At 45.2% G+C, this 55,072-nt stretch overlaps 5 protein-coding genes across 7 annotated transcripts; 4 read left to right on the forward strand and 1 right to left on the reverse strand.

Moving 5' to 3' along the window:
- Positions 1-603: 603 nt before the first annotated feature.
- Positions 604-8,131, forward strand: gclc (glutamate-cysteine ligase, catalytic subunit). Its single transcript, XM_084470086.1, has 16 exons — positions 604-1,207; positions 1,859-1,971; positions 2,748-2,930; positions 3,103-3,216; positions 3,356-3,414; positions 3,648-3,784; positions 4,017-4,091; positions 4,514-4,630; positions 5,006-5,144; positions 5,266-5,378; positions 5,501-5,593; positions 5,700-5,804; positions 5,931-6,012; positions 6,104-6,216; positions 6,459-6,579; positions 7,351-8,131. The coding sequence occupies exons 1-16, from the start codon at positions 1,058-1,060 to the stop codon at positions 7,530-7,532; spliced, it is 1,896 nt and encodes a 631-aa protein (XP_084326212.1). The 5' UTR covers positions 604-1,057; the 3' UTR covers positions 7,533-8,131.
- Positions 8,132-9,521: 1,390 nt separating this feature from the next.
- On the forward strand, positions 9,522-22,698 carry elovl5 (ELOVL fatty acid elongase 5). 3 transcript variants are annotated; one of them, XM_084470360.1, is made up of 8 exons: positions 9,522-9,607; positions 11,718-11,782; positions 13,101-13,288; positions 17,308-17,385; positions 19,182-19,353; positions 19,787-19,911; positions 20,036-20,170; positions 20,655-22,698. In XM_084470360.1, the coding sequence occupies exons 2-8, from the start codon at positions 11,725-11,727 to the stop codon at positions 20,769-20,771; spliced, it is 873 nt and encodes a 290-aa protein (XP_084326486.1). In that variant the 5' UTR covers positions 9,522-9,607; positions 11,718-11,724; the 3' UTR covers positions 20,772-22,698. The 3 variants fall into 3 exon arrangements, with proteins under 3 accessions (XP_084326486.1, XP_084326488.1, XP_084326487.1); XM_084470362.1 differs by having other exon boundaries at positions 9,584-9,611; XM_084470361.1 differs by lacking the exon at positions 9,522-9,607 and adding an exon at positions 9,854-9,982.
- Positions 22,699-24,692: 1,994 nt separating this feature from the next.
- Positions 24,693-32,444, reverse strand: fbxo9 (F-box protein 9). Its single transcript, XM_084470093.1, has 13 exons — positions 32,225-32,444; positions 30,669-30,740; positions 30,327-30,458; positions 30,162-30,219; positions 29,905-29,998; positions 29,376-29,497; positions 28,446-28,560; positions 27,781-27,893; positions 27,411-27,501; positions 26,928-27,023; positions 26,620-26,713; positions 25,276-25,424; positions 24,693-25,116 (listed from the first exon to the last, which is right to left on the reverse strand). Exons 1-13 carry the CDS (start codon positions 32,225-32,227, stop codon positions 25,008-25,010), a joined length of 1,248 nt encoding a protein of 415 aa, XP_084326219.1. The 5' UTR covers positions 32,228-32,444; the 3' UTR covers positions 24,693-25,007.
- A 1,111-nt stretch (positions 32,445-33,555) lies between these two features.
- LOC311350293 (serine/threonine-protein kinase ICK-like) lies at positions 33,556-41,743 on the forward strand. The gene is made up of 14 exons (XM_084470291.1): positions 33,556-33,684; positions 34,268-34,521; positions 34,843-34,897; positions 35,621-35,742; positions 35,842-35,921; positions 36,036-36,168; positions 36,494-36,665; positions 36,882-37,049; positions 37,233-37,613; positions 39,577-39,776; positions 40,109-40,254; positions 40,494-40,613; positions 40,713-40,826; positions 40,965-41,743. The coding sequence occupies exons 2-14, from the start codon at positions 34,421-34,423 to the stop codon at positions 41,114-41,116; spliced, it is 1,944 nt and encodes a 647-aa protein (XP_084326417.1). The 5' UTR covers positions 33,556-33,684; positions 34,268-34,420; the 3' UTR covers positions 41,117-41,743.
- An 801-nt stretch (positions 41,744-42,544) lies between these two features.
- Positions 42,545-44,778, forward strand: LOC311350829 (glutathione S-transferase 3-like). The gene is made up of 7 exons (XM_084470920.1): positions 42,545-42,649; positions 42,762-42,862; positions 42,981-43,032; positions 43,365-43,497; positions 43,676-43,817; positions 44,117-44,242; positions 44,420-44,778. The coding sequence occupies exons 2-7, from the start codon at positions 42,776-42,778 to the stop codon at positions 44,558-44,560; spliced, it is 681 nt and encodes a 226-aa protein (XP_084327046.1). The 5' UTR covers positions 42,545-42,649; positions 42,762-42,775; the 3' UTR covers positions 44,561-44,778.
- Positions 44,779-55,072: the final 10,294 nt, after the last annotated feature.

A 55,072-nucleotide genomic window follows, 5' to 3' on the forward strand; every position in this document is an offset into this window, starting at 1 on the left:
GAGCCTTAAGGAGGCAGAACTTCTTCAGAGGTCTATTGTGGTAAGAGCAGTATACTGGCGTGTTGTGGGTAATCTCTTAAACTCTGTTTTAGTGATGTTCCCCCGGGCCGTATGTCATATATAAGTCACACTGCATGAGTGCTTTTAAATATTTTTAAAATAGGCTACTGTTCGTTCATTCATAGGACTTTATGCCTCATTATAATTAGGGTAAACACCTTCAAAGGCTCGCTTTATATGAATTATTTATTAAACTGAAGTATCATATGGCTATTAATTAATTAGTATCAGCTACAAGGTGTGAGGCAGCCCGGCCCTATGTTTTGAAATGTTCCATTGAAGAGAAAAAAATGCACGTGTACAATTGTTTCGTGCAAAACTGCTCCGTCATTCTTACTACGACACATTTTGTTGATGTACCAACAATACCATAATTAAAAGCACGAAGAACCAGATCAGTGTGTTGTGGAGGGAGTTGCAAATGACCCGTTTTGCTGAGTCATAGGATGACGCGACTCCGCCTGACGCCGTGCGACTCCGCCTGACGCCGTGACGTGTCTCCTGTCCGCAGCGCGCTACCGCTTATAGGAGGAGCCGCAGCACAGCGCGCAGTAGCCAGCCGCTCACCAAAGCTCCTATAACACGCACATATCCGTGTACAACGAGCACCAGACTCACATCGCTTTATCATAACCATCACCTATTGTCTCGCTTTTGGGCAACAGAGAAGAAATTCAGACGCAAGTCTAAGCCTGGGGATATCAGCGGTCGGTGCAGCGTGTGTCTGTGTGTGTGTGTCTGTGTGTCTGTGTGTCTTTACCTTGCTAAATACAAATTAGCCAGTGATGCACACGGGCCATCTTGATGGTCAGTTCACAAACGAAACCAAGGGAATCTTGCATTGCTTTTGTCACATCTGCTTCTTTGTTTGGATCGGTGTCTAAAACCTCTGCTCCGCTTTGATTTCCGAAGAACCAGTCAGCCACTGTTGTGTTTTAGCAAACTGGTTTGCACCAGGCACCAGTAGACAGCATAGGTCAGCACTGGTCTCTCCGCTATGGGCTTGCTGTCACAAGGGTCACCGCTCAACTGGGAGGAAACCAAGAAGTACGCAGATCACATCCGTAAACATGGTATCATCCAGTTTCTCAACATCTACAATAAAGTGAAAGACCGCCAGAAAGACGTGTTGAAATGGGGAGACGAGGTAAGCACGAATCGCATGAATGAACGAATGAATGGAAAAGGTTCAAAAGTTGAACTCATCTGATTGACTGGGTGACTCCCTTTTACGTAGAAATTAACTAATCACTATGTTTTTGTTGTTGTGATACCTTGTTTCTCTTGTGTATATAGGCTACTACTGTATAATAATGGCTTACACCTCATACGTGCTTATCTATTACACGTTAACCTACACCTTGATCGTTGTACTTCTATCAATGTGTAGGCCTACACGTTGCTCCGATTTGTTATCACTGTGCATTTACATTTCTAGACTATTGACCGTATTCTACCTCTGCTCCTGACTGAATAGTCTCTAACATTTTTTTTCCCTCAAGTAATGCACATTTTCAATCGAACATTGGCTGTATTCGTTGCTGTGTGGAGCACATACGTTCAAGCGACGTGGAATGTTGTTGTCATAGATTAATCCACCTTGCAGAATGGAGATCACACAACGGGCCTGATGGAAAGTCCTGGGGAATGATTGATGCATTTGAAATGAATGTGAAATGAATGTTCCATAGCATAGCCTGTTGCTATGCTATGGAAACTTAAAAGAGACAACATGCATGTGATTAATGCAAAACGTTGTCAATGCTGACATGTTGGGTGTTTCGTGACCGTTTTTTAGGTGGAGTACATGTTGATTGAAATGGACGAGACAAACGAGAAGGTTCGAATTGTTCTGAGTGGCGGTGAAGTTTTAGAAACTCTTCAAGACCAAGGTGAAAAGATCAACCCTAAGTAAGCAAGCATTCAAATACACCTTTAGAAATGCACAGAATGAATACTATGAGTTTACAAGAGTACACAAGCAACTCCTGGCATTGTCTAGCATTATTTAGGACTCAAAAAAGCAACTAAAAATGTCATAAATATTGCATAACAATATTTATTGCACTGTATGCCGCTCCTCTGTATCAACACACTTTCAACGAAAAACAAAGTTCAAGTACTCAGGCGGTAAAGATGGGTTCTTTTGATAAACAATACATGTATAAATAAGTGACAAAAATAGTGCACAATGTGCATAATGTATGCTATTTCTTAGGGACCACTGAGAAATAGCATTCTGTGGGGATATAAAGTGTCTGGGAATATAAAGTGTCCAACGGATTGGTCAAAGCCAAAGCGGTATTAAACCAGATTACGAGTGAACAAATAGTCAAAGTCACACGCCCTGCAGCTGTTAATTCACCCTCAGTCTACGGGTCGCTTATTACTCATTTGTGCGGCTTGGCTGAAAACTTTTCCAATGGAAAAGCAGAAAAATAATTGAGGCTAGCCAGGGTAAAGGGGGGGGGGGGGGGGGCAAATTCTTGTTTGCGTGACTGAGCATGTCTGTGAAACTGTGAAAACACGCATGGCTTTGTGGACGCGCGCTCGGCGCATTGATGACGTCACCGCATACCCGCAGGCGATGGCGAAGTCCCCCGGGGGGCAACGGCCGGAAAACACGGAATACCTGGTTCCTTCCTCTCCGGGACTAAATCTCTCTTTTGTTACCGCCCCCCGCCCAGTCACCCCACCCTGTGGAGACCGGAGTACGGCAGCTACATGATCGAGGGCACCCCCGGCCAGCCCTACGGCGGCACCATGTCCGAGTTCAACACGGTGGAGGACAACATGGACAAGCGGCGACGGGAGGCCTCGGCCGCGCTCAAGGAGAACGAGACGCTCTGCACCATCACCGCTTTCCCAAGGTAGCCGGGCCGACGCGCAGCTCTCTGCACAGGACGTCCTGGGGCCACTCGGTGTCTAAAGAACGTTCAATATAATGCCAAAATATCCTCTCTCTCTCTCTCTCTATATATAGATATTTTTATAGATATATATTGTGATTTGAATTGAACAGTAAATGTCTGATGTTTCTAGGTTAGGGTGTCCGGGTTTCACCCAACCAGAGTATCGCCCGACACCTGTCGAAGCGGGAGTCTCCAGGTCTTTGTTCTTCCCAGACGAAGCAATCAATACACACCCAAGATTCAGGTACGCCCATGGGACAGCCCGGGACCTGACGCCATGGTTTGGTTGGATGAGTGAGTGAAGTCCTGCCTTCCTAAGCCTCCTGATCTGTGAGGCTTAATCGTGTGTAGTTCTATGTTGATGTTTTGTACCCTCTTTTCAGCACCTTGACCAGAAACATACGACACAGGAGAGGCGAGAAAGTGGTCATCAATGTACCAAGTAAGTGTTGCGTGTTAAAGGGAATGACGTCTTTCAAAGGCCTTAAAGTTTACATGCACATGCTGTATTTGCATTTATCCGTGTGTGTGTGTGTGTGTGTGTGTGTGTGTGTGTGTGTGTGTGTGTGTGTGTGTGTGTGTGTGTGTGTGTGTGTGTGTGTGTGTGTGTGTGTGTGTGTGTGTGTGTGTGTGTGTGTGTGTGTGTGTGTGTGTGTGTGTGTGTGTGTGTTCCAGTCTTCAGGGACCAAAAAACCCCAACTCCTTTTGTGGAGAACTTTCCGGAGGATGACGGGGAGGGTGCCAGAGCCGCGCTACCAGACCACATCTACATGGACGCCATGGGCTTCGGGATGGGCAACTGTTGCCTTCAGGTACACACAGAGACAAGGATACAGACTGACAGACAGACACACACACACATCCAGTCACAACTCGTCCCTTGATACTTAATATGTTCGAAGGCTATGGATGTAATCTACACGGGCAGCTTTTTGATTTGCATTGTTGGTCACAGGCCAACAGGAAGTGCAGAGTGCGTTTTGCACAGATCACATGGTGTTGACGGTGATGTACTTTGACCTGCCTTACCTCTCTTTACCGCAGGTGACATTCCAAGCTTGCAGCATTGCTGAGGCAAGATATCTGTACGACCAACTGGCAACATTCTGCCCTATTGTGGTAAGTCGAAGGTATTGGCGGTGGGGTAGTCAAACATTCAAGGCCCATTACTTGGCAGAGATTGGCCTCTTTCTACTCTTGAATCTACTTGCATTGGTCTTACCATCTGATTCCTTTTATATTACCAAGGGAATAGGACGTTGATTAATGAAGCAGCTTGCCAACAAAGGCAGGTTGCATGGCTCTACATACGCAGCAACATGGACAACATTGAAATGACACCCACTCAAAAGAGAAATGTAATTGTTATACAAAGAGGGTAACAGAGTAAATATTATGGTCCAGAAAAACATCCTCAAGTGGCAGACTCCAGCTCCTCGTGTTCTTGGAGTTTGGAAACCGTTGGGGTTTTTTTTGGCTGCAACAAAACAAAAGAAATGGACCGCAATAAAGTGGAACGCTCATTTGCCCGCTCCGTACAGATGGCCCTGAGTGCTGCCTCACCCTTCTACCGGGGCTACGTGTCTGACATCGATTGCCGCTGGGGGGTTATTTCTGCCTCGGTGGATGACCGCACACCGGAGGAAAGGGGCCTAAAGGTGAGCTGCTGGAATCGGAGGGTTATTTATCGGTTGAATGTAATTGTGGGGGTTGTCGCTAGAGGCACGTTTTGACTTCCACGACGCAGGTGTGGTGTTGGGGGAAGGTTTATGAGTAACCTGAGCCCGACGCTGTTTTATGTGTTTTGCGGTCTGGTTTAGGTAATAAAATGGTTCTGCTATAGTAAAGGGTGTTACGGCGGTGAAATAATCAGCTCAGCTTGAAAATAAAGTCAATAATGTTTTTTATGGGAAGTTGAGTATGGTTTGGACCCTGCACCACATGTGATTTGGCTGTATACCTCCTTGACAGATTTGTTCTACGTTTTAGTCTTCAAACATTGTTGACTCGCTTTCTTTCTGCCATTTTTGCAGCCTTTGAAAAATGACAAATACAGAATCTTCAAATCGAGGTACGACTCCATTGACAGCTACCTCTCCAGCTGTGGGGAGAAGTACAACGACATCGACCTGACCATCGACGAGGAGATCTACAAACAGCTTCTGGACGGAGGTACGTTCAGTTCAGTTCAACTCAAGTCACCCTTCGGATTTCCAAAGGAGTCGGGCCTTAATGCTGTATTTCGCCAACGTGGTGCGTGATGATGAAAACCACGGTCTGAACACTGTCTCAGGAATCGACAAGCTGCTGGCTCAACACATAGCCCACCTCTTCATCCGAGACCCCCTCTCAGTGTTTGAGGAGAAGCTGAACCTGGACGACGAGAACGAGTCTGATCACTTTGAGGCAAGTGTGTTTGCAAGTGGTACTAGTACTAGAACAAAGGCCTAGCATAGCCAGGGGTGTGAGGTCTGTTTGACTTCATGTTCACAGGCTGTTGATTATCATCATTATGTTTTGGTCCATAGAACCTCCAGTCCACCAACTGGCAGACCATGAGGTTCAAGCCTCCGCCCCCAAACTCGGACATCGGCTGGCGGGTTGAATTCCGCCCCATGGAGGTAACCAGTGAGGCGGGTTTTAGTGTATTTTTTTTTTTGTTGTGGTTTTCAAGGGAAGTGACATTTTTGATTAACAGGTTTGCCGTGTTTTGCCGCATGCCTCCAGGTGCAGCTGACTGACTTTGAGAACTCTGCGTACGTGGTGTTTGTCGTGCTCCTCACGAGGGTGATCCTGTCCTACAAACTGGACTTCCTCATCCCTTTGTCCAAGGTAAATATTTTCTTTAGCCACGGGGTTGTGGTGGAAGTTGAGCTTGCACGTGGTAGCATGTACTCCAGCGCTATTCTTTTGTTTTGTATTGTGAGTATCATGACTTCTCCTCATTCTTGCCGACAGGTGGATGAGAACATGAAGGTGGCGCAGAAAAGGAACGCCGTGCAGGAGGGCATGTTCTACTTCCGGAAGGACATCTTCAAAGGCAAGCGGGGGGTGTCCCGCGGTGGGTTTGCCGATGCGGCGGTCGCAGTGGGGTTCCTCCTAACCACCGGCTCTTTCTCTCCCACCTCTAGGCTGCAACCCCGGGCTGGACGGCGCCACAGCCTCCGCCCAGAACGGCGTGGAGACGGACGGCGACAACGAGGAGTACACGCTGATGAGCATCGACACCATCATCAACGGGAAGGTTGGTACGCCCATGCGTTCAAAATGGAGGGAGACGTCCGTCCTTTGAAAGGAATTAATTACCGAATGGAAACGGCACACACAAAAAATTGTTATTAATATAAATGTAAGGATTCAAAATGGACCAAAATCACATTAGAACAAAAACCTGAAGTAAGATAACCATTGCCGTGTTTGTATGAACCATATCGTGTGGTGATGTATGTGTACTAGTGAATTGTGTTCTTCTTTTTCAATCCCCAGGAGGGCGTGTTCCCCGGGCTGATCCCCATCCTCAACTGCTACCTGGAGAACATGGAGGTGGACGTGGACACACGCTGCACCATCCTCAACTACCTGAAGCTCATCAAGAAACGAGCCTCAGGTACACACACACACGCACACACGCACATACACTAAGGTGACCAGATTTCTGAGACAAAATCCGTAGTGTTTTTGTCATAGAAAACTAAAACGGGGACACTGCCCTTCCCCTGGGGGGACAGGATTGTTGAGGGGGGGGGGGTGGTTTGCGGTCAGACGGGATTGTTGACGGGGGGGGGGGGGATGCGGGTTTGCGGTCGGATGGGATTGTTGACCAGGGGGGTTTATGGCTTTGCGGTCGGACGGGATTGTTGGGGGGGGGATGCGGGTTTGCGGTCGGATGGGATTGTTGACCGGGGGGGGGGTTTACGGGTTTGCGGTCGGACGGGGTTGTTGGGAGACCGGGGACGTCTGGTTGATTCGGGGGGAAAAATGGACGTCATCACATCCTGATTTTTTTTTTATATATATATATATATATATACCTTTTTTTTTTTTTCCCCACACATATGAAGCAGTTTTTATTAGAAATAATCTGGGTGTGACAGTTGCCCTTCAGCCTCAGGCTGGCTTTACACGACAACGATCTGAACACAAACCGCAAAAGTGGTGTTACGTTCCCACTTTTCATTCCGCGTTTAGACGAGCGTCTTTGGGTGGAAATCTGTGTGCACACGGTGACGCAAAAGTGTGTGAAATCCGACATGTTTGTTGTGGTTTCCACTCTGGAAAAATATTTTGTCGGTTTCACCCCGGAGCGTTGTCGTGTAAAGCATGGAGCCGTGACGCGGAGGGCCTCCACCCACACGGCACGCTTTCTGTGTGTCCACAGGGGAACTCATGACCATGGCCAAGTGGATGAGGGAGTTCGTGGCCCAGCACCCCCAGTACCGGCAGGACAGCGTCATCACCGACAAGATCAACTACGACCTCCTGAGGAAGTGCGACCGCATCGCCAAGGGGCAGGACCGCTGCCCCGAGCTCTTCGGGGAACCCGTCAACCGGTTCAAATGAAACCACCGCGATGTGCTGCTGCTGCTGCTGCTGTGTACCGTCACCAGTCCCGTTGGCATGGAGAGACCAAATATGTGGCTTGACATGGGGGGTGCGTTTCAAGAGTGCCACACGTGCGCAACTTAAGAGACCCATTGGCACCAAGTGTGTACATAATTGATCAGATTTTTATGATTATCAACTTATTTTAATAGAACGGAGAGAAAAAAAAAGGTTAAAGCGCGAGGCGATGGCATGTGTATATATTTACTTTGTCACTGGTGAAGTACGCCAGCGTGGGTGAATGTACATTTTAGCAAAGCGGTGTACGATAGCGGGCATTTAATCGTTGTGTGTTGTTAACTTTTTGTATATACAGCACTTGGGGCTTTTAACATTAACGTGGGTTCTTTAAATTAGTCCTCTTGGCATGTAGTAGAAATCTTTCGCTTTTGAAGTGCTGAATCCTGCTTGCCTTGCTGTGCTGACAATGTAGAAATGAGAGCAAAATCCAAGTGGAGATTGAGACTTTTGCAATGTTTGCTGCTTCCAATAAATCTGCACAGCATTCAATCATGTCGCACGCTCCACTTTATGAAACAATAAATGTGTTTTCAATATTAGGTGCTTATATTTTTGTACTGTCGTTTCCGCTTGGGGTGTTGGAAGACAAAGCAGACCTAGTTTAAACCTGCTTCAAAGGAATGTTTAAAAGATTGAATACCTCAGTAAAAGGTTTAATTGCATACATTCAATAGGTCTTAGTACAAAGCAAAGGTTCGCTTTTATCTCTACCTAAACAATTATACTGCATGTTATTTCAGATGAGGTTTTAACTTTTCAACCCCCGACATTTGTCTGCAACAAAGGTGGTTTGATCTTCGCTCTCTAAACAACGTCGATTTCATTCCAACCATGTCCGCATCATTCTAGTTGACACCCCGCTAGGAATTCTACCAGTCAGCACATTTGCGTGATCGGAGGAGGACCGTGGGTCGTCCGACACTGCGTCCAGAAGTGTTTGGTATTCGTTCATCAAGAAGTTTAAAAGTATTAAAGGAGAACATGCATACTTAGACAAAACTCACGTTATGTGCTTTTTTACAAGATAACACTTGATTAAAATGTAAGACTATAAACACATTTCCTAAGCACTTCACAAATGGTGTCTTTATCAGTTTTTGCAGGACCGTCATTTGGACGAGACGCCGCCGCCCTAGTTATATTCCACCGCTAGATGGCGCCAATGCTCTGGCTCTTAAGGACAGCGCTCCCCTGAATTATGGCCAGTTCAGGGCTTTCTATCAAGATGTGCTTTGATGCAGATAATTATAAACCCAGTGAGTAAGCCTACAGAATACCTATGTGAAAATCCTAATCCTCATAGCGAGGTTAACACGATTCTGACCTTGCCCCCAAATAGACTATTCCCATAATGTTCTGACCAGTGTAAAGAAATGTTTTAATGTGTAGGCTATCACCGTAAAATCTATGAATAGGCCTTCTGTATTATTTCTCTAATGTATAATTACTTTAGATTTGCTATGTACTTACTTTGCTTATTTAGACAGGTATATGATAAATATATTCAGCTTTTGGTTTAGGCTTGTAGGTATCGTGACACTTAATTCAACTAAAAGGTCCACTGGATCTTTAGTATGGGTACACCACCCAAAATAGTGGGCATACTGAATGAATTGTATACCTTAATATAATCATACGTTTCGATATAGCCGCAAAGCACAGCCATTCATTCATTCATTCATTCATTCATATTCCATCCGTCAAGTTTCCAGGCGTTTAAGTGACTTCAAGATTCAAAAATAAAAGTCTTCTTTCATTTACAACCCGGTATCGTAGAGATGAAGGGTTTCACTGGTGTTTGTTAATCAAGTTGATGGAGGGGTACGGCTTTGTTTGGGATTATTTTGGCCTGTTGTGCGATCGCGAACACCGGCCCCCTGTTTTAATGCTCGCACAGGGCACCCGGCCAGCCAACGCGTTCCTCCCACTCGTTTCCCACTCCGCCACAAGGGTGCACGCTGTGCGGATAGGCTACCGAGAAGCCAAGGTTACACAGCTACTCCCCCCAAAAGGTAGGTAAGATTGCTTTTTTAATCCGCGTTATCCGCGCTTCGCTAATAATGTTCGAGTTTTTATGTGGCGAACGACCATAACTGCGCGACTTCCGAGGGTTTTGCCTTTTGCGGATTACTCGTAGGACTGGAATGGCGTCAGACTGGATGTTTGTCGGCTGATGATGAGGCGGTGACCTCTGTTGTGCCGTAGCCTAGATGCGCCCGAGAGGCGACACCACCCCCAGGGGTGGCGGAGCCCTGCCGCGTCCCCCCTCCCCTCTATGGGGTTAATCAGAGAACCACCGCGTCTGCGGGTAAAGAACAGAGCTCAGGACGCCACTCGCACTCTTTTAAAAGTTTGACGGACCCAAATTGTTGTTTTTGCACGCTATGGTATGTTGATTGTTTCCTGTTTGTTCGCGATGAAATGAAAACTGCAGACTGCAGACGTTAAGAATGTTATTTTCCATAGACCCCGGTCCTGTCAGTAATAAGGATAGGACCTACGTTGGCTGATTGTATCACATGTTGGTGCTGGTGGTGGGGGCTGGTGCTTACGTTTTGAAGTTGAATTCCATCATTATATATACATATATATGTGTATATATAATGTACGGAAGTGCATCGATATAAGTAAATCTGCTTATTTTGGAATATAGGATAAAGATAAAATGAAGGTAGACATCTAGGCCTCTCCATCTATATGAGAACGGTTTTGCCTCCTGAAACCTGATATGTTCCAATCCATCCTTTCATTTCAGTGATAGGATGTTGCCCAGATTAGGATATTCTTGTTTGATAACCAAACCCTTCTTTAAACTCATTTCGCTTTAGATATCGGTTGTGTTGACATAGGCCTAGTCCTAAAATGAACATGTAGGCCTACTAGGTACAAAGTTGAATGAGGAATGATACTGTTCTAAACAAACCTTTTATAATGCACATGTTATGACTTGATCTTTGTACTGATATATCGTTTGGTTGATTCAAATAGGCCTAACCGTAATGTGGCTAGATTATGATACACAATAGCCCATTGTTACTGTGTTATACATTATATTGGTATGTAAAACATTACAGCTAGAGAGATAGAGTGTAGCTTAGCTACCAGTATAATTGGATAGGTCCTCTCGTTAGCGGATCCGTTTCTCTGTCCCCAGAAACCCAGGGCAAAGAGATTAACCCCTGAGTGTATTTCACATACATTCATCACTTTTATCAAATAAATACATATCTTACCATAACGAACACAGTCGAATTAATCAGCAAAATGAATAAAGCTATATCAACGCTTTGTTTGAAATTGCTACTACTAATAACGGAGTGCACTGGCTTTTCGACTCGCAGAACCGTTTCACATTACACAGTGACACGCATGGCGCCAGGACAGCAGCATCTGACATGTCATCGCAACGCACGTCACAGACAGATCTCCTGCGCCTTATCTCCCAATATACATGCATTATATATGATGATTCTCTGTGACATGATTAAATTGAACCTTGAAGTAAGAAGTGGTATATACACAGATGTCCTTCTTGAGAGTGTGATGATGATGTGTGTGCCTTCTTTGCAGGGATCATTTTAAAAGTATAGTGCAATTCAGAGGAGTGCTCTACAGACAATTAGTGTGATATATTTATAGAAAGACCCTCCATAACATTCTTTGAATGTATGTTGTCTGTCAAACCATCCAAACCATGTCCCGTCCATGCTTATTGTTACAATATCCTTAAACACATTGTAGTACAACTTTTATTTAATGAACTAGACTATAGACTATGACTATAGACTATGAACGCAACAACATTTTCAAACATGTATCAATGCTTTGTATAGTTTAAAGTTAAAACAATACATGTTCAAACTGTAGAACGATGAAGTTGCTGATCAAATGTTGGACAGGATAATACAGGCTGTAGGGAGTTTGTTTCCCAGACGTAAGGCCCTGGGTTCGATTCCCGATGTCTATCTATAGCCTATCGCAGCCTATCTATAGGCATTTAGAACAAGACGCCATACCCTGAACTGCTGCTAACTGATCTGTATCGTAATTCCCTCGCGTTGTGTAAGGATATATTACACTGTTCTGTTTTTAACATAGTTCCTTTGTGTGCTGTCATTACAGGTGAGAAATGGAGTCATTCAATCACAGATTAAACACCTATATTGAATCATGGATGGGGCCGAGAGGTAAAGTTCCACCTCTGTGTACTTTCTGTTCATGAAACGCCTACATCACTTCCTCCATGGCTTCCTGTCATTGTCTGGTGCCTGCAGGACCTTTTATCATCCACCCCAAAGTTTGAGTTCAAAAACAGCTACACCGAGCATGGCGGCAGGCTAGCGTAGGGGCTAATGTGTTTGACTCCCAGCCAAAAGGTACCATGTTTGATCCCCAATGTCTTTTGCTGCTCAGTAATCACACTGAAGTCACTTTGCTTTGGACCTGAGCGTCTACTAAAAAGCAAAAACAGTGTATATTATTAATGTGGTTAACATATCTCATTGAATCGAGCCAAACGTTTCTTTTTCTACAGCATACTTATGTTCTTGGCAATCTTATGGCACCTGTGTTATACATCACACTTTCAGATGTCACTTAAGATGTTAGGAAAATGGACTTCTGGGTTTACTGCTATGCTAACCGTTGTAAAAGCTTTATTGCGAGCTCTTGGAAGATACATTTGTTTCATATCGTTTTTGTTGTCAAATGTGACTCCCCCTTAGGAGCCATTCAGTTTTTGACTTTGTGCGTTATCAGCCGACCAGGCCTTAAGCATCAGTCAAGAACACATGTACCAGAGACACTGACCTTGAACAAGCAGTTTTTACACATTCAACACACACTCTGCCTTCAGTGTTTTTGGAGAGCTTAGGATTGACCTTCATCCAATAGGGCCTATATTTAGCTAGAGTATGTCTACTCTTTCTGTCCATACATGTACTGTATCCATTATCCCTTATATGGCAATACTCTTCACCCTCACTTCCCTTCCCTCAGTCCCTCTATTAACAACGCCTCAACCACTTCCTCAAACCCAAACAAAGCAGAACTACGTGTCCACCGATGGCCCACTTTATTTCTAACCCCCCCCCTCCATCTCTCTATCTCCCATACTTACGCTGCAAGGACACAACATAAAAGTGCATTAGGCAGCAAAAAACATGTAGTGCAGCGTCCAAAGTAAGACATGTCCGCCCCCTGTTCACACTCCTAAAGGCTCAGTTATGGTTCCACGTCGGCTCAACGCAATGACCACCCAGACGCTTCGACGCAGTCGTGAACCTGTTTTGGTTCTGCGTCGGGTTTTAGTGAGCGGACCAATCACATCCCTTGCTGCTGCCTGTCGCCTCGACGCAAGGTTACAGTTTTCGGGAGGCGCACGTCAGGCCCTTGCGGTGGACGCAAGGAGGGTCCGCAAGGACGTAAGGGGTCCGTTAACCCCCTTGCGTTGCGTCCACGTGGAACCATAATCAGCCCTTGACACACGCACGCTTTTGGTTGCAGACCAGCGGGTGAAGGGATGGCTCCTGCTGGACAATTACCCCCCGACCTTGGCGCTGTCACTGGCCTACCTGCTCATCTTGTGGCTGGGACCCAAGTTCATGAGGGACCGCAAGCCGCTGTCCTGCAGGCCCCTGCTGGTGGTCTACAACCTGGTCCTCACCCTGCTCTCCTTCTACATGTTCTATGAGGTAAGGCATGGGACAGGGTTGACCAAAGTGTTAGGTTCATTTTTGACTCTTGGTTTCTGTTAAGATGTCACTAAAGTGGGGCTCTGGGGTAGGGTAGTCCCCAGTGGATGTAGTAGGGTGTTCGACTCCCAGCCAATGCTTACTAGGTTTGATCCCTGATGTCCGCAGTGTAGGCGTCCTTGAGCGAGATGCCCTTCTAATCCCTGAAGGCTTGTTAACCACATGTATCGGTCACATATAGTCATCCGTCAGTCGCTAGTAAATGACTGAATGGGCTTAAAGGTCAAACATTAGCCAGCTATGGTCTCGTTCAAGATGAATCCTGGATCGGTAGATACTGGTCACATGCCACCCAGCGACGTGTGCCATGGTTTGAATTAAAAGGACTGGTTTGTCACTTGACTTTGACTTTGGTGTGGTTCACAGAAACCCAACCACCAGAGACAGTGTGGTGGTGGCTGTGGGGTGGGGGGGGTGGTGGAGGGGAGGGCACAGCTGGACTGTGACAGGGGTCATTGTTAGAACAATCAAATCCTCACAGACATCCCTACAGCCTCCTTTTGTCTTCTGACGACAGCCTTGGTATACACTTGCTTAATATCTAATTTACAAGGTTTACGTTGGATATTTTAAAGATTTAGAGGACCTTATTATTAACGGGGTTTAAACAAATGTGCCTTTCAGGCTGCCGTGCTGAGCGGGGCTATTTTACAGACTGGTACACAACAGCCATTTTCAAACTGGCAGAGACAGAAACCAGGGTGAATCCACCCAACGGATCGCATATGAAGTCGCCGGACCCAGCAGTTAATTTGACCAAACTGTAACAGTCACACCCTCACACAGTGGTTCCCAACCTTTGTCTTTAGGTGTACCCCTAATTGTCATCATGACCTTTTGCGGACTACCTCATATGCACATGTTACAAAATGGATAAACACACATGTAGGGGCTGAGTTACGACTGCCAGCCCCCCCTTTATACACAGCACTTTATTACAGCAAAAAGGCCATGGCCAGGGGGAACCCGTGGAAAGAGAAAATCATCAATGCTGCTTATGCTCAAAGTCTGCATACCACAGTTTAAAAAAACACTGTCCGGAACACATTGTAAAGAGAAGACTTCCTGAAGAAATACCTCCGCTGTATAAGAGTTCAGAGGGCAGTCTGAACCCAGCCAAGCGCACATGCCTTCGCCAGCAGCTGCGGCCTCCTGGGAATCAAAGTGCACAGTGCAGTGCTCTTTTTTGTATTATCACAGCATGGAGAGGGGAGGAGCCATCCGTAAACCATAAACCCTCATTGCTGCTTTGTTTTAGCTTGTGTAGTGTCTATAATCCATCCTGGATGAGATGCTTGTCCACGCTCACATCCGGTCATCTTTAAATACTCGGGACAGCGTCTAGGCTCTTGAATGAATTAGGAAAGCTGTGTTGATGAAACAGGCAGAGACGTGAATCTATGCTAATTTGGTCAATCAGCATCGAGATAGGACGTTCTCTGTGTTCTCAGAGTGGATTCTTCTGAACTGATGCAGTAGTTAACTAACGACGTGGGGCACTTGGATCAATACAGACATCAAACTACTGGGGTTGTGTTGCATTGTGTTGAGACCCATGCATGAGACGACGTGCTCTGGCTCCAATCCCCTCCCTGATGCTCCAAACCAGCAGCAGACAGCAGGGTTATTAGAGGATAATGTTGCAGCTGTATCCGTCCCCATCATTAGAGCAATTAGCTTTCAACATGATGACCTGTTGGAGTAAATCCCTGGAATGGCCCAATGGCTGGCTGTAGTTTGGTTCACTACGCCCAGCCCGGTGAACCAGGAGGATCAGCAGGATTCCTCCTGCCTCTGGTCTGCATTTTAAAGTCCACATTTAAGAAATGTATGTATATTGCTGAACAGTTCTTTTGGTTTCACCTCATTCCATTTATTAGCCCCCTCCCTGCCAGAGTTCTGTCTCAAACCCCCCTGCTGTTAGTTGATCAGAGGGTAAATGTTTTGTCCTTATCCTGTTTTTATCCCCCTGCCTGCCCAACTGTCTGTCTGTACACCACATTACACTGGAGGACTTGGTCAAACAGTTGATGTGGATTCACCTTCATCCTCCTCCCTGCCAGACCTGTGTCTAAGCCCCTATTGTTCTTAAAGGAACTGATCAATGGAGCTACTGAGGGCTTGGTATCAGCATGGAATGGTCATCCTACAGTCCAACAACAGATCCCCCACAGACAAACAGGACTGGGCAGCCTACCCAGGCATCACACCCCACCAACGGTTCAACCTAGAGAGCGTGTAGGCGGGTTGTGATATGCCTTCTCTGTTTAACGGTAACCCAATAGGAAACAGGGTTGCACATTTTTGTATGTTTAAAGGACAATTCCGGTATTTTGAACATTGAGCCTCCTTTCTGGTTTGTCTAGGATGAAATAGAGTGGTTGACACCGAAATTTTGACTATTGGTCCTGTCTCGGGTATTAGGCTTGTTGGGAAAAAACAGTCTGCCTAGTTACTTGACCAGATAAAATGAGACGGAGAGGTGATAAAGTCTGTCAGCACGAGGGCCTCGGATTTATTGAGTAAAGTGGCAAAGGTAATACTGATTCATAAAGCGTGAGAGATCGAATATTCTACGTCCCCTAACAGCGCTGAGGTCGTCCGGAGCTTCGCCTCCGTGGAGGTTCTGCTTCAGAAGAGCCCCCGTGATCCGGTGCATGTGAAACTTATAGTATCTTTCCTAGCCAGGTGTGTGTGTTAGACTTTGTGTGGGTTATCGAGGGTTCTCTTGTCCTTGAGCCTCCGGGTTGTGTTGTCTTTCTGTGTGATATGTGTGTCCTCGCCATCTAGCTGTGGCAGAGTGTTCTCAGCAGACTGATAGGGGGCTCGAGGGTCATCTTGACCCTCTTGAATGTGTGGTGTGTTGTGTTTGTTAAGTTTGGACCCAGAGTTGACTATATTCGTAATGTAATGTGTCTGTTAGGTTATTTTTGCCCATCAGGCTCATTTAGAATCACCCCTGCCTGCTTCAGAATGGCTGGCTACGGGCATTCACAAACCTGTCCTTAAAACAACCCTAAAAGTTTGTTTTCAGAAATGTGCAACTCATCGAGTGGTTAGTGGTCTTCGTTGATGATCCAAATCAAGTATCTTAGCGGAATACACTTTCTGTCGTGTTTTATTTGGCATTTTGTAAATCCCATTGATTCATTCTGTTGGAAGACTCATTGCTTGTTGGCCGGAAACAGAAATGGGGGCTGTTTACGTTTGGTTGTAGTCTCTTTGCTCGGTTCTCTGTCTCAACAGTAAGGCTAGAACCGAGTGAAAAGACTACAACCAAACGTAAACAGCCCCCCCTTTCCACCAATAGTGAAAATTTTGGTGTCAACCACTATTTCAACCTAGACAACCCAGAAACAGGGCTCAATGTTCAAAATACCGGAATTGTTCTTTAACATAGAAAACCGGTAATGATAGGAAGGTATCCGATAGCCCCACCCTCATGTGTTGATATTGTTGGTTAGTGTTGAATTAAAGTTGTTGGTTGAGTTGAATTAAAGACATAATAATGGGACAGTGACACATAATGGGAAATGAAACATAATGGGAGATATTGAAACATAATGGGAGACAGAGTAACACTGGGTATGAGGGTGACGAGTGAAAGGTCAGCCATGGGGCAGGATCCCTTTGGTTGGGGTATCCTGCAGGAGCCTGTGAATAAAGGATTAGTTTATTAATATTGCGTCTTGGCTCTCTGCTGTATTTGGGACAAAGGTCATGGAAACTACACCCTGATCTGAATACTCTAAATTCTTCATAACCCGGAAGACTTATCAATCACTTTCACGCACAGTGTATGACATGTCAACAGAAAAATGCAGTGATGTGTGTGTGTGTGTGTGTGTGCTGTACGATGTTACAGATATAGTTTCACATAGCCCTGACGTAATGCAGTGAATTCCTCCGCTACGGTCCACCCTCTCTCTCACACTTTGTTTGAATAACTTTGTCCACAGCTGGTTGCAGCGGTGAGGAGTGGCAGTTACAACTTCTACTGCCAAGACACACACAGTGATGAAGAGACAGATAATAAGGTGATTGGTCGACTGACAAACTGTTTTTTAATAGGCCTAAATATTTTTATTTTCTGTAATAAAAAAAATTAAATATCGATTTTTGGATATATATATATACGTGGTTTTTAAAGTGAGGGAGGAAGGACTGCGCGCTTGGTTGCCATTGGCCTGCTTGCACTGTTAGTGGCGTATGGTGGCATAAGTATGTGAGAATCAATAGAATCAATCAGTTGTTTCAGGGTGTTTTGGTGAACTACAAAATAGAAGGGTGGGATAATTATGTGAATAAAATTGATACAAATCCACCAGTGGCAGCATTGTACTTTAAAAGCTGGTGGGCAGCATGTCTTGGACTACAAGGGCAGAAGGAAAGGATGCAAAGCCAATTAGTTAAATCAGGCCTACTCTTGATTTGTTAAACTAAATTAATTTTGCCCTCAATGACTGAAGCTATTGGTTGTAATTTGGCTATGTTAATTTTCAGCTACAATTGTTTTAAGAAAAATTAAGACACAAGACCAAAAGTGATTCCATTTAAAATGCATCATGCTCTGAATCATTCACTAACATCCTTTCCACAATATTAAACAGAACGGTCAGAGTAACAAACAATAAAAAGAACAACTATTGACATGGGCTGATATTGTTTGAGGCAAATGTGGATGTTAATGGATGTTTCAGAATGTTGGTCATGGTGTTAAGCCAAATAAGATTGAGGGACTTCATTTATAGATCAAGTCAATCCTCCTCGCTGTTTGTGTTGCAAAGATATCAGTGACCTGGTCATACCAAACGGGATATTTTTTAAGTGATTTCAGAATAACGGCGAGTGTAACTCCACGTTTTCGCCACCCTTTCAGACGGCTTGGTAACCCAATGGTGGAGTACCAAAAAATAAGGTCTCAGCGCGTTTATTTTGGCGGACTTTTGGCGGTGGAAACGCCAATATAAGCGAACAGAGCCGCACTGTACCGCAACGCACAGTAGCGCACCACTCGGTGGAAAGGTGGAGAGGCATACGAGCGGGTTCGTTGGTTCTCGTAGCCTAGAGGCTTGAGGGGATAAACCCTCCCTCCGGGCTGCTCCACAGCCAGGGCTCCTGCTTATTGGTTCATAGCGCAGCCAGGGCTCCAGCCTATTCGTGAATAGATGTTGACGCGATTCAGATCCCTTAGCTAGTCCGACTCACTCAGAGGAGGACTTTCCTCCTCTTCCTCCATGTTATCCACCAGCCACCAGTAGTTCCCGAGAAATGAATAGGATGTGTGTATTGAATGGAATGTGAATGTATTAATTCATAAATATATGTTTGTGTGCAAGTGCTTGGAGAACAAATTAAAGAAATATATATACATATAAATATTCATATATCAATATATACTGTATATGTATATAGGTGGAAGTTATAGGCCTATAACCTGAAGTTATAGGCCAGTAACCCTTCCGATAAGCCCCAGAGAGACAGGAGTTAATTTAATGTTTTATGATAGCACAATACTCACTGGGCCGACACTACAAGAAACCAGTCATAACCGCAGATTGTAAAATTGCATTTTATGGTCCATGCTTCACCTTGAAGGCCTTTTGGAAATGTGGCCATGGCCTTGATCACATGAGGAGCACTTCGATAAAACAGTCACTACAAGCTACTATTGAGTCTTCCTCTGCTCTTGATCTCTAAACACGCAGAGTGAGTGAATAACACGACACCTTATGTTATTATGGGTTTTCGTAAAGCATTGCTTTGGTTTTTATTCGCTGTGTCTGTGACTCTGACCCTCCTGAGTGGCGGTGTGTGTCTGGTCTCTCCCCAGATCATCCATGTCCTCTGGTGGTACTACTTCTCCAAGCTCATCGAGTTCATGGACACCTTTTTCTTCGTCCTACGGAAGAACAACCATCAGATCACGTTCCTCCACATCTACCATCACGCCAGCATGCCCAACATCTGGTGGTTCGTCATGAACTGGGTGCCCTGTGGCCATTGTGAGTGTCCCAGCTCACCTGCACCCTCCAGTGACGCACATCACTCTGGTCGCCGGCGTTTTGTCCCAAGGCCATGCCGAGCCGGGTTCAATAATTCATGTCCTGCTGCGAGCGATACACCCACTAACCGTCGGAAAGCCTTCTGCGGTTCTTTTCACTCTTCTCTTCTTCAAATCTCTTCCTGTCTCAACCACACACTTTTTTTTTTTGTCTTTCTCTTTTTTATTTTATTTCTATCTAATGTATCTGAAATGCCTATTCAACTGGTGTTTGACTCACCGTTTCATTAGCCCAGTGTCCAGTGTCCCTCCTCGCCACCTAGCCGATCCAGGGGTGTTAAATAACTGAGTGTTTGCTTGTAACAGCTACTCACTCACCAGCCTCCTCCCAAGTAATAATTCATGGGCTGTCTGTCTCGTGTGTTTGTTGCCAGCGTACTTCGGGGCCGCCCTGAACAGCCTGATCCACGTGTTGATGTACTCCTACTACGGCCTGTCTGCGGTCCCGGCCCTGCGGCCCTACCTCTGGTGGAAGAAATACATCACACAGGGACAACTGGTACGCCGCTGGTTCAATGGGTTGTGTGTTAAGATGAAAGGTTCAGGGTACTCCCAGAGCCTTTCATCTTAAGCCCACTTGTGTGTACTGTTATTGTGATGCCGTTGTCCTGAACTCTCTCCAGGTTCAGTTCTTCCTGACGATGACCCAGACGCTGTGTGCCCTGGCGTGGCCCTGTAGCTTCCCACGGGGCTGGGTGTGGTTTCAGATAGGCTACCTGGTCACCCTCATCATACTCTTCACCAACTTCTACATTCAGGTAAGCCGAGACGATGGACGCTTTTTATTTTGGTTTTCTTTTTAATCAGTTTTTATATGTTTTAGATTACATTTTTAAAGAACAATCTTGGGTTTCTATTCTCTCAAGGTCCTTTTTTTAGTGGAATTATTTCTAATACCCTTCTGGCTTGCCTTACTTTGTTTGTTATACCTTTATTCCATAATTTAAAAAGAGTACATTCCGGTCAGTATCTGATCGGAATGGTAACAGATCAGACCGATGTGAGGAACACAGAGCCATTAACATTCCGATCAGTATCTGATCGGAATGGTAACAGATCAGACCGATGTGAGGAACACAGAGCCGTTACGATCTCCCGTCAGACAGTAGACACACGTGGCCTTTCAGGTTTGGCAGGCAGGGCCTGAAGGATGCACTGCCTCCACTTAGAATACCAGTTCATTAACATTCTTTCACACATTCTGTCTCTTTTGTCTTGTCTACCTCGTTTCAACCCCACCAGACCTACAAGAAGCAAAAGGTGTCTCTTAAGAACGGCTCTCTCTCCTCAACCAACGGACACGCCAACGGCTCGTCTCACGCGGAAAACTCTCTCCATAAAAAGCTGAGGGTGGATTAATGTACAGTATGATGACCGCACCAAACACTTTGTTGTAGAGCAGCAGCCAAAGCTGTTTGGGGGACATGTGTATATATTCCAGTTCATACGATGAACTTCAAATAGTTTGGTATCCACTTGGGACAGTAAAAATAGCCATAGCCACATTTACCCAGAGACTTTTACATATTTTTGCACATATTACCACTAATGGTATTACATAATGCTATCATAGCTGTACTTCCAGGCATGGTTTTATCTGTGGGACAATAGATTCTCCTCCATATAGTTAACCCACCACTGTAGCCCAATAGCTTGCAGCTGGTTGAAAAAGGGCCACTTCTACCCCTACCCCCTTCCTTGGTCACCAAGCCACACATTTGTCATTCCTGTACCTACGATCTACAATGGTTCTGTAGATCAAAGCACTAGAGTCCTCTGAGGCAGCCCTGAAAGAGCTCAACGCTAAGTTGATTTGTTGAGTAATATTCAGTAATAAAATCAAGAATTATCTTCCTAATGATAGACCATTCTTTCCCCTGTACTGGTTGTAGTAGTTCTACGTGTTCCCTATAAAGTTGTTGACTTGATGTATTTATTATGTACAACAGCCACATGGTTGGCCAGCGGTTTAGCCCTGAGCGGATGGGATGTTAATGTACAGTATAGTTTAGGAATGCTTTAGATTTTGTTTTTTAACTATGTCTTACATTTTTGTTAACCTGGCTTGTGCAGCGCTGACTTCCTGGCAGTTGCTGGTCGGTCTGATCGCCAGGCCCAAAGCGATGGCATGAATCTCATACACACGGTGGAAATGTCTGCCAGAGTTATAAATCCATGCCAAGCGTAGAAAAACGACACTCCTCCTGATTGGCATGTCTTGTACCCCAAATCCAGCAATACTCCTCCAAACCATTAAACACAACTTGAACACAACAAGGGCAGATTGGGGCTTTCCTCAAAATTTGGTAGCTATATTTAGTATGTGTGGCGTCTATGTTTGTCCTTTTAAAACCGTTACGTCTGAAGAACACTGAACGATGAAAAGGCAAGGGCTTTGATGTGGAGACGGCCTTTCCTCTGTAAAGAACTGCACAGTACACCCGGACCTCTACCCCTCAGCTGATTCTACTGATAGTTTACAAGATGATGGCGGGTTCTCAGGGTCTAAATGTCTGTCATGAGTCCCCGGTCTCTTCCACATAACGGTACGGCTCGTGCTGTGTCTCCTGTCGTCTGAAGAGACCGAAGCGGCCGGGGATCTAAAGCCAAAGTCCGGCGCAGAAAACACATGTATGTTCATGTGGAGCAGTGGCATCTTTTTTTTGTTTTTCTGCGCGTTCTCGAAACACTTGCACATTTATAAACGATTGTAGTGTACTCGTACAGACCGGCACAAACTAGGGGCCCCTGCACATTGCTGTGTATTTTCGATCATTCATAATTACCTTTAACACAGGACGCAGCGAGCCCGTTATCTATAAATGTTTGATTATGAAACTGCTCCTTCCCTTTTTCTGGGTGTAGGTGCAATGCATTGAACTTGTCGCAGAGTATTCCATGACATGTCCTAGTTGCAAATGCCTTATGAATATTGCTACTTGAGTGTGTGTATGTATGTTCATATATATATATATATATATATACACACATACATATACACGCACATATATACTTACTATTGTAAACACCCATCTAAAGCTATACTGTTGTATTGCCTATATGCCTTATCAATGAAATGCAGGTAGGCCTATGTGTGGCTCCTTGTCAAATCCGTTTTTTCAACCACTGACAGCTGAAATGCATTTTAAAGACAAATGCTATACAAAGATTCACAGGTAAAATCGTGTGTTATAAACACACGATTAGACACACACACACACACACACACACACACAATGTTTATACAATTTTGAACAGAAATGAAGCCTCATAGTAGGCCAATGTCCATTTTAAACTGTCACTAAATGCTATGAATAAAAATCACTAATGTTTCCTCTGTGTGCTGTACTTGTTTTTGTCTGTTTGCCTGCTTTGGTTTTGAGTTCCTGACAAACTAAACTCTCAGGTGTGTGAGATAACTGCCTACACCTGTTGAATGATAGAGGGATGGGCAAAAGGAGCCCCATTGTTTCTACCACAATCATTCAGCGAATAAATAATATTAGTGGTAGTCCATTTTGGGTTGTTTTTTTTACTATTTAGTCGTTGGTCCTTTGACACTTTAATCCAAAGTGATTTACAGTAAATTCAGATTGACTTCAGGAGTGAAGGTTCTAAGGCAGAACCTTTTCGCCAATGAGTTCAACCCCCAGTGCACTGCTATCTTGCCCTTGACTGGTCCTCAATGACAATGGTCATTGTTATTTACAGCCGTAAAAAGAAAAAGACTGATTTGTCAATACATTATTTTTAGTCCCCAAGTACCGTAAACATGCAGTTAGGACGGCTGTGTTTGAGGAGTGTAGCTCCCGGGTAGATCCGGGGCATCGCTGTAAGGACTGCTCTATAAAGAGAGCGTCTTCTTTTCTCCCTTGGAAGAAAAGCTGTGATGGGCGTTTCCAGTGTGAGCTGGAATGCCGTGGCGCGACACAGGCCACACCCACTAGGAAAACAGAACCACTTCTTTGTGTGAAGTTTGTCTGCTGACTGGAGCGCTATCCAAACAGTGCCCCTGCTTACTTCCAGAAGAAAGAAAGAAAGAAAGAAAGAAAGAGAGAGAGAGTTGACTTCAGTAACGTGAAAGTTATAAACATGTCTATTTAGCCAAACCTTTCCAGGGTCTTTTAATTGTATGTTGAACGGGGTAGAACTCTGGGGGGGGGGGTAATGCAGTTATCACATTTTTTGTTACTGTAAGCGGATCCTTTAAGCCAATCCAAAAAGTGTGGGCGTGTGGAAAGTGTGACACTTCCTCTTCTACTATGAAACCTGAGAGGCTGGTGTTGCACAACTGCCATGAGGTTGTAGACGCAACGTGGACCGCTGCGATTTGTTCCTCCAACGTTATCACATTGTCTAGTCTGTGTCTCATCCCTGCTGGTTACTCTACATGTTTTATTAAATGCTAAAACCCTGCTGGACCAAGTGCTCTGTAAGACATCAGTTTATTGATTAGGGACCACAGGCTGTGGAGAAAACACACCAAACATATCCAATCAAACCCTGTGAAGAGTAAGACTGCTGGTTCACTCAGGAGCACTCTGGGCTTAAGGAGAATGACGTTTGTCATTCTCTACTTCCAGTTTCACCAGGGCCCATCAATGATTAACTTCCTGCCCATAGTGAGACTCCATTATAGCCCTGTAGCATTTATGCCTGCTACTACTGAGGTAACTTATCTTATCACATGGGGCTTGTGAGATAAGCATATTGTCTTTGTAATATTTCTGTTAGCTATCCAGTAGACCCATTTTAAACAACCGTCTCTGCTGTGGCCAGCCCCGTACAATTCTCACATCTATATTAAAAATCTATTCAGTCATTTGTTAAATGCCTTGATAGGTTTTGCTTGACTTAGAAGATGAGACACGGTATATAAAAAATGTGCACCGACAAGTTACACTACAAATCCCTCCGACAACATTGTTAAAGTGACCTTGCTCTACAGTATTTCATTTTTTGTTTTGTCTGTATCTGTATCTTCTGATATGTCCTCCCTAACACAATGTGTAACCGTAATGGTTTTAACTGGAAGTTGCCTAATAGCCGGTTTGTGGATAGTTAACTTAAGAGGTGTCATGTAGTGAAAGTACACCTGGATTAGAACTCATTTTGACTTCTGCCCGAGCTTCATGTATTGTTGTATTTTTGCTTTACTTAATAAAGGCTGAAACATTGGAAGGAAATCTGTGTTGTAACTTCAAAAAAGGAATCTGTAAAATGAACCAATCAAGACCCCAAAGCCACAAAAGATGTTCCACAAATCAAAATTGTCACAGAACGTGTCCCACACCATTTATTTGACCAGGAAAAACAGAAAAAGACATGTGATCCAAGATTAGGTAAACACCCGATAACTATCACGTCTACATCGACTGTATACATTCCATATCCTCAGTAAAAGTAGGGCATTATGTTTCCAACCTAAACATGCCGACGGGACAAACGAACGTGGAGCACACGCTAACATTCTGTCAATAAAAATAAAGACTCCGCTGTACAGAAAAAAGCAACTTTTTTGTAGCATTGCATTCTTTATACTGCTGTGAAAAGTAGAAAGATCTTCAGATCCTCACATGCACACCTCCACGTCCCCTACAGGGGGCACTCGGAGAAAGCTGTGTAACTCTTCACACGTGCAAATAAAAAAGGTGCATACATGTTGTCCAAGTTGAACACAGTGACCACCGTTTCTCCAGTCGGCCTAAAGACAAAATTATAGATGTTCAGAGTCGACGGGTATTTGAATGAAACCGCAAAGCTTAATCCCGTGCAACAACAACAGTGTTATGTAATCATCTCTTATCGTTTATTTTAATTACATATACAGGAGAGTGAATGTCATCCACCCAGAGGGGGTTACCTGTAGGTGATGTGGCAGGAGTGGTGGATCCAGCTCAGCTTGTTGTGGCGCCCCCCGGAGGAAATCCGGAGACCCACATGGAAGCTGTGCTCAGCTTCAGGCGCAGGGTTCCGCCTGCAGAACCGATTCCTTTGGACTTCTGCCACCCTCTGTTCACAAACGGAACAACATGTGAAACACATATGAAACACCATGTAGTACATCTTAAACATAACTTTATTCATACAGTGTGAATTGAAACCACATTATTTTTTAACCAACTCTTAATAACTCATTTTAAATGTACATTTTATGTACAAAAATTATTTTACATTCTGACAATGGTGTGGGTAGCATATCATTTTTCTTTCAAATAAAATCCAAAGAAACTGACATTCAGGCCCCGTCCACACGGAGTCAATTTTTTTGGTGAAACCGCATAAGTTTTGTGCATTGGTGCCGACCGTCCAGATGGACCCGGCGCCCGAAAACACACTTTTCTGAAACCAGGTCCCAGGGTGGATTCTGATAAAAACGGACCTACGCGGTTTCGTGTTCGGATTCGTGTGGACGCCTGAAACGCAAGCGATGACGTCATCGCCCCCCCACCAGCTGGGGACGTTAGAGTTGCGTTGACTTTTATTCATTTTTATTTTTGTAGCTTTAAATACAGCCCCTTGGTAAATTGAATTACTAATTGTACATTAAAAAGTATTTCTGCTCAATCTAAAAGTTTGAACTGCTTTCTCCTCCTCGACTGTATGTTTATATACAGCGCGCATGGGCTTGATGCGCGCCACTTTTTTTTTGTGGAGAACCAGCGCCACACAGTGGCCTTGAATATGTACTAGAGCGTTTCTACAGCTCGATGCGTTTTCGCAACGAGTCCATCTTTACGGAGATATTCCTGAAACACATCAAAGGAAAACAGATCGTTTTCTCTCGTGTGGACGCGGCCTCAGAGCGTTACTTTGAAGTGAACTGCATTAACAAGGACAAAAATAAAACCCTTTTTGAATAAGTACATAAAATAAGTTTTGGGCAATTCAATTTGAGACAGTTCTCCTCAACTAACTGCTTCCTCGTCAATAAAATGATTAAGACCACTAGCGACAGAACTTTCAGCGGCACGATCAGGCAATTCTAAAACATCGGGGACATGGCAGAAACATAAGCAGAAACAAGGCCATCAAGAAGCAAAAATCGCTGTACAATTTCCCAAAAGACCAAGAGATCAACAAGGGTGGTATGATTGGAAAGGAGGTCCGTTTTCAGGAGAGGATGGGTTGTTTCAATGATAACAAAAAAGGTCTACAATAGCTTCCTTCGTCACACACACACCTTGAAACATGTCAACACACTCACCTCTTCCTTCTTCTTGGACACAACAACAAATACTTTGGTTTCATTGTCAGTTTCCTGTGAGAGACGGTAAAAACCGAACATAACCGATTCCACCCTAGGAAAATAAGACAAGAAGAGATGAAGAGACAATTGACTGCGGTTCCTACTTAAATGCATCCTCAAAGTCCCAGTAATGAAAAATGATGATACATCATCACATTGTGAACTAGATGAATAGATCCCAATACTGCAATATCAACATTATTCTTGCGCCATATGAAAGCCACTGAAAAGCCATTTAGGAGAGTCCATTGTGAGGAAGAAATCACCTTGTGTTTTTACTGCGCAGGCGAGGAATCACAGTCAAAGGGTCTTCAGGTGTGGTCAACATTCCCACCTTCCCATCTGGGAAGAACCGGAGGTACCTGGCGGAAAATAAACCAAAACTAAGCCGCCACGAGCTTCCATCCAGTTGACTGTTTCCTTTAGGGGCTGGTGGTCCGACTGCCAGCCTGAAGTACCTGGGTCGGACAGCCAACAATGTCCCCAGCCTCCCTGTAGGCATCCCTGAACAAGAGGCACAACCTCTACCCGCTGAACGGGGATAGAATACTTTGTTTTCTGACTCCTACTACGCTACTTTTTCAACTTTCTCATTTTGGACACGGCCACTGTATGCTTGTATGCTTTGGTTATTCCCAGCATGGCTCGGATAAAACGGTCTGCATCAAGACTAGGTGTAAAGGACCAGCCCTGAAAGGCACGTAGTAAACCGTCTGGTGACGTCACACACAAGGCCCTGGACTCCCCACCTGTAGTACGCTACATGGTGCCAGGCCCGGTAGAAGCCGTCCAGGGACTCTTCACCTTGACGGACATATGTCACCTTGCTGATGTAGACTCCTGAAGGCAGAAGACACGTTCAGCTGTTTCTCTCGTCAAAAGGAAATCAACTACGCATCTCAGATGTAAAGCGGTTGTTGTTGCAGGTGGGTTACAGAGTAGCACTATGGATATCACACATTCTAACCCCCCCCCCAAAAAAATCTGATTTGAGCCAATGAAAGCTTTTTTATTTACACTTGATAATGGGCGGGGCCAAACTCAACATTATGGGGGGGGTTTGGTTTCCAGATAAGTGTGGCCAAGCCTTGTGACCATGGAAACACTGAGTGGGGTTACCGTCAAAGCGAACACGGGGCCTCTCCAGGAACATCTCCCTCCAGGACTGGAAGGGCGTGAGCGCAGTGCGACCCCACACCCTCAGGCAGGCGCAGCGCCACAGGTCAGTGTCCCTGGGAGGAGGGGAACAGGAGGGCCGTCGTTCACACGGGAATGCCGGGATTAAGGACAGCTCAAAACACCAATTTAATTTATTAACGTATGGTTGTTAAAGGCAATACATATGAGGTGACTGGTTGTTAAAGGCAATAAATGTGTGCGTGGGTCTGTGAATGATGGCTGTTTCAAGCAGCCTCACCTGGCCGAGTCTGATAGGACTCTGGGGCTGGGTGAGGCTGCACACCTGTGGCACATTGTGTAATCAGTGTGCAACAGGTAAAACCAGCCATCACCACACACACACTCAAGGGATCTCCTGCACGGCGACATGGAGCGCCAAGCTGTCATCCGCTGCAAAACTTTACAATGCACCGGAATTTCTAAAATCACCACCCTGCGTCCTTTGACTGGAGGAGCCCACTGAAAGTCCCCCAGCTCGAGTGTGGCAGGGACCTTGCTACAGAATGCAATGTATGAAATGTTTTGCACACACGATGAAGCAAAAACACTCAAACAAAGGGATGAATGCAGGAGTGAGACTGCACACGTCTTGGCTTCAGGCTGACCTGGCACAGATGTAAAAGCCCCGGCAGACCAGGGACAGCTGCTCCAGGGTGCGCATGTCCAGGTCACTGGACACCACCCAGCGGAAGATGTACATCAGGACTTCCGGTGGTAAGGCTGTGGGTGCACAGACAGAGCATCAAGAGGTGACCTTCAGTCACTGTGAAGGCCTCTTTGCGGTGCAGAGAGAGTGAGAGAAGGAGACGATTGAAGTATATGGAACAGAACTGTCGATCTTTGATATCTGCAATAATTATTTTAAGGTCTTTTTTTCTTTCTTTGAATTCTCATGTCTGGTTAAACTAATTTATTCCCTATCACATTAGGGCATCTTTGTCATAGTCACCATGGGGACCACAAGTTGTACAACATGGCGGAGGGAACAGCCTATATCCGTTTCTCAACACAGTGTTCTTACGGCATCCATAGTCGTAAACTACAATCATAGACCTATAATTATCGCCATTTGTTATACTGTATGTATTGATCATTCATCCCGAAAGCAGTTGGCACTAAAAGCAAATGTTTTTTAATTGCACATCGGTAGGTGATTATAGGTTGCTTTTGATAACATGAAGGTGTGCAGTTTCATCGCAACGGTTCTGTTTTGGATATCAACTTTCTACGAAAGTTACCTATTTTGGTTATTGAACAGGTAAACTAATGTTTCCAAAGCACACCACTTATCATTAACCCCCCCCCCCCTCATCCTCTAACGACCCGTTCTGCTTGTCCCAAAGCCCTAATATGAGACGGCAAACGGACCAGGTTCTGCCTTGAGTTTCTGACAGCTGCATCAGTCGTAATAAAGGGTTAGGGTTAAATCAAAGTCATTTCCGTGTCAGTGGCCATGTTGGCAGAGACTACCCTGACCCACTGTATCTGAACAAAGCCAACACCTGCCTCTTTACAGTGTGAAGAACCCAACTTACCAGAAATGTGCATCTCAGACATTGCCGTCTCAGGCTGACATATCTTTGGCCAGGCATCTTCCAGAGTCAGCTGCTGCTGGAAGTAGGCAATAAGATCTTCTATGTCGGCCATTCCTGTCGAACTAGAAATGATTGCCATTTTTCAGTTTCAATAAATGTCTACAGTTTCTCATACACAAGTGGAGAAGTACCAATGAAAGCATTTTGTGTATTTGGTTTTAACCATTGTGTTAACCCACGGTCATGCTTTTATTTCTCTCCATAAAAACTGTTAATATAATAGATATGATAACCGTGTTGAGCTAATAGGAAGGTGTAGAAACCAGAAATGTCTGGAATGCTAAAACCTCAAGGAAAGCCAGCCTCTGGCTTACACTTTTCCACAATATTATTTGTTTATGTCATGCTAAACAGCCTTAACAGCTTCCATTGAACTATAAAGGAGACACTGAAAATGGTTAGGTGTTGAGTGTTTTGTCCATTTCATTCAGGTGAAGTGTTTGAATGAATCAGAGGTCAAAGAGCCTACCTGTTCTCCCCCTTCTCCTTCTCGGTGCGGTTGTAGTTGATTTTAAACTCAATGTCTGGCACCAGCTTTATGGCCCGGCGGTAGAACTTGATGGCTGAAAATACGGTATAAAGGGTGATGAAAGCATGCAGGTGGCTAATCGAGTGGAGCTCGTGCAAACTGTATCCTAATGACAAGATATTTTGCTAATATTCATCCCCGACATCCCAACAAATATTTGTTTAGTATTTAGGATTTTCTTCCTGCTCGTGTGATACCTTCATAAACCGCTCCACTCTGCTCTTCTTCTACGGCTTTCAGGAACAGCTCTCTAGCCTGAGATTAAACATCCATATAAGCACGTACAGCTTGTGTCTCGTAAACCAAAGGTTTAACAAATTAATGCAACAGCCTTCCCGGTTATACACAACAATTGGGCATACCTTTCGCTCGCGTGCAGCTTCTTGGGCCAGTCTGAGATCGGACGCCCTGGACGAGCCTTTGACCGAGCCCATCTCTCCCGTATTGGGATTAAGCTCAGACATCCATTGAGCTCTGAAGGCATGGAGCTCCAGCTGCAAAGGAGATATATGAGAAGTTAAGCTTAACGTATGGTTGCCAGTTTACAGACATGCCCAAGGCAATTTACACAGCCCCAACCACTTTTTTAAAAAATGCAGTGAAACTCGTCATTGTACTGGACTGTTGAAATACAATGGATTGGAGGAGGTAAATAAAACTAAAAATGCTTAAACTTCAATGTAAGGAATTGCAAACAATCTCACTTTGAGATCAGGGCCATCTGGACCTGGATCTTCGTCTTCATTTGCACCATCCACATTCGCATTTTCTTCTGCCTGCAAGCAGGAAACATGGATGACTTGCAAATATTAAATTAGATATAGGCAGGAGGTCAGTGCAGTGGTTAGCATGTTTGACTCCTGAACAGAAGGTTCTGGATTCACTCCAATGTCCACAACCTGCCTAGTAGGAATCCTTGAGCAACATGCCTAACCTGCTGCTACATAACACTTATCATTTGAAACGTGACTACCAAATAATCACTGGAAGTCGTACATCAGAATGCATCATGGGATATTTTTCTGGCGATACGGAGAAGACTCGAGGTTGAAGACTCGAGGTTGAAGACTCGAGGTTGAAGACTCGAGGTTGTCTGTAAAATCCTAATCCCATTCTCGGGAAACCAACGGCGTCCCTTATTTCTGGTTGTAGCCTTAATGGATAAAGGCTATTCAAAATGTCCTCTTCTGTGTGCAAATCAATGTTTACAGTGCAATTGAGAAGGGTCTCAACACCCCTGATTGTTGTGTTGATTTGTGTTTGCTAAATAATCACATTTCTTTCCACTGTCTCCCACTGGCCATGGCTTTCTAGCAGTAATAGTTGTGTACAAAAGGGGCGATGGCTCTCTTTGCTCAGTCATCTGCATGTGTGTTTATCTATTTTGCATGAGTTGGTCCGCAAAAGGTCTTGGTGACAACTTTGTGGTACACGTTAAAGTCAAAGGTTGGGAATGATACAGTATGTATATATATATACACACCATAACAACTGCCACGCCCAGTCCCAAGGAGCATTATGGTGTCCTTAAGTAGAATTGGATGAGCTTTGGGTTGTGATGGTATAGACATTATTTGTAAACTGACTCCTAGAAATTATTATTATTTCTGCCATTCATGTGTCAAATTACATTTAGATCAAAAGTGTTGCAGGCCATTGAGGCCAACTATTGGCCGTTTACTAACCAACACATGTGTATGCAATTGTTCTCTAAATGAGACATTACAAAAGGATTATAATGAGCCTGCATCATGACAACATGGAGTGTGAGGATGGCCATGAAGATCCTACCATGTTTATAATTAAAATATATATATACAGTAAGTCCATGTTAAACAGTGCGACCAGATGTGTCCAACCTATTCCAGTTCTGTAACATCAATGTAATGCACATTTTCTATACTGAATATAAATTGTTCTAGGTAAATAGACCTATATATTTATATACTGTATGTGTCTGTAAGGTCAGCTAAAGGCTGGTATTTAACAACAGACAGCTGCTTCCCACAGCCTAGTGGGAAGGCTTTAGCTTGATGGGTTTTTAAAATAACTGCTCTGGGGTTGCCTTGCATGTAGGCCTGGCATAAGCTGCACGCAAACCTGAAAATAAGAAGACATGCCAAATACAACAACAGACTCAGGTTAATAAATAGCTTGAAGGTACAGCAGGCACGCAGGTGAGGCTAGCAACGTAGCATGCTAACCACCAAGTTTCTCTGCACACGTTTCTAGATTGTTGTTTACAAGTAGAGTGACTGACCATGGTGGCTTGCTTGAGGTTTCTTCGTGCGTGCTTTGTTAGTTTGTTTGTCTTCTCTCCGAATAATCGATGGTATATTTTACAGGTCACGGTCGGAGAAACGGACAACACTCCTAATAAATTTGCGAGCTCGAGTAAACGCTGCCATGTCTAGACTCGCTTCCAACCCAGTCCTCGTTGTGGTGGTGGAGAAGGCGACGCTGTCAGTGTTTATCTTCCCGTATACCTCTTTAGGCGTTACTCCCGTTTACTGCAATGCAACATCCGGTCTCTTACTTCCTATCAGCTGTGTACGTCAGGCGTACTAACAGTCCCCGGAGATAGAATAATTATAACATGACAAGAATAACAACAACTACAAGGAAACTAAATAGAAAGTATTCAAAAGAAGATTTAGAAAAACGAAATCTAACGAGAAAAAACGGATATTCCCCTGTAGAAAATCCATCGCCCTCTTTCACCGCTAAGCCCCTGTAACTGAAAGTCCCGCCCTCTCTCTCGCCAATAACGCTCATTTGGGGGACCCTGGGAACGAGGTTATCTACGGCCAGGGCGTGGACGTAGAAGATGTTCAGCCAAGGCTAGAAACGTTATGAACGTTCAATTTGTGTATGAAAATGTTTCACTCAGCTAGGACCCAGAAGTAATGCATTGTTATTGTAAAACTTCTCGGGGGGAAGACACAGAGCCCGGGCCGGAAATCAGACAGCTTTTTTCCTATTTTTTACTCTTTTTTTCCTCGTTTCCTCTTTTGTTACAGCGCTATTTTACTGAAGAAAACTTCACGCGAGTGGATGAGGATGAATAAGTGTATTACTACAGATGCTTGTGAATTACTTTCCAACATATAATTTATTAAAACGAATTATATTCCATTTTGATATTATCTTCAGCAACAGAAACAATGCCGCCTGTGATCTGTAAAGTAATTTGAATCTGAATACATTTTGTACCGACTGTGTTCTATATAACCTATCGTACCGAGGATTATTCATCCAAGGGATTAGTCACACACACACACACACACACACACACACACACACACACACACACACACACACACACACACACACACACACACACACACACACACACACACACACACACACACACACACACACACACACACACACACACACACACACACACACACACACACACACACACTTTATCGTTTCCAATTAAGAGTTTTACCTAGCAATAATCCGCGTCTGAACACTTGTGTATGCGTGTTGGTCACCCGCCACTAGGCGGCACCATCTCTTTATAGCACTCGGTTTACAGTCTCGCGAGACAACGCCGCGAGATTTCTATGATCCCGCCTGAGAATACGGCACCCAATGTTCGTTAAATCACTGTTGTGTTGTGAGGAGAGACTGGATATGGATACACAACTTTAATTAATCCCTCCGGTTTACGGATACTACGATATGGGTGCATATAGCATTTACAGAAGAAGGGTGAGGATTGAATTTGTGTTTGTGTGCATTTAATTTAGCGTGTATCCTAGTTAGTCGGCCCCCACCAGACAGACGTGTAGCCTGATGTAAACACTTGTGTTTACATTCTAATGTAAACCAATGTAAATACTAATGTAAACACATTACATTACATTAGGTTGGAAAATAGTGCATTTATAGAACATTCGGATCATTACTGTTCCTTACATCTAAAGATCAACAAACGTATCCACCTTACAACGAGTCTGGTTAAGTTTGGCCCATTTGATCAGGGTTTTTACATGAATATAATAATACATAGCAATTATTAATATCAAACACACTGTTTAAAATGAAAGGTAAGAATGTCAAACGTGTCAAGTATGTAATAATGATATTACATTGTGATGTAAAGATGCCCACATGACAGCGCTCATGTTATCTGATGTAACTGTGTCATCATGATAAATGTAATTTAACCCCTTCCTGTTAGGTTGATGTATTGTATTCATATCATTTAAATAGTGTCTGTTTATAACTTTTAAAAGACAAATGTTCATCATAAACATTCTTATGGTGTTCATAATCTTCCCCCTACCTTTAGGTGTAAGCGTGGCACACATGGCAGCATGTGTTCTCCAGCTTTGGACAGTTTCTACTGCTGTTGTCCCAGGAACATTGGGTTACACTCAGCAGTAGAATATAATACACATCACCATAGTCTACTCATAGACCATGTTGTGGTAGGGGATTCACAATGAATAGATACACGACTATCAGACAGCTGGGGGACGGCACCTACGGCTCAGTCGTCCTTGGCCGCAGTCTGGAATCAGGAGAGCTAGTGGCCATAAAGAAGTGAGTATTATTGAGACTCATTCAATTTGTGACGACCACCATTTATGCACTGCCCCCCTTTACATGTCAAGGCACTGGCCAGTAGGAAAATTGGAAAGAAAAAGTCAGCAATGCACAAAATGACACAGATTTTTAAATAATAACAAGCCATAATAATATATTTTCTGACTTACTATGATTTATTTACAACTATCTATCATTTTCGTAGAAAAAAGTGTATTGAATGCATTTCTTTTTTTCCAAGGACAAGGGAGGCCTGCACAAGTCTCACATGGTGTGTTGACATCTTGTTTCTCATCCCCTGCTCGTGTGTTTTTACAGAATGAAGAGGAAGTTTTACTCCTGGGAGGAGTGCATGAATCTTCGTGAGGTCAAAGTAAGTTAACTTAACTTTTTATCAAGAGAAACGTCATTAACAGAAACATTGTGTATAATGTAAATGTAGGCTGAATCTATTGAACACTTTCTTCAGGAATAATGATTTTACTAATATGTACATGTCAGTTGACCTTAATTCATTTTTTTGCCCACCCCTGTCCTTCCACAACAATGATTTACATTTTCCTACAGCTCAAAATTACAAAACAGAGAATATAGAAGGTGATTCTTGTGTGTGTTTGGCTCTGACCTCTGGATTCTGTCCCTTGCCTTCCTCTTTAGAAGTTAAAGATCCAGAACCATACCCTTTAGAACGTTGTAGCCTAGCCCTTAGCATCTCTGTTGGGTTACTGAATACAGCCTGTTAAACCGCAAGAACAGAAATCCTATTGTGGCTTCTCCCTTAGCAAGTGTAGCATGGTTAAACCTATATCACTCCAGTGCATGAGTAAAGAACATCTCCATTCCGCTTTCTCTGATATGAATGAAAGTCATGCTGCTGCGGAAAGTATTACTCTACTATTAGAGTGTTTAACTCCAAGATAGTTTGTTTTAATAAATGCCCTCCATTGTATATTTCTCTTAACAAAAAGAAAAAAAAGACAAGCTTTCAAAATGTGCTGCAGTGTTTTAGTGTTGGGTCTGGCATGTTTACACATATTTGAATATGGTCAACATCTGGTGAATGTTTGTAATCTCATCTTTTTCTCTTCACTTTCAGTCTTTAAAGAAGCTCAACCATGCTAATGTGGTTAAACTCAAGGAGGTTATTCGAGAGAATGACCACTTATACTTTGTATTTGAGTACATGAAGGAGAACTTGTATCAGCTAATGAAAGACAGGTATGTTATATGACATGATGTTATATATATACGATACATTTTTAAATTATATTTCAAATCTATCAATTCAGTTTTTGATCGGATTTCCTCTTTTGCCAGGGCTCGTTTGTTTCCTGAATCTGCTGTACGAAACATCATGTTTCAGATTCTTCAAGGGCTAACATTCATTCATAAACATGGTGCGTTTAATGTTGGGGTCTTGAGCAACAATTTATTTTTGTGTGTATTCTTCACTCTAATGCTACTATGTCTACTTTACACGCCCAGTAAACCGTACAATGTGGCCTGTGTAGGATTCTTCCACAGAGACATGAAGCCTGAAAACCTCCTGTGCATTGGACCAGAGCTGGTGAAAATAGCAGACTTTGGGCTGGCTAGAGAGATCAGATCCCGCCCTCCATACACAGACTATGTCTCTACCAGATGGTAAGACTTATCTTCCCTGTTTTTCAAAAACAATCTTATCGTGCTCGCGTAGGCGCCGCCCTATCCCAGTGTGCAACAGTGGGAAACACTTTTGTGCAATTATATTTTAAAGTTATAAACAAAGTGAGGAACATGCATTCCTCACTTTGAAGATGCATCTTGCATCTTTGCTAGTTTGATCCATTACTACTGCTGCATCATACATGGAACTCACCCATAATTAATGTCATATGCTCTATACTGGTGTTTCTCCTAATGAGAAACCTGTGAAAAGAGACCTTTGAGCTAGCAAGTAAGGAGCCAAGTGTCCCTCCTCCTCCCCCAGGTACCGAGCTCCAGAAGTGCTGCTCAGATCCGTGTCCTACAGCTCCCCCATAGACCAGTGGGCCGTGGGCTGCATCATGGCCGAACTGTACACACTCAGACCCCTGTTCCCAGGATCCAGTGAAATAGACACCATCTTCAAAATCTGCCAAGTCCTGGGAACACCCAAGAAGGTACACAGTTATACTGTTTACAAAAATGAGCTGTTAAAGTTATACTTCATCTCAATCTAGGCCATCATGGCCACTTGGTTTTTAACTTATTTTGCCTTAGGTTTACACATTATGCATCAATATATGGTGTACGCTCGGTTATCTTTGAGGATCTGCCCATCCACAGTCCAGTAAGTGTGGATAGTTTTTTCTATTTCTCCATCCTTTACCCTCCAGAATGACTGGCCAGAGGGCTTCCAGTTGGCAAGCTCCATGAATTTCCGCTGGCCCCAATGTGTACCCAGCCTCCTGAGGACACTTATCCCGAATGCCAGCACTGAAGCCATCCACCTGATGAGAGATCTACTGCAGTGGGATCCCAAGAAGAGACCAGCCTCTAGTCAGGTAATGTCAAGTTGTATTTCTGCCAGCTCGAGTCTTTAAAAACACACATGATCACACATGAGCCATATTAGGGAAGGTGGGTCTTGAATAACCAGGGCTAAATAAAACAGTAACACACCACCCGAAGCAAGAAGGGTGGGGTCATCACAAACATACCTCACCTCTCTACGTCTCCACCCCCAGGCTCTTCGCTATTCCTACTTCTATGTGGGCCAGGCCCTGGGCACGCCCCAGCAGATCCTAGACCAGGGCAGGCCTCAGCCTGCTCTGGTAGCGCCCCAGTCCCAGCCCACGCCCCACCAGCAACCCCTCCTGCTCCAGCCGGTTCCACCTAACCTGCCGCCGCCGGCCAACCAGCACTCCCCCCACCCTCCCAGGCCGCTCCAGCAGCCGCCGCCGCCGCCGTCGATGTCTGCCGGCCTCCAGGCCGCGGCGTACCAGCGGCACGGCGCGGACCTGGCGCGGGAGCAGCTGCCCAGCAACGCCCCGAAGCAGCAGCAGGAGGTGGAGCGAGCTCTGCAGGGCCACCTCCCTTACATCGGGGACAAAGGCCTCCAGAGCAAAGTGAGCTTCGGCCCAGCATTAGCCGTTGTTTAAAAGAAAGCCATAATAATAATAATAATTAAAGCTGCAAGCAGCATTCTACAGGTGCCAAGCCTAAAGCTGACCAATAAGACCCTGTCAGACCATTAAGACCCCGACAGACCATTAAGACCCTGGCGCAGACCATAATGACCCTGACGAAGACTATTAAGACATTTTTCGTTTGCATGCGGTTGACAACGCAGGAATAGCCTCAGCTTGGATCTGTTGATGAGCGAACAAACTTTCATGACTGTACGTCAAAAGGCTAAGGAGTTATGAGTCTTTAAAGTTTTCAATTGATCACTTTAGCGCCCCCTATAGTCCTATTTTGATTAACCTATCGCCTGATCTGGGTACAATAATTTGGTCCCGCTCAAATCAAACATTCCGTCTTTGAACTGTGATGATTTCAGTCACAGGCCACGCCCATATCAATGCCACACCCTAATTTAAAATACTTTGACTTTATCTTGTTTAGAATTTGATTCACAACTTTTGCATTGGACTCAAGGACATAGGTGTCCATTTTGATGTTGATATAAGCATTCAAGTCCTTACGCGTTTTAAACAACACCCTTTTTAGAAGTCAATGGCTCCTGGGTGCTTCAATCTTTATTGTACAGACTTCGCTTTATGTCAGATTGAAGACATTGGTCCATAGATGATATGTGGTAAAGGATTTTTGACTAAGTGAAAAAACCTAGGATCCTTAGGGAATTTAGTGTTTTTAACAAAGTTCAAGATAGTCGTAAATCTATCCAAAAAAGTAGGTTCTTGAGGCATATTTGTTCAGCATGAGGATAAAAACGCGTAAAGACTTGCTTATATCAACATCAAAATTGACTCCTATGATCTTGAGTTCAATACAAAAGTTGTTCAGAATGAAATTCCAATAAAGATAAAGTCAATTAGGGCGTGGCATCGAGATGGGCGTGGCCACTGACTAAAATGACCACAGTTCACAGACGGAATGTTTGATTTGAGTGGGACCGACTTAGTGGCTTTTGGGGACCAAAGTTCCAACTGCTGAAGTAAAATGAAGTTGATTGACAAAACAACATGGCAGCCAGAGGCTCAAAATCATCCAAAATTAACTTAATGCCAAAAAGCAAGGTTAACTTAAAGCAATCATCATCATTGTATCTATATTGGGCTATAGGGAGCGCTATAACAATTAACTGAAAATCCTACGCTCAATGTTAGGTGACTAAAGGCGATGTTAACTTGAGTCAATCATCACACAAACTTGGTGTACTTAAAGAAGCATAGATCAAGGTTAACCTGGCTAAATCCATATGGTTCATCCATATAGGACCATGGGGGGTGCTACAGCAATTAATTGAAAACTTAAAAGACTCATAACTCCTCAGCCATTTGACTTACAGTCATGAAAGCTTATCACCAGATCTAAGCTGAGGCTATTCCATAACTGTCAGTTATGTTATTTTTAAGGTGTGGCAAGGAAATGGTTCCAAGGGTCTGTTGATAGTAGCTTCCAAAGAAGTACCTTTACATTCCACCTATGATTTAATTAGCCAAAGGTATTACTTCAGGATTCCTGATGGACAGGTTGGGTGCTCTTAGTAAGCGAGAACCATTCATTCACCCCAGCCATTGCCAATTTAGCCCACAATTATATGTTTTCGCTTGTTCTCTACCTGGTAGGATATTTTAAACTTCGAACTCTCCAACCCAATGTGTTACAACTATCGCTAATCAAAACAGCTATGCAAATCTATACGGTTAGAAACTCCAGAATATGCTGATCATCCTGATCAAATTTTGGATCAGTTTTCCCCAAAAACACTAACCAGTGTTGCAAGATTGGGCTGTTCCCCTCCCAATTGGGCTACTTTTCATCACTTTAGGCTGGAACAGTTAGCCTTGGGCGGGTACAGTTTGGGCTGGTTTTGAGCATTTTATTTTATTTTTTCTATTGAAGCTGAGACAGGATCCTGAGAATGGAAGCGCCCTGAGCTTGCAGACCAAGCCCAAGGCGGGCCGGCGACGCTGGGGCCACAGCACAGGGCTCCTGAAGGGGGACGACTGGGACGAGTACGAAGACACAGAGCTGATGCCACTGGGGGGAAAAGCTCACTTCTCCATGGAGAAGTCCAAGCAGGGAGCAGAGGCGTCGAGCAGGTTCCTTCCTTTTGTTATGTGCATGTCAAGAGATTGCTCAATTGTTTTTTTTTGCTGCACAACTGTGTGCCACTGATGGGTGGATTAACATGTCGAGAACTCTGAAGCTGAAGAGTGAATGTGACCAAGAAAAAAACAGTCTCAGGTCTTTGAGCTGCTTCACTAAATATCTAATAAGTAACATATCCAAAATGTCATAAACATATGTTTTAACATGTTTGATCTTTAAACTGGCTTCTGTGGGGTACTTTTTGAGACATATATTTTAAACCCTCCTCTCCACAACACATAAACCTCTGTCTCACTGTCTTGTAATTACCGTCCTTTCTTAGATATGGAAATGCTCTGGATTTCAGCCGGCCTAATGGCAAGGAAGAAACTCCATTGAATCTGAATAAGGCTTCATCCACATACCAGGAGCCTTCAAGAACAGCCTCCGCAAAACAGCATTACCTAAAGCAGTCCAGATATTTACCTGGTAACAGCACATTTTGTTATAGTTAAATAGTTCAAACATGTGGAATAAGTCTTAATAGAATCTGATTTGCCATAGTTTTGTTTTTGTAAATATTATTGTCTTGTATTGAAACGACTGGCAACTTGTTTTTGAACAAGCCAGTGCATTATATAATTGAAATGTCAGATTAAATGTCAGACTATTCTGGCAATAACATATTATCATATTGTATTACATTGCCTTTTATTGGTTTCTTTAAGGAATCAGTACCAAAAAGAACCAGACGGTGAATTCAAACAAAGACATGAGCAGCAGCAGCCACCTGTGGGGCAACAACAGCATTCCCTTTGGAGGAACGCTACCAAACAGAGGCATTCATGGTAATGCATCAGTATATTTGCCAAAGCTTTTACAGACCCCAATTTAATTCACATGGGGTATGTATTAATCATTTTTGTTATTTTTCAAATTCTCTGCAGGCACCAATACAATCCCAAGTGGATACGTCCCCTCCTATCTGAAAAAGGAGCTTGGTTCTGCTGGACACAGAGGACAATTGGGATCCACCATGGATCCAAGTTACACAGCATCGAGTAAGTGATTAATTTAATAGTTGTGTGTTTTCTTTGCGTTTTTTTATGTATCTTTGTGGCTCTTTGTTATCATTGTCGAATCGTTGATGTGATTTAGTGTTGTTTGAACAATCCTTTCCCTTGTTTTCCTTATGTTAGATTATGCAACGTGGAGGTCCAACCGCAGTCACGTGGGCACCTCCTCTTATGCTCCCTCTGCCAGTAAAAACACCCCAGGTCTGGTGCCTCACCCCCCCGTACAGAGCCTCCATGGGAGGAGAGACTGGTCCGCCAAATATGGACACCGCTAACTTGCTTCGTTACCCTGCGTTGTTCAAGTGGTTTCTGTGTGCCTCAAAAAAAACTCCTTCCCTCCAAAGTGTAGGCATAGGTGTTTTTGTAATGTTACTATAACGGCATTTGTACATATCTTCTGTATAGCAATAACTTGGGTTTAACTCATATGTAATATGTACAGTATGTTGTGCGATGTGTTCTTTTTAAGTGTATCAGTTTGCCTAGAGAATTTTACCCGTTGAAAAATGTTTTGGATTCGTATTTCTGTATTAATATTAACTGTGCTGAATAAGTTGTACCGAAGCCATACTATTTTTATGGCGTGAACATATTATTTTATTTTGTCCAGTTTACACGGGCCATAAAGTATTACCAGACCTTCTCTTGTTCTTATGGTCTTCAATCATTTGTTTAGTTTCACAGAAAAGTTGCCGATCTGCTTGAAAAGATTATTGATAATATAAATATGTATTCACTTTGTGTCTTACAAAATAAATAAAAACTGAATCACCTTTTAAATTATTTATAGATGTTACTGTTTTGTTGCATTTTGTGTGTGTGCACCTGTATGTTACTTTTATGAAATTTTCTTTTTTTATTAATTACTTTTATACTTCAAATGTATGCTTAAAATGTATTTTATACTTGTTTTGATGCATTATAACATTATTAATGCAACTTTGGACACCAATTTCGAGTTATGCTGGTGCTTTATTTCAGTGACAAATCAATTAAAGCAAATGATGCTGATATCTGTACGTTTGGTTTACTGGGCATTATTTGGAGGGTGTTTGTTTTCTTTTCAATGTTTTTATAATGTTAAAAAATTACGGCAGACTGCCACGTGCAGCGCCTCATTTGGATGTGTCTGAAGTCTTGGAGCTTGACTTCCCTACGTTTCTCCTACAAATGGGCCTTGAGCTTGTTTGGAGGTTCTAGCAGGGGAGCAGCTACTGGTATACCAACGATGCTCGTCCGCCGGGATACGTCCACTAACACCGAGCGCGGGGCTTCGGGAGGGACACACATGGAACGGAGGGAGGAAGGGGACACCCGCCTAGCCAGCCAGATCAGCCGAATCAACCCTAGCGATCAATGGGGTGACAGATGTCGCAGCCAGATCGCCCTCACATCCAATAGCAGCAAGCGGGACGTGTGTTTATATACCTCTCTGTGTGCATACTCGTTTCAGTCAAGGTTTTGCATCATTCTAATTACTTTTTTTTGCATGTACTGTTAAGACATATTTGGGATGATTAAATAAACATGGACGCCTATCGTCGTGGTGTTCAAGTCGGTGTATTTATTAAAACAAATACCAGTTCGTTCTATTTCCCACAATGCATCACAATGGAATGCAAATTGGCCTATTTGTCATTGGCCAGGAGAGGTGACGTTTCCTAGTTCACTGGTCCACCGCAAGAGTACTTATTGCCCCCTCTTGGAAACGGAGCGTCTTGTCAGTCGACAGCCAGATCAACAGTTACATAACAAGAGTAGCATTCTCACGCTTCAGCGTTAACTAATTTTTTGCGAATTTGGTCAAGGTTTGTAGAACTAACCTTTTTGTATTTCATAATGTATATATATATATATATATAGGCCTAGATATAGATAGGCCTATTATTAATGTCAATAATGTTACATATTTGTGTTAAGGTCCTGTAATAGCGATGTCTGGAAAAGTTGTGTTGTACTACTTCGATGGGAGAGGAAGAATGGAATCAATTCGTTGGCTTCTAACCGCTGCCGAAGTTGAGGTGAGTAAATCTTTGACATGCGATGGGGACGCAGGAAGGTTCGGGGATTTTAAGGCATGTTAAATAATGCATACTGCGTGATTGGTAAATAACATTTATATTCATTCTATATTCACAGTTTGACGAAGTGCATTTAACAACCCGCGACCAGTATGAAAAACTTCTGGCTGGTAATTTGGATGCAGAAATAACCTCATCTAGTGCAAATGTCTGTTGTGGTTCACAATGTTAACCTTTGCACATTAGGCCTATATACATTTGGCAACCGCCTCTCATTTTCGCCCAATGGTTTGTTGACTTAGGTCCTACCTACTTGTTAACAATGAATTTTCCTCTGACCTATATAATATAATAATATCATGTTTCTTTCCCATTGTGCTGCCAATAGGACACCTATGATGACAATGCTATTTCTGATGTGTTAGATATTTGTATTTGTAATTTGTTAAAAGGATTTTGGAAAATAGTAAATTCTAAATAGTTTCATGTTGTTTCTTGGTAGATGGGGTGCTCATGTTTGAACAGGTCCCAATGGTGGAAATTGATGGCCTGCATCTTGTTCAGACAAAGGCAATCTTGAAGTACATTGCAGAGAAATACGATCTAAATGGAAAAGACATTAAAGAGCGGGCAATGTATGACATTAATACATATTATACATTAGCTTAAAGCTGCAACCCCGGGATCTTCCCTAAAGGATTAATAAAGTCTAATGATGTTTTTTTAAATAGCCATGCCATTTTTGGTGCATCTTTTGAAACAGTCAATGTTACATGAATATCGATTTTTTTTTTTTTTTTTTTTTTACTTCAGGGTCAACATGTATTCCGAGGGACTGATTGATCTCATGGAGATGATCATGATTTTACCCTTCACACGGCCTGCAGATTTGAAAACCAAGCTGGAAGCGATTGAATCTAAAGCAACAGGTCGCTACCTGCCTGTGTTTGAAAAGGTACCACAACATCTTGTGAATCATAATAAAGAAGGTGAGGTTGATGTTGCTTTTTAGGCAAAGTTTTGGGGCATCAACACATGCCTAAAGCTCCAAAAAAAAACAAAGTTGCGCTTAAACATCTTCTGCATATAAATGGTGTCCTTTAACAACAACTGAAGTTATTAGCAGTACAAGTGTGACGTTTTGAGCCCCAAAAGAGTGAGTCATAATTTGCTTTTGAAATTCTATTAATTTGGCATTTGTTATGTCAAAAAATCCAGTAACCAACACATTTTCATGTGTGATTTAACCTCCAGGCTGTCTCTGGTTCCATCTTCATGGTGGGTAAACAGCTAAGCTGTGCAGATGTCCAGCTGATGGAGTGTTCCCTGATGTTAGAGGAGAAGTTCCCTGGAATTCTGGCTCAGTTCCCCAACATCAAGGTGCAGTTTACCCACATTTTTCTAAGAAAAGGCCAATTGTGCTCCTTTCATAGAGCAACCAGTCAATTGCAAATGTATTGCCTGAGAATACATTGTATCCCCACATTATGGGTCAAATAAATGCAGTGATTTTTCCAATATAATTAATTATATATTGACTCCTCAATTTCCTTTCAGTCTTTCCAGGGCAGAATGTCAGAGAAACCAGCTATTAAGAGATTCCTGCAACCAGGCAGCAAGAGGAAGCAGCAACCAGACGATACTTACGTTAAAACCGTTCTGAAGGTTTTAAATATTAAAGTACCACTCATTCTATAAAGATGCACATTTCTTAAGCATCTCGAATGCATAGTTCATAGAACTTAATTAATCAAGACATTATTAATCAAGACATTTGTCGAGTAATGATCGAAACAATTATGGCTTCTTCAATAATGCAACCATCATAAAGGAAATCGCACAGCTTAAGAGCAAGTTTAGTTTGAAACGTGAATTTCAAAATAGATTGTATATGCTTGTCATGATTAAAAACGAATGGAGATAAACATTTTGTGCATTTATTTTCTGTTCCTGTATCAATTCCCTACGTAAGCATTAGTACCTATCTTGACGTTGAAGTGTTGTACATAAACCTTTATTGCAGCCTTTATTAGCCTAAAGTCCGCTGAACACTAAGCCAGCCGCCGTTCTTAGATTTTGACATTTTCTGGATTTCATCCGGCCTATTGGCAAGGATACTCTGTTTAATCTGAATAAGGCTTCTCCCACATACCAGGGGCCTCATGTACAAAGCTTGCTTACGCACAAAAAAAGCTGCGTAAGCAACTTTTCACGCAAACGTTCGGATGTACAAAGACTGACTTGACGTGATAAAGTGCGGTTCTCCACGCAAAGTAAGCGCCTCATTTGGATATGTCTTGGAGACTTCCCTACGGTTCCCCTACAAATGGGCCATGACTGAGCTTGTTTGGAGGTTTAGCAGGGGAGCAGCTACTGGTATACCAACGATGCACGTCCGCCGAGATACAGTGGGACACACATGAACGAAGGGAGGAAGGGGACACCCGCGTAGCCAGCCAGATCAGCCCATTTAACCCTAGCGATCAATTATTTGTTATATTAAAACAAATACAAGTTATTGTTATTTCCCACAATCCATCACAATGGTATGCACATTAGCCTATTTGTCATTGGCCACGAGAGGTCGACGTTTCCTAGTTCACTGGTCCACTGCAAGGATAGCAGCAATGAATTGTGGCACATTCGGCTTGCCATACCCGGTAAGGCATCGCCGCGCCGTAGACAGTGTTGCCAGATTGGGCCAGATTTCCTACCCAATCTGGCAACGCTGGCCGTCACTAGTTCTAGTGGCCCTTAATGTAACACAAATAAATGCAACCCACACATTGAAATCAATTAATTTGTTATATACGTATGTAATTAGCATATGGTGATACGAATCCCTGGTGGTAGTTTTACTTTGTGAACCTGTAACTATTCAGTACTTATTCCTACTCTGTGGGTAGGGTCCTAGTGACATCAACAGAAGTGGTACCCAACCTCTGGGCCGTGGCCATACTTGGTCGCCTGATTTGCATATGGGGTCGCAGGAGAATCCTGATTTATAAGATATAGGCCTACAGATATTTGATAGTATTTTTGGTAAATAAAATAATAATTGAAAAATTAAAATTCTTCAATAGGAATTTAAAAAGTTTGAAGGTCTCAGAAGGGCCTGCACACACAAACAGAATGGCTAATGCATGTATGTTGTTTAGTCATTAAATGTGAAATTATTTGGCATCTTGGGAAAAACTGCCAGCGTTTCTTCTGTTCATAACCCTAGGTTATGGTATATTAGTATGTATCGGCATAAAAAATCCCCATGATGCATTCTGATTTCAACCCTATATTCTCAGACCTTACAATTGGGACACGGGCCCAAAAAAGTGGGGGCACCCCTGAGCTATTATCCATTTCTGTAGAGCCTCTGCTACAAATCACATGAATGCTGTACCGCAACGTTGAGCACATGAAACCATGTGTATTCTGTAGTCCTTTATTAGATAACACAAGCCCTCACAGAACATGACTTAGCTCACTAAGCCTGAAACATTACAAACTAAACATTGTCTCTCAAAAGGCACAGGCTAGCCATTCTCATGAACAAACTTTTCCTTTTAAATGTAAATTATAACACATGGTTCGTATGTCATCCCACAAATTACACAAAAATAAATTATCCTTTTCCCCTCATTAACCGTGGTCTCCAGAGGGGTGGAGTACAAACAAATTCAATTTGGGTTAATTTCCAGAGTATTATCCAAAAGCATCTTCCAGAGAATTTAGATCAATGTCATTGAGGAGCAGGTAGGGGTAAGGGGGTATCTTGCTCAAAGACACCTACAGGTAGACTGTGGACATTGGCAATCAAACTCAGAACCGTTCAGCCTAAACACCTGAACCATATTTCCTTTTTTTTTTCCTTTTTTTGAGCAATATTCAAACTGACAAACTGCTTTCCCTCAGCGGGTTGTGGGTGGATTGAAACAGTTGGACTCTGTGTGAGAAAATACCAGCACAGGTAATCAAGAGAGACAACATTCTTTTCTCGGACTCTAGCCTCGACCATAGAAAAATGGTACATTGTTTATATGGCAGGAACCGAAGCAGACAGCAGGTATATAGAGAGAAACCGCGGTACCCGTCAATGAAAACAGTAACGTTGGCCTGGAATAGATCCGCTCTGAGTTCACACACATGCACACCGGACTGCTCCCGTTGAAAACAAGTATTCTTTGGCTGTGAAGTAAGACTGAAATAAGACAAACCAGAGTAAGGAGAGGCAGTACATTCCAGAGGTTCCAGATGTTTTTAACATCCCGGATAACAGGAAGAAACATCTTAGTTAGGTTACTAATCATTCTTATTCGGTACAGAAACACGCTGCGTCTTCTCTTCCTACGTTGGACCCTCACAGGGAGTTAGAAACATCTGAACGTTTTCATCACTGGCAGATTATATCCTATTTAATCACATTCAAACATTCACGACGCTCCAAACCACGTTATGATTATGAATGATTAAGGAAAACCATTTTGTTCTGTTGAAATCATTCTGGAGTTGAGACAAGACCGAACTAGTGGTGGTTTTACATCATTAAGTCCAAACTGATTTCCCTTCGAGAATCTTTCAAGATCCCCTCCTCCCACATCTAACCTTGTGTTAAATCTAACCCTGTGTTAAATCTAACCCTGTGTTAAATCTAACCCTGTGTTACATCTAACCGTGTGTTAAATCTAACCCTGTGTTAAATCTAACCCTGTGTTACATCTAACCGTGTGTTAAATCTAACCCTGTGTTAAATCTAACCCTGTGTTACATCTAACCCTGTGTTAAATCTAAACCTGTGTTACATCTAACCGTGTGTTAAATCTAACCCTGTGTTAAATCTAACCCTGTGTTACATCTAACCCTGTGTTAAATCTAACCCTGTGTTAAATCTAACCCTGTGTTACATCTAACCGTGTGTTAAATCTAACCTTGTGTTACATCTAACCCTGTGTTACATCTAACCCTGTGTTAAATCTAACCCTGTGTTACATCTAACCCTGTGTTAAATCTAACCCTGTGTTACATCTAACCCTGTGTTACATCTAACCGTGTGTTAAATCTAACCTTGTGTTACATCTAACCCTGTGTTACATCTAACCCTGTGTTAAATCTAACCCTGTGTTACATCTAACCGTGTGTTACATCTAACCGTGTGTTAAATCCAACCTTGTGTTAAATCTAACCCCATGTTACATGTGGGGGGGAGGGGGGGGGGGAATCACAACAAACATAACAAGTCACATTCAACTGACAACATTTCAATGTACCATTCTTTGACTTTACTACAGACTCCTCCTAGTTAATCTATCGTACAATTGAGCGACATTTGAGGCATAGAACAGTTCTATATGGCAGTGGGAGCTACACACAGTGAACTGGTTCAATCTGGTCGGCAGCCGGCCAGTTTGGTCCCTACGAGCCCTCAGGTGGAGTCATGTGGTCAGAGTCAGGTGGTCAGAGTCAGGTGGTCAGAGTCAGAGTCAGGTGGTCAGAGTCAGGTGGTCAGAGTCAGGTGGTCAGAGTCAGGTGGTCAGAATCAGGTGGCCAGAGTCAGAGTCACTGAGTCACAGTCATTGGCTCAGAGCCAGTGACCCAGAGCGGTTGGTCGCGATCAGGTTGACAGCAGTCCGGGGGGCTCTCTGCTTGGTGGCAGTCTGTCGTCTCGTTGGCGGTCAGTCGACGGCGGTGGTGGTCCGTGCGCAGCAGGCGGGCGGTCTGAACGACCCCAGGAGGACGCGGCCCCTCTTCTTGCCGCACTCCTTCCCGCTGGCGCCGGCGCAGCTGTGGCGGGAGGTGGCGGTGCCCTGGCGGGACAGCTTGGCCGCGCGGCTGGCCGTCTCCTTGATCTGCAGCTCCAGGTGGCGCTGGATGGCGAGGCCCAGCTCCTCTGGGTCCACCGCCGCGCCGTACACCTCCCAGGTCATGCCCTCCGCGTCCCACTTCACCTCCTTCACCGGCGACTTCAGGGAGCCCCGCTTGGCGTCGAGACCCCCGCCGCCGCCGCCGCCGGGACCCTCCCCCCAGTCCTGCTGGCCCCCGGCCCCGCCCGCCCCCCCCTCCTCCACCAGACACACCTGGGGGAAGACGTGGGCGTGGCCGGGGAGGCTGGTCTGCACCCCCACCTCCCTCACCTCCCGGGCGGTCGTCATGGTGCCCGCGTCCCGGAGGGCGGCTGTCCGGGGGTGGCCGGCGTTGGGGCCGACGGCGACGGGGCTGATGGGGCGGGAGGCGGAGCGGGGCCGCTCCTCCGTCCAGGCGTGGAGGCCGCCGCCCCCGGGGGGGGAGGGGCCGGCCCAGGAGTAGCGCAGGCTGCAGCAGCCCAGCAGGCGCGTGGCATCCAGGCCCGTCTCGCTGACGGACGAGACGAGCCGCGGCGGGGCCAGGAGCGGGGCCTCCGGGCGGGCCGCCACCCCCGCCTGGTGCTGACAGGCCCCCTCGGCGTCGGCCAGGCAGAGGGGCAGCGGGGCGGGCGCCGGGTGGGGCTGGGCGTGGCAGCACGCCGCGAAGCCGTCCTCCAGGACCCCGCGATTGGCGTAGGAGCCGTAGTGGATCGCCTCCTCGCAGTGCTGCTGCTGCTGCTGCTGCTGCTGCTGCTGCTGCTGATGGAGGTGGTGGTGGTGGTGGTGGTGGTGGTGGTAGTTGCTGTCAGTGGCGCAGATGTGAGGACACCCCCCCTGGATCAGCTGGGCGGGGCAGCCCCCGGCGTCGTGGTGGTGGTAGGCGGCGTTCAGGAGCTCGCAGCGCCGCAGCCGGGGGGACGGCTTGCAGGCCACCACCACCTGGCCCTGGGCCTTCTGGGCGTGGGCGTGGGCGGCGGGGCCCCGAGGGGCGTGGCCGCACACCTCCGCCTGGGCCGTCTCACGGGGACTCCCCGGGAGTCCCTGGGGGGAGGCTGGGGCCGGCCGCAGGCTCTGGAGGACGTCGTCTGGACCACAACCGCCGCCGCCCCTGCCGCCGCCCCCTACAACACTGCCAACACCCCCACCGCCTCCGCCCAGGTGTGGGCCGTTATTGGCCCCGGTCGGGGCTCTCTGGTGGAGGCGCGGGGGGGTGTGGGTCTCGGTCACCCCCTGGGGGGACACCGCGGTCCCGGGTCCGGCGCCGGGGTGCAGCTGGGGTCCCGGCGGGCTCCTGCGCGGGGGGGCGACCTGAGCACAGGGCTGCTCCACAGAACCAGACCCACCGGACACGGGGGGTTCCGGACCCCCGCCCGACTCCTCCGTCAGGGTCTCCCGGGAGCCCGGGTCCAGGCCCTCGTGGAGGGGGGGGGTGTGGGTCGCGGGGTCCGCTCCATCGCCGTTCCCCGGGGTCTGGGGCCCGGGCCGGAGGGGCGCGGCGGGGAGGGGGGAGGAGGGGCAGGAGACGGCGGTTCCCGTGGGGTGGAGTTCAGACGCCGGCCTGATCACCTCCATCACCGGGGTCTGAGGTGGAGAGAGGGGCGGCTTCAGAGCGTGGTCTCAGACAGCAGACGCGCTGCAGGCCTCATGTTTGACGGGGATCTCCGAGTTATTTATATACCATGTGTACAGCTGTGCTTAAAGCACAGATTACAGAGATTAGTCGAGGAAATATAGTCTGCAAGACGCCGCGTCATCAGCTGGGATCCCCGAGTCCTCCTCGCGTGGGAGGGGGGATTATGAAGTGTTTGACACCCACCGCGGGGGGTCGGGTGGGATTACGGAGATTACTGGGAGGAGATTAGGTGTGGGTGAACACAATTGTGGGGAATTTCATTTATACACAAAAAAGGGATACAATAGCAACGAAAGCTTTGGATCACTTCTGTATTCCCTTGACTTCCTTCAGTTTAGGGAGTTTGTTATTAGAAGCTATTTGCTCATGATATGGTGAAGTCTTCACATCATATACGACTTGGGTGTGCATGTGAGACCCTCCAATATGAACTTAAGTGCTGAACTACTTAATATCTACTTAATAGGCACACTTGGAAGATGACGGCAGACAGCAACATGCTGCTGTTAGCCAGTGATCGTCCATCGTTAAAGATGGTATATATATACACAGTAAATATATAATATATATACTGTATATATATAACCAAAGGTGTTTTAGGTGGCTCAGCACCTTGCAAAGGGGGGCAATGAGTCCAATACATGGCACCTCTGATGCAACGTGATCGGTCGTGACGTCACTAGTGACATTAATTCAGACTGGCTGGTTTCTCTCTTGTGAGTGGCGTGTCGAGCAGAGAACCCGGTTTCAGGCTCCGGATTTCACTTCAACCCCATCTCACGTCCATTCAGTGTGCTTCCTTGTTTTAGGAAGTGTGTCCAGCAAAAGGCTGCGAGGCACGTCCAATCAGATCAGCCCAAGAGGATCACATGTTGCGTCAGAAGTAAAAACACCCAGAATCCCCTGCCCAGCCGCGGGGCGGAGCCAGGTGGAGTGCGGCGTCTCATGCCCGGCAGGCTTCCTGCTCCACGTTCTTACCCAACAGACAGCTTTCATCTCACATCACCGTGGAAACCAACTGTAATGACCCCGAAACTGTTTGGGGTCATTACTGAAGCTGTTCCCTGCCCCAATGTTCTCTCTCTCTCTCTCTCTCCATCTTCCCCTCTCTCTCTCTCTCCCTCTCTCTCTCTCGCTCGCTCTCTCTCCCTCTCCCTCTCCCTCTCTCTCTCTCTCTCTCTCTCTCATCTCTCTCTCTCTCTCTCTCGCTCTCTCTCTCTCTCTCTCTCATCTCTCTCTCTCTCTCTCTCTCTCTCTCTCACCATCTTCTCTCCTCTCTCCATCTTCCCTTCACTCTCTCTCTCTGTCTCTCTCTCTCTCTCCTCTCTCCATCTTCCCTTCACTCTCTCTCTCTCTCATCTCTATCTCTTTGTCTCTATCTCTCTCTCTCTCTCTCTCTCTCTCTCCATCTTCCCTTCACTCTCTCTCTCTCTCACATCTCTCTCTCTCTCACCACATTCAGAATCAGGAATCCGATGCAGAAAAGTGACGCAGGTTTGACTCCTCTTTCTGAGGAAGGCAGCTGTTTGCTAAACACCTGACGCCATAGGAACCATACAGGAAGTAGAATTACACGCCAACAATAGATCAGGTGGAAAAAAACCTGGTAGAGAGAGAGAGAGAGGGAGAGAGAGAGAGGGAGAGAAAGATAGAGTGAGGGAGAGAGAGAGAGAGATAGAGCGATAGAGAGAGTGAGGGAGAGAGATAGAGAGAGCGAGAGAGAGAGAGGGACAGCGAGAGAGAACAGGTGGTGTATGGTATCTCTCTCTCTCTCTGCCTAGTTTGTCTCCTCTCCTCCAACCTCTTGAACTAAAAATACCCGGGCGATGAAATAGGCACAGCAGGAAGCAGACAAACACACACACACACACACACACAAGATGACACAACCACACATGACACACACACACACACACACACACACAAACACACACAAGATGACACATCCACACATGATACACACACACACACACACACACACACACACACATACACACGCGCACAAACACAAACACACAAACATGCAAATGCACATGCACAAACATGAGGGTCAGAGAGATGGGATGGGGGGGGGGTTGTTTACCTCTCTCCTCCTGGTGCCTCCTCTCTACTCAATACTCCTGGTGCCTCCTCTCTCCTCCTCTCTCCTCCTCTCTCCTCCTCTCTACTCCTCTCTCCTCCTCTCTACTCGTGGCACCTCCTCTCCTGGTCTGTGGGCTGGGGAGCGAGGTCTGCTGGAGGGGAGGAAAGGGAGAGAGAAACGATGAGATGAACCGAAGCATTTGATTCTCCAGCGTTAGAGAAGGGAGAGAGCGTTCAGTGAACCCCTTCACACCTTTCTACAGGTAACCCCTATCCCTCTCTCCCTCTCCCTCCCTCTCGCTCCCTCCCTCTCTCCTCTCTCTGCCTCCCTATCCCTCTCTCTCCCTCTCACTCCCTCTCTCCCTCCCTCTCTCTGCCTCTCTCTCCCTCCCTCTCTCCTCTCTCTGCCTCCCTATCCCTCTCACCCTCTCTCTCCCTCTCTCTTGTGTGTCTCTCTCTCCCTCTCACCCTCTCTCTCCCTCTCTCTCCCTCTCTCTTGTATGTCTCTCTCTCCCTCTCTCCCTCTCTCACCCTCTCTCACCCTCTCTCTCCCTCTCTCTTGTATGTCTCTCTCTCCTTTGGGTCCACGTCTCTACCCCGTGCCTCCCTTCACCCTCCCACCCTCTCTCCCCCTCCTCACCCACCGTGTTGTGGAGTCGGCGGTGGTGGCGGCGGCGGCGGCGGTGGCGGCGGCTGATAATCCCGCGGCTCCATGTGATCATCGACGGCAGGCAGGAGCTCAGTCACATCCCGACCACCACAGGAGCCTGTGTGTGTCCCTCTGAGAGAGTGTGTGTGTGACAGAGCAGAGAGAGAGAGAGAGAGAGAGAGAGAGAGAGAGAGAGAGAGAGAGAGGGGAGAGAGAGAGAGAGAGAGAGAGAGAGGGGAGAGAGAGCGAGAGAGGGTAGAGAGAGGGGTAGATGACTCAAGAGGATTGGACGGAGAGGCAAAGGAGGGGAGGGAGGGTGGGAGGAGTAAAGAGAGGAGAGCAAGGCGCCAACATGGCGGTGCACCTGGGGGAGATAGAGAGCGAGAGAGAGATAGAGAGAGAGAGAGAGAGAGAGAGAGAGAGAGAGAGAGAGAGAGAGAGACATGGAGGAGGGTGGGGGCGAGGGAGGGATCTGGAGGAGAAGGAAATGCATGAATGAATTTGTTTTCCAGGAAGAGGAGAAGGATCTCTCCTCCTGTTCATCCGTCCATCTCCCCTCCCCTCCCCTCCACCCTCCTCCCCTCACTGACAGACATGCATGATGCATCAGACCCTACACCGCTCCCCCATCACTCTGCTTCTGTTGCTATGGAAACTGCAACCCTGTTGACTGTGGTTTTGTGTGCGTATGTATGTGTGTGTGTGTGTGTGTGTTGCCTCCTCCATATCAGTCTGATATGTGTGTATGTATTTGTGTATGTATGTGTGTGTGTGCGTGTGTGTGTGTACTAACACACAAACACCACACTACACTAACACACACCACACACTAAACTAACACACACCACACTAACACACACCACACTAACACACACCACACTAACACACACACTAACACACACTAACACACACACCACACTAACACACACTACACTAACACACACTGACACACACTACACACACACACCACAGTAACACACACACACACCACACTAACACACACCACACTAACACACACTACACTAACACACACTAACACACACTAACACACACTGCACTAACACACACTACACTAACACACACTACACTAACACAACCACACACTAACACACACTAACACATACTACACTAACAAACACCACACTAACACACACCACACACTAACACACACCACACACTAACACACACTACACTAACACACACTACACTAACACAAACCACACACTAACACACACCACACTAACACACACCACACTAACACACACCACACTAACACACACCACACACTAACACACACCACACTAACACACACCTCCCTGTTTCACTTAATTTCTCCTGATCTCGCTCACCCCTTCTCTCTTCAACGTCTCACCCCCTCACCCTCTTACATTTCCCACTCTACTCACTCCATTCACCCTCCCCCTCCCCGTCTCACTCTCCCCTCCTCACCCCCGCTCTCCCCTCCTCACCCTCTCACCCCCGCTCTCCTCACACCTCTCACCCCCACTCTCCCCTCCTCACCCTCTCACCTCTGTTCCTCACCCTTTCCTCTCCTCTCCTCTCCTCACCCTCACTCTCCTCACACTCACTCACCCTCTCACCCCCGCTCCTCCTCACCCTCTCACCCCCACTCTCCTCACCCTTTCTTCTCCCCTCATCCACAACTCACCCTCTCATCCACCCTCACCCTCTGTTGTTGTGTTCGCCGACCCGGGCTAACGAGCAGGCGGGCTCCTGACGAGACGCTCCGTGGAACCACAACCCCCCAGCGCCATGGCAACGGGTGGGTGAGGGTGAATACTGAGCGATCCTGTGTGTGTGTATGTGTGTGTGCGTATATTATATATATGTATGTGTAAGTGTGTGTTTGTGTGAGTTTGTGTATATGTGTGTGTGTGTGTGTGTGTGCATATATATATGTGTGTGTGTGTATGTGTAAGTGTGTGTGTGTGTTTGTGTACATATATGTGTGTGTGTGTGTGTGTGTGTGTGTGTGTGTGTGTGTGTGTGTG

Source organism: Micromesistius poutassou, assembly GCF_964030765.1.
Source record: "Micromesistius poutassou genome assembly, chromosome: 7".
Lineage (NCBI taxonomy): Eukaryota > Metazoa > Chordata > Actinopteri > Gadiformes > Gadidae > Micromesistius > Micromesistius poutassou.

Coding starts and splice junctions, on each gene's coding strand:
- gclc (XM_084470086.1), top strand. CDS start 1,058: ATGGGCTTGCTGTCACAAGGGTCACCGCTCAACTGGGAGGAAACCAAG. Junction 1,972..2,747: donor GGTGAAAAGATCAACCCTAA/GTAAGCAAGCAT, acceptor CCCCCCGCCCAG/TCACCCCACCCTGTGGAGAC. Junction 6,217..6,458: donor ACACCATCATCAACGGGAAG/GTTGGTACGCCC, acceptor TTCAATCCCCAG/GAGGGCGTGTTCCCCGGGCT.
- elovl5 (XM_084470360.1), top strand. CDS start 11,725: ATGGAGTCATTCAATCACAGATTAAACACCTATATTGAATCATGGATG. Junction 13,289..17,307: donor CCTTCTACATGTTCTATGAG/GTAAGGCATGGG, acceptor CTTTGTCCACAG/CTGGTTGCAGCGGTGAGGAG. Junction 20,171..20,654: donor TCACCAACTTCTACATTCAG/GTAAGCCGAGAC, acceptor CAACCCCACCAG/ACCTACAAGAAGCAAAAGGT.
- fbxo9 (XM_084470093.1), bottom strand. Junction 28,561..29,375: donor GTCTGAGATGCACATTTCTG/GTAAGTTGGGTT, acceptor GTGCACCCACAG/CCTTACCACCGGAAGTCCTG. Junction 27,894..28,445: donor GGCTTTTACATCTGTGCCAG/GTCAGCCTGAAG, acceptor CCCTCCTCCCAG/GGACACTGACCTGTGGCGCT.
- LOC311350293 (XM_084470291.1), top strand. CDS start 34,421: ATGAATAGATACACGACTATCAGACAGCTGGGGGACGGCACCTACGGC. Junction 35,922..36,035: donor AACATTCATTCATAAACATG/GTGCGTTTAATG, acceptor TGGCCTGTGTAG/GATTCTTCCACAGAGACATG. Junction 40,614..40,712: donor ACCAAACAGAGGCATTCATG/GTAATGCATCAG, acceptor AATTCTCTGCAG/GCACCAATACAATCCCAAGT.
- LOC311350829 (XM_084470920.1), top strand. CDS start 42,776: ATGTCTGGAAAAGTTGTGTTGTACTACTTCGATGGGAGAGGAAGAATG. Junction 43,498..43,675: donor GACATTAAAGAGCGGGCAAT/GTATGACATTAA, acceptor TTTTTACTTCAG/GGTCAACATGTATTCCGAGG. Junction 44,243..44,419: donor CTCAGTTCCCCAACATCAAG/GTGCAGTTTACC, acceptor ATTTCCTTTCAG/TCTTTCCAGGGCAGAATGTC.